The 72,089-nt window shown below is 40.5% G+C and overlaps 1 protein-coding gene across 1 annotated transcript; it reads left to right on the top strand.

Moving 5' to 3' along the window:
- The first annotated feature begins 21,757 nt into the window (after positions 1-21,757).
- On the top strand, positions 21,758-44,086 carry LOC126272798 (store-operated calcium entry regulator STIMATE-like). Its single transcript, XM_049975955.1, has 5 exons — positions 21,758-22,242; positions 40,070-40,214; positions 42,162-42,283; positions 42,365-42,561; positions 42,665-44,086. The coding sequence occupies exons 1-5, from the start codon at positions 22,119-22,121 to the stop codon at positions 42,887-42,889; spliced, it is 813 nt and encodes a 270-aa protein (XP_049831912.1). The 5' UTR covers positions 21,758-22,118; the 3' UTR covers positions 42,890-44,086.
- Positions 44,087-72,089: the final 28,003 nt, after the last annotated feature.

The following is a 72,089-nucleotide window of genomic DNA, read 5'->3' on the forward strand; positions in this document are numbered from 1 at the left end:
TGATCGAAGTAGAGAGAATATAAAATGTATACTGGCAATGGCAAGGAAAGCGTTTCTGAAGAAGAGGAATGTGTTAACATCGAGTGTAGATTTATGTGTCAGGAAGTCGTCTCTGAAAGTATTTGTATGGAGTGTAGCCGTGTATGGAAGTGAAACATGGGCGATAAATAGTTTGGACCAGAAGAGAATAGAAGCTGTCGAAATGTGGTGCTACAGATGAATGCTGAAGATTGGATGGGTAGAACACATAACTAATGAGGAGGTATTGAATAGGATTGGGGAGAAGAGAAGTTTGTGGCACAACTTGACAAGAAGAAGAGACTGGTTGGTAGGACATGTTCTGAGGCATCAAGAGATCACAAATTTAACATTGGAGGGCACTGTGGAGGGTAAAAATCGTAGAGAGAGACCAAGAGATTTATACACTAAGCAGATTCAGATGGATGTAGGTTGCAGTAAGTGCTGGGGGATGAAGAAGCTTGCACAGGATAGGGTGGCATGAAGAGCTGCATCAAACCAGTCTCAGAACTGAAGACCACAACAGCAACAACACATTAACTTTCTCTGGTTTTTCAAATACAAATAGTTGTTCCATCTGTTGACACTAGCCTGGAATACTTACGTTCATTAATATACTCAACGCCATACATTTGTACACTGGACACATTGCACCACCTATTACCAACGTAGTCAGTGAAAATTTTAAATTTTTCTTGACATTAGATTATTTCCACCATTTGTAATATTTGAGCATTTACTACATCTTAGTTTACAACATTGACAATAAATATCAGATAAAGCTTTCTTCAAGTGGTTATCTACAGCCGATAAATATTTGGTGATTTTTTTTTTTTTGCCAACAACTGTACAAAGCAGTAGATAATCTGTAAAATTGTACAAGTATTGGTACAAAATTTGAGTTTTTACCAGATGTTAGTTCGAATCATCAATAAAACTGTGTATTACCAATATCAACGGGAAAATCTTATCAATTTTTTCAGACTAGGCATATAATCAAAATATGCAAAAAATAACAGGAAGTTAATACGAAAACAACAGGAATAATTCAGAACTTCTTCATTTCACATTTTGTATTGCTGATGCTCATGCTATTAGATGACTGGTCCAAGACATTCAACCACATATGCAAACAGAAATGTTTGACAACATTTCATTCATTATAATCAATGTATTTCGAAATCATGCAACTGTGACACTATTATTAAACAACGAAACACTGCAGAAGTTACGTATTTTTTATGCTTAAACGTCTCTTATATGTTCAATAATATTGCCAAAACGTCAATATAGTGAATAGCAGAGGGTATGTATTGATGTAATGCCCTCGCTGGAAATATCGACAAGCAATACTGATGACCCTCAAAATATGTTTATTATTATCAATACATACTGAATGTGTGAGATCAAGTAGTAACGGTTTCGCAATATTGTCCACTCAGATGAAGATAGAGCTTCATGGACTAGCCACATGACGCTAGTATGTACCATTTATGTTTTCAGTTCAGCTTTGTAGACATCATACCTCAGATTCAATTTTTCAAGTAGTCTTAACACAAAACAATTTTCATAGGCCTATTTAAGTGTGTAATCATTGTCATTGGAGGATAATTTCTGTTTTTAATCATAAGTAACTAGTTGATAATGTTTCAAGGAGTACTCTTTGTTATAGATTAGTCACTTAAATGTTTGGATAAGAAACAACTGACTTAGCAAAGATTAACTGCTACAGTGATATTAAAAATACATGGAACATATCTTAGCACCTTGCACAACATAAAACAGAAACACACAGGAAAATAATTAACTCTCAACACTCCTCCTTAATTATTTTTCTTCTTAATTATATAAATAGTTTACAGGTCTGTGATTTAGTCAGTATGGCAGCAAGTAGACTTGAAGTTCCCACATGTTTCAATTTGATAGTCATTCCAATATCTTTTTGAATGAACCTTTGTGGAATTTCAGTATGCTTCTTGCCTCTTCTTATTTTTTCTTGATAGATATTCTTTAACACACACATGCAGCTTGAGTGCAAATACACAGTTCTGTCGACTGATTCAAACATGAAATTCCAAGTGTTTGACCAAGGTGTAATATCCAATATATATCATCGATTGAAGACACTGTGGGCCGGTCGGTGTGGCCGAACGGTTATGGGCGCTACAGTCTGGAACCGCATGACCGCTACAGTAGCAGGTTTGAATCCTGCCTTGGGCATAGCTGTGTGTGCTGTCCTTAGGTTAATTACGTTTAACTAGTTCTAAGTTCTAAGGGACTGATGACCTCAGAAGTTAAGTCCCATAGTGCTCTGAGCCATTTGAGCCAGTACAGAGAAAAATAACTTTTTATGAAATTGCAATTCTCGTTTCCTGACCACGTCATGATTCACTACAAAAAGGGATGAGTTGTTTGTCTGACACTACAATTGTACTTTACTAGTATCATTGAAACACTATCACCATGGGTGCACCGTCAAGGCTACACAATTCTGTGGGGTACCCTACATTTTTTTATGCTGAAGCATAGCCAGTAATTACGATACTTTCAATTTTCTTCTTTAACATAAAAATGAATACGACATGCTGGTCACAAGTTTTATATGATAATTTAAGGCCTGAAATACATGCTACATGGCTCTGAGTTTCGAACACAATACCCAATTGGGGGATACTGGGTGGAACATAGTGCGTCGGGGACCTCTGCCCAAGTCCATATTCTGCTCTTCTTCTATATCAGCTGTAAATATGTAAGCAGATATACTTAGTCCTTTTGCAACTGCACGTATTTTTGTGTTCTATTATTGTCCTAGGAGACGAGATACTGGCAGAAGTGAAGCTATGAGGGCGATGCGTGCGTCGTGCTTGGGTAGCTCAGTTGGTAGAGCACTTGCCAGCGAAAGGCAAAGGTCCCGAGTTCGAGTCTCGGTCCGGCACACAGTTTTAATCTGCCATTAAGTTTCATATCAGCGCACACTCCGCTGCAGAGTGAAAATCTCATTCTGGAAACATCCCCCAGGCTGTGGCTATCCATGTCTCCGCAATATCCTTTCATTCAGGAGTGCTAGTTTTGCAGGGTTTGCAGGAGAGCTTCTGTAAAGTTTGGAAGGTAGGAGACGAGATACTGGCAGAAGTGAAGCTGTGAGGACGGGGCGTGAGTCATGCTTGGGTAGCTCAGTTTGGTAGAACACTTGCCCGCGAAAGACAAGGGTCCCGACTTCGAGTCTCGGTCCGGCACACAGTTTTAATCTGCCAGGAAGTTTCTGAAGTTGTTTGTTGGTAGAGTTAGTAGTTAAAAAGTCATACTCATTCTAATCGTTTTGATGTCAGCAAAACTACTATTGCTCATTGTCCTATAATAAAATAGGGTATCATCTGGTTGCACGTTGTCATGTCTATGAATAAAATTCAGATGAGCTCGCCCACTGACGCACAAACAATTCAACAATATCACCCTACAGTTTGCATCCGACATATGACCTATCAGACACAAAAACGATGATAAAGCTAACTGTTGCAGGTTGCTGACACTGATCGAAAGTTCATCACCAGCACCCTGTGGCAGCCACCGAGCAACAGCACCACTCAATGTCAACGTATCGACATGCATGATACCACTACTAACAAAGCCTACCCTTGCATGACCTACTGCAGGCAGCAAGACATCCGCTACTGCTCTTACCACCCGACCTAACTATCACATGGTGACCGCTACGGTCGTAGGTTCGAATCCTGCATCGGGCATGGATGTGTGTGATGTCTTAGGTTAGTTAGGTTTAAGTAGTTCTAAGTTCTAGGAGACTGATAACCTAAGATGTTAAGTCCCATAGTGCTCAGAGCCATTTGAACCATTTTAGCCAACTATCACAGATGTTTTTTCCCCTTGGCTCTTGCCTTGGCACTTTTTTTCCTATGCCCTTCAAACTGCTGTCCTTCGTTCGACTTCGAGCCAATCTATCTTCAGATGATCCCGTATTAATGGTTAACTTTAACAAGACGTACGCAAATATCGCAGTACCCACATCCTGCAACACCTCACTTCAGTGAACCCTTTTCAGAGGCAGAGTTGGCAGTAGACCTTTTCAGTTGTCCATCATGCCGGTGTCGCGCTTAAAAAACAGAACAACCATCTATGTTGATGCACTGTTATTATTAAAGAAAAATCGAGGTGAAAAACAAAATTTTGATAAAAGCTAGATATTTGGGTGGAGAAATGGATACAGAGCTTTCAGCTTCCAAGAAACAATATTGAATGAACTAAAATCACAGAGTTCTAATCAGATTCAAAACTTTCTGGTAATACTTAGGACTGGTTTTCCACCTCTCTTGTCTATTGCACAATTAAGTATTTGAAAATAGGATACAAAGATACTGGAAACAGTATCACCAAGAGATTGCTTTTTAGTTACTCCTCGATTTTTTAACAGGTAAGAGACTAAACATTGAACAAAGTATTTATTTTCAGTTATTACGTTTGCACTTATTCAATTTATTTATTGTCAGGAGATTCTTACCACTCACATATCTCTTTCGAGTCCTCATGTGCACTATTCCTTGCATCGTTCTTGACTATTGTGAGGTCCCATTTGAACGTTTAAGAAGACAATATTTAGTGGTTAATTTATCGATATTCCTCAAGCTCAATCAAATACTTCACTTAAGTTGAACATTTACAAAATAACTACTTTATGATTGATCCACTGATTATGTCTGATAAAATAATTACTTCATACAGAGGTGTATACATCGCCGAAATGAAATTTCTGTAATCATAAAACCAAGTATTACTAGAAACAATTGAATTATCATCTTCTGCAGAAACTTACGTAATAGTTTGTTGTATTATACATTTTAATTTTGTTTATGTCATGTTTGTGATAATGATCTGAGCTCAGATAGTCTCAAAACACCTGATATTCATCAGCAGGATTCTTCATTGTTTCTTTTTGAAGAACAGCACCAAAGTTTGCCTGACTTTTCTCAAAGGAGTTGTTATGGTTTCTGTTTCAGCAAAGTTTCCTTTCCAAACATGATTTACATTCAGTTTCCTTACTTGTATAGTCTGATAGCTAGAATAAATAATTTCATGCAGTATGTATCTTATTTACCGAAAGTTAAAGATCACACACAAAACAGAAGAAAAGAAACTAATATAAACTGTATAAATGAATAAACAGTGTGAGGGCATATACATTGGGAACAACATATCAACAGAACATGTTGTTGTTATGGTCTTCAGTCCAGAGACTGGTTCGATGCAGCTCTCCATCCTACCCTATCCTGTGCAAGCATCTTCATCTTCCAGTACCTACTGCAACCTACATCCTTCTGAATCTGTTTAGTGTATTCATCTCTTGGTATCCCTCTACGTATGCCTCAGAATACGTCGTACCAAGCGATCCCTTCTTCTAAAATTTCTCGTCTCCCCAATTCTGTTCAATACCTCCTCATTAGTTATGTGATCTACCCACCTAATTTTCAGCATTCTTTTGTAGCACCACATTTCGAAAGCTTCTATTCTCTATTGTCCAGACTATTTATCGTCCATGTTTCACTTCCATACATAGCTACACTCCATACAAATACTCTCACAAACGATTTCCTGACACTGAAATCTATACCCGATGTTAACACATTCCTCTTCTTCAGAAACACTTTCCTTGCCATTGTCAGTATACATTTTATATCCTCTCTACTTCGACCATCATTAGTTATTTTGCTCCTCAAATAGCAAAACTCATTTGCTACTTTAAGCATCTCATTTCCTAATCTAATTCCCTCAGCATCACCCAATTTAATTCGACTACATGCCATTATCCTCGTTTTGCTTTTGTTGATGTTCATCGTTTATCGTCCTTATAAGTCACTGTCCATTCCGTTCAATTGCTCTTCCAGGCCCTTTGCTATCTCTGAGAGAATTACAGTGTCATGGCCAAACCTCAAAGTTTTTATTTCTTCTCTATAGATTTTAATTCCTACTCCGAATTTTTCTTTCGTTTCCTTTACTGCTTACTCAATATACAGATTGAATAACACTAGGGACAGGTTACAACCCTGTCTCACTCCATTTCCAATGACAGCTTCCCTCTCACGCCCCTCAACTCTTATAACTGCCATCTGGTTTCTGTACAAATTGTAAATAGCCTTTCGCTCCCTGTATTTTACCCCTGCCACCGTCAGAATTTGAAAAAGAGTATCCAAGTCAACATTGTCAAAAGCTTTCTCTAAGTCTACAAGTGCTAGAAATGTAGGTTTGCCTTTCCTTAATCTTTCTTCTAAGATAAGTCGTAAGGTCAGTATTGCCTCACGTGTTTCAATAATTCTACGGAATCCAAACTGATGTTCCCCGGGGTGGCTTCTACCAGTTTTTCCATTCGTCTGTAAAGAATTCGTGTTAGTATTTTGCAGGTGTGACTTATTAAACTGTTAGTTCGGTAATTTTCACATCTGTCAACACCTGCTTTCTTTGGGATTGGAATTATTATACTCTGCTTGAAGGGTGATGGTATTTCGCCTGTCTCATACATCTTGCTCACCAGATGGTAGACTTTTGTCAGGACTGGCTCTCCCAAGGCTGTCAGTAGTTCTAATGGAATGTTGTCTACTCTCGGGGCCTCGTTTTTACTCAGGTCTTTCAGTGCTCTGTCAAAGTCTTCACACAGTATCGTATCTCCCATTTCATCTTCATCTACATTCTTTTCCATTTCCATAATATTGTCCTCAAGTACATCGCCCTTGTATAGGCCCTCTATATACTCCTTTCACCTTTCTGCTTTCCCTTCTTTGCTTAGAACTGGGTTTCCATCTGAGCTCTTGATATACATACAAGTGGTTCTCTTCTCTCCGACAGTCTCTTTAATTTTCCTGTAGGCAGTATTTATCTTACCCCCAGTGAGATAAGGATCTACATTCTTACATTTGTCTTCTAGCCATCCCTACTTAGCCATTTTGACTTCCTATCAGTCTCATTTTTTAGACGTTTGTATTATTTTTTGCCTGCATCATTTACTGCATTTTTATATTTTCTCCTTTAATCAATTAAATTCAATATCTCTGCTGTTACCCAAGGATTTCTACTAGCCCTCGTCTTTTTACCTCCACGATCCTCTGCTACCTTTACTATTTCATCTCCCAAAGCTACCCATCCTTCTTCTACTGTATTTCTTTCCCCCATTCTTGTTAATCGTTCTCTAATGCTCCCCCGAAACTTTCTACAACCTCTGGTTCTGTCAGTTTATCCAGGTCCCATCTCCTTAAATTCCCACCTTTCTGCAGTTTCTTCAGTTTTAATCTACAGGTCATAACCAATAGATTGTGGTCAGATTCCACATCTGCCCCTGGAAAAGTTTTACAATTTAAAACCTGGTTCCTAAATCTCTGTTTTACCATTATATAATCTATCTGAAACCTGTCAGTATCTCCAGGCTTCTTCCGTGTATACATCCTTCTTTTATGATTTTTGAACCAAGTGTTAGCTATGATTAAGTTGTGCTCTGTGCAAAATTCTACCAGGCGGCTTCCTTTTTCATTCCTTACGACCATTCCATATTCACCCACTACATTTCCTTTTCTCTCTATTCCTACTGTAGAATTCTAGTCACCCATGACTATTAAATTTTCGTCTTCCTTCAATAACTGAATAATTTCTTTTATCTCGTAATACATTTCATCAATCTCTTTGTCATCTGCGGAGCTAGTTGGCATATAAACTTGTACTACTGTGGTAGGTGTGGGCTTTGTGTCTATCTTTGCCACAATAATGCTGTTATTCCTATTTTTTATTCATTATTAAATCTACTCCTGCATTACCCCTATTTGATTTTGTATTTATAACCCTGTATTCACCTGACGAGAAATCTTGTTCCTCCTGCCACCGAACTTCACTAATTCCTAACTTTAACTTTAACCTATCAATTTCCCTTTTTAAATTTTCTAACCTATGTGCCTGATTAAGGGATCTGGTGTTCCCAGCTCCGATCCGTAGAACACCAGTTTTCTTTCTCCTGCTAACAACATCCTCCTGAGTAGCCCTCACCCGGAGATCCGATTGTGGACTATTTTACCTCCGAAATATTTTACCCAAGAGGACGCCATCATCATTTAACCATACAGTAAAGCTGCATGCACTCCGGAAAAATTACGGCTGTAGTTTCCCCTTGCTTTCAGCCGTTCGCAGTACCAGCACAGCAAGGCTCTCTTGATTAGTGTTACAATGCCAGATCAGTCAGTTATCCACACTGTTGCCCCTGCAACTACTGAAAAGGCTGCTGCCCCTCTTCAGGAACCATACGTTTATCTGATCTCTCAGCAGATACCCCTCCGTTGTGGTTGCTATCTGTACTGCTGAGCCATGCACGCCTCCCCACCAACGGCAATGTCCATGGTTCATAGGGGGCAGGGGCATGCACTATAATTAAAATAATTTACATGTTGCCGTACTGATGTGTTTACTTTAATATTCTACTATGTAAAATGGCGAGCACTTCATTAAGGCATGTATTACGTTTCATTGTGACAATATTTTTTACTTAATTAGGAAAATACAGTAGAAATAAGTGATGACTGTTTCACACTAGACCTCACCGGAAATGAACAGACCTTCAGGCGACGTAACCTTAAAATCGTGGTGTGAGGTTCATTTGAGCTGCTGCCAGCGGGTTCCTGTGCAATGGTGGTAAGTACTCTGCGACCAAACTGCTGAGATCATCGGTCTCTTGCACATGCGTACAGCTGAAGTGTTTGAGCAGTGGCTTTTCCCGTCGCTGGCGGTTAGAAACTATCCGGAAACAAGCCGGAAAAATTTTTCTCGTGTGCTGCAAGATTCGCCCATGTGAATAGCTGTCTGAGTTGCGGCAATAATTTTCTTGTGACCTGTTTGTGGCTTTACGTTTTCGAAGCTATTGTAGTAACTATGTGTGTAGTAGTTTCGTGTTTACGCTTCATACCTCACACTATAAATGTAATGTTATAGCACAAATAAACTTTTTATTTTCAATGTGCGTGTATATTTAGAGTGCGAGTAATTTATTATCATCATATTATGATGACAAATTCTATACCATTGTGAGGTAAACTTGGATGATGCCTCGTTGTTTATGTAAGAACTTAAGGCTCCTCAATTCTAGTGGTTTGCATTCACATGAAACCTACAAAGTCAGTAATTGTTAAGACCACAAAAAAGAAACAAATGTTCCCTCAAGAGATTTAAAAAAATATTTCTATAAATAAAACATCTGTTTCATCATGTAATTACCATAATCTCTATTACATTTATGTATTTCATTTTATGCCCATAATAAATAATGAATTCCGACAACTGTGCTATAGTTTATTCCCAGCCCAATTGTACTGTAACATGTGTGATAACATTTTTGCTCTTTCTCTTGCTTAGGCCTACTTGAAGGTGCATTGCTGACTTTTCTACGTTGGTACTCATGTTCAGTCATCAAGTCAGGTTTATTTATCTATGTCTGAATTGAGCCTCAAATCAGGAAAATAACCAGAACTATATAAACATTAAGTGTCAATGCTCTGTTGTAGTGTGAACCTTCAGAGTGTGTTTATCAGGATAGGATTATGCAACAACTTTTAAGTCTACTGTGTTCCATGTTAGTACAATTAGCAGGCAATATTCAAATAATTTTGATTCTGGAAGTGCAGTAGTATGATGACTTTATCCCAGAGACTGTGTATGAAGTGTGAGAATATTCAAAGGGAACTATTATTTCCATCTGTTTCTCTATTGCTGATTTATCTCCAGTTTGGTCTTTTCGACATGTTTAGTGCAGTAACAGAATAAACTGGCATTGCTGGAAATAATAAACTGATTGATTGGAAAATTTTACGTGAGATTTATACACTCCTGGAAATGGAAAAAAGAACACATTCACACCGGTGTGTCAGACCCACCATACTTGCTCCGGACACTGCGAGAGAGCTGTACAAGCAATGATCACACGCACGGCACAGCGGACACACCAGGAACCGAGGTGTTGGTCGTCGAATAGCGCTAGCTGCGCAGCATTTGTGCACCACCGCCGTCAGTGTTAGCCAGTTTGCCGTGGCATACGGAGCTCCATCGCAGTCTTTAACACTGGTAGCATGCCGCGACAGCTTGGACGTGAACCGTATGTGCAGTTGATGGACTTTGAGCGAGGGCGTATAGTGGGCATGCGGGAGGCCGGGTGGACGTACCGCCGAATTGCTCAACACGTGGGGCGTGAGGTCTCCACAGTACATCGATGTTGTCGCCAGTGGTCGGCGGAAGGTGCACGTGCCCGTCGACCTGGGACTGGACCGCAGCGACGCATGGATGCACGCCAAGACCGTAGGATCCTACGCAGTGCCGTAGGGGACCGCACCGCCACTTCCCAGCAAATTAGGGACACTGTTGCTCCTGGGGTATCGGCGAGGACCATTCGCAACCGTCTCCATGAAGCTGGGCTACGGTCCCGCACACCGTTAGGCCGTCTTCCGCTCACGCCCCAACATCGTGCAGCCCGCCTCCAGTGGTGTCGCGACAGGCGTGAATGGAGGGACGAATGGAGACGTGTCGTCTTCAGCGATGAGAGTCGCTTCTGCCTTGGTGCCAATGATAGTCGTATGCGTGTTTGGCGCCGTGCTCGTGAGCGCCACAATCAGGACTGCATACGACCGAAACACACAGGGCCAACACCCAGCATCATGGTGTGGGGAGCGATCTCCTACACTGGCCGTACACCTCTGGTGATCGTCGAGGGGACACTGAATAGTGCACGGTACATCCAAACCGTCATCGAACCCATCGTTCTACCATTCCTAGACTGGCAAGGGAACTTGCTGTTCCAACAGGACAATGCACATCCGCATGTATCCCGTGCCACCCAACGTGCTCTAGAAGGTGTAAGTCAACTACCCTGGCAAGCAATATCTCCGGATCTGTCCCCCATTGAGCATGTTTGGGACTGGATGAAGCGTCGTCTCACGCGGTCTGCACGTCCAGCACGAACGCTGGTCCAACTGAGGCGCCAGGTGGAAATGGCATGGCAAGCCGTTCCACACGACTACATCCAGCATCTCTACGATCGTCTCCATGGGAGAATAGCAGCCTGCATTGCTGGGAAAGGTGGATATACACTGTACTAGTGCCGACATTGTGCATGCTCTGTTGCCTGTGCCTATGTGCCTGTGGTTCTGTCAGTGTGATCATGTGATGTATCTGACCCCAGGAATGTGTCAATAAAGTTTCCCCTTCCTGGGGCAATGAATTCACGGTGTTCTTATTTCAATTTCCAGGAGTGTAAAATAGTGATACAAATTTTAATTGTTTGGCAATTGACAGTAATTAATTAACACTCATAATAAAGAAAATCCACCTCAGGGAAGAATCCAGCGTGATGGGACTTCTAATGTGAGATGAGATTCTTTGGAGTAACATGTTCGACCGGTATTGTCTTAGGCTGACGAAAGATATTCGTGAGAGTGGGAACCTGGAGAACATTGCATTGTGCACGCCCTTGTCTTATGTCTGTGCAAATGAACTGTAAATAACGTCAGCTCCGAACATTGGCAAGGGGTGGTGGCGAATAAAGCACTCCACATGCGGTGAAGGGGCGCTTGTTCTTTGGGGCGTCTGGGTTGGCAGTCCCGTGAGGACGTGGAGCAAAATGAAACGTGCAGGAATTTCAACGAAGAAAACAATGGATGAATGGGTATTGGAATGGCCTCTCAATCGTTGGCTACCGTCAAACAAGTCGTATGTGTGTTGAAATTATCTGAGATCTGCCCACCCAAAAATGTCATTGAGGTTGTATGTAGAGAAAAAGTAAACACAAAATACAACAGAGTAACCGATGCACTGTTTACGTCATTTCGTAAATATTTGCCGCAGATCTGAGCTCTCTTACGGACCTCAACTCTCTAAGATGTAGACGAAGTCAGATGGCCAGAAGTAGTGGCACTGCATAACACGTCTGCAGCACCAAAAAAACTAAGAGAAGGCGATTGTCAAGTTCAAATAAGTCAAGGTGATCACACCAAGTATCTGGGTGACAGATCGATCTAGAATTGAGGACATACTTGCAACCTGGAACCAGAGACCCATTTATTTCACTTCATTTAGTGCCCAGTGTGGAGGAGCAGCATAAGACATACCGAAATAAGACAGATATTGTGATACAAAAAAGGAATTTTCAAGAAATAACGGAGAAATATACGACGTTGCAGGGAGATCGAACACACGCTGTGGTGTTGACTAACTCAATTGTTATATTTAAAACGAAGTTATTTCGTGACATAATAAAGACCAATATGACTTAGCACAACATAAGGCGTAAAGGAGTTTAGTTGACTGTAGCAAGCATGTCAGCAACTGTATATATTTACGTGTTGAAATAATGAAGACGGTAGTGATGAGACTGTATGTCTGCAAAACAGCACTTGTTGATGTGCTGCTTCCTTGCCTACATGTGTAGCAGCGATCTAAAAGAGCATCTCTGCGGCAGACCACCCACTCACTGGTCAATTAACTGACTACATGACCACTGAGCAGTGGCTGCTCACAACGCACTAGCAGCGCACAGCGTGCCCAATTAAGTGAGCTGCTATGAGCCCCAAGATATTTTTTTTGTTTTGTTTTTTTGAGGTGACCCAATAGTGAAGTGTGAGTGCTATATGTTTAACTGATTCTGTATGTTGTTGTCCAAATGAAGAAAATAGGCTTTCAGTGTTTTTAGGGTAGATATTACTGTTATTATTATTGTATGGCAGACACCACTCAAAAAATGGATATAGGAATCTCAGAAAGTTGTGCAGTAGCGTTAGAGCTCATGGAGAGCAATTACAGAAATTAGAAGAACTAGACGAATTGGAAAGACGAGGGGAGGAATTAAAAGCTAGTACTGAAACTACTAAGACATTATTGAATTCTAACATTAATACACAACATACAAATATTTTTAGTACAGAAGCTTCCTTAGCAAATTTACGTAAGAATGAGCAGTTTAATGAGGCAGATGATGAACCTGAGACTTTAATTAATCAAATCTCAGATGATTAGGGTCGTGTAGAGGTATTAGAATTGAAGAAAGACTTTGATGAAGTAATTTGTGCCCCAAATGCTTTAACTAATCTGGAAGGAAGTCAACAGGCATTACTTGAACAGGAAGTACAGCATAAAGATTATTCTTTGATAAATACTGTAGAAAACGAAACGAAATTTCCATGTTACAGCGAATAAATTAAAGTATATGGCCACTGAAAACCTGAGTATGAAAAATATTTATGCTGTAGCAAATATTTAAGTGAAGAAATGATTTTTTTATTTCGACATGTCACAGAATTAGGCATACTAATAGAGATATGTATAAGAAAATAATGTATGTTTAAATTTTATGGTTATAAGTGTGGAAATATAAATGAATATGTAAGGGAAGATTAAGCTATCATGAGTTCTCTAAGGGAGATGTGAGCTTCGTTTGTAGTCTAGTTGAGGAAAGTAGAACTACAAGTGGAGATAGTCAAGTTTAATATACTAATTTTAAGTTTCAGTGCACCAAACATATGATTATGAACGAATATATGGATGGATTATTAATCTGTAAACCCACATTACGCAAATTGTCAGGATATTTACTATTCACTGGGAGTGTAAGGTTTATCCTTATACGACTCTGTACTCCCTTTAGCATCCTACATTATACAGATGTAATGTATCTGACAGTGAGAACGGAACTGTTATAAAACATCAATGGGAGATAAAGATTTAAGATTTATTTACAATCTAAACCCAATGGTGGGTAAGTGACCTACTGAGTGCACAGAAGAAGCATTGTGGATGTGGTATTATATATTCTATGTCCAAAAGGAAAAGACTTCTGTTAATTTGTTAGTCAGTTACTGAGGTTTATGCATTTGTTTACTATAGCTATGTATCTGAGGAGAATATGATTTATAGGTTTTTAAATGAAAAAGATTAAAAAATTTAAAAATTTACCAAACTTTAAGAATACTGTTTGGTGCTCATTTCTTTTATTCTGTTCTAGCAGAAAGTTAAGTGTTTCTGTAATCGCTGATCCAGCGATAGAGCATAAACATAATGTTAAAAAGAAATTTTGTGTGCAATAAGGTGTGGCTGAGTACTCACTTTACAAGAGTTAAGTATTAAATGAGTATTAGAAGTGTTGAATATTTGTTTTAGTGATGTGCATCGTTAGAAATAGAAATCTCAAGATATTTTTCATTGAACTGATTTATGTTTGCAGATAAAAGAATACCAACATAACGTTTAGTTGAGGCAATAGGACCTGATATAGACATTTCTTAGTTTGGTCATGTGGGAAAAAATTGAAATGAGAATTTGCACACATTATCCAAGCCACAGGTAAAGCTGAGAGACAGTACAGAGTAACACACTAAAGACATATTGACATTGACAGTTTCTTTTAAACATGAATGAGAAGGTGGTGGGTATTATGTTAAGATATGCCTGTTTGTAATGTGAGTCAAACAGGGGGAGAAGGAAGGGTGCCAACAATAGCATAGAAAGCTGGAGGTGACATACTAACAGGTATATGAAAATGGGGTGGCATGGCATGCAAATTGTATGCCAGATGCTACGATAGATGGCATTAGCGTTACCTCTGATAATCAAGAGCAAATTGCTGCTTTTTATTTTATTTTTTAACGTAAGGAGGATATAAACGTGTGAATGATTAAAAACAAGGAAAAATTTGGTAATCTAATAACAAGGAATGAGTTCTTAAAGATTAGTCATTAAAGTCAATTGCATGTGAGTGAAAGTTTTTATTAAATATCTCAACAGAAAGCACGTACATCACGTAACTGCAAAAAGCATAAAGAAAGGGTACAAAAGAAGGGGTTGGAGCAATCATATTGGAAACAGATGGATAAAGCCATTAGAATGTAGAGAAACTTTGTCATCAGTGTCTATAATGATAAAGGATAGGATCTGGGCAAACAATTTTAAATTTTTAAGATGGATTGGAGCCAATATTTTTTAATAGGCAGAGGAAAGATGGTGGATAAATGAACCTCTATAAGGGATGATCTAATCTGTGGTGAGATGAATTCATAGAAGGAGTGACCTGCACTGTATGATGAAGGAGGGAGTGTAATAGAGAAGAGGAGCTGGAGGAAGGAATGTCTATGCCTAGGTCAAGTTATCTATAGAACAAATGACCTGAACTGTCTTTTTTTACAGGAAATGAAGGGACAATTTCATCAATAAGGCAACAATGTAACAATGTATGTGCACATACATGTCGGAGGGATTAAGTGAAAACTCATTGCTTCCTAAGACAGGAGGCTGCAATGTGACTGTCATTCACACTAATGAAGTTTTCTCCAAAATAGTCAAAAGCAAATAGACGTATGAGGATAATCAATGACTCTTTAAATTTCTTTTATATAGATTTGGTCTTATCACAAATGTGAAATTTAAAGTCATGGAAAGCAGCATACAGTGAAATGTCAGCAGGTAACTCCTGATGGTAAACATAGGGTAACAGAATAATTATTGAGCCTGATATAACAGGACAAATATCTCTCATGATTTTTTTTTTGGTTAACAATGAAACAACCTCAGGGTTAGATAAATACCTTGTAGCAAGCTGAACCAATAATCTAAAGACAGCAATGAGAATATTAAAAGATGTGATAATTTTTCCTCAAGAAAACAAAATTAGATGATACTACTCATCTAACATGAAAATGAATACCATGAAGTGTACTATTGTTGAGCAGAAAAGCTATCACTTGAAATAGCTAGTATAGTAAATGTAATCAGACACTTTTTTGCTTTTTAGCTATAAAGGAAGAATATGTAGTTTGGTCTTTTGAGAACGAAAGTTAAATAAAGATATTAATTTAATTAAACTTGTAGATTATGGAAAGATTGTAATTTATTATGTTTATCGAGTCTCACAGCATCTTTCGTGTAAGTGGGGGAATTTATAGTGTAACATGGGCTTCTTCAGAGTAACATATCCACTACTAACATTTTAAGTGACGAAAATTGTTCATGAAAGTGGAAATCGCATTTTAGGTAGTTATTGTATCGAGAACAATCCATACACACACATTTGTTTTACATCTGTGTAGATGAACTGTAAATAACGTCAGCTCCAGGCATCAGCAAGGCGTGATGGCGATTAATACGCTCCACCTGCTCTAGCGGGTGCTTGTTCTTTGCGATGTCGGGATTTGGTGGCCCCTTGGAAGAGAAGGAACAAAGAGAGGCGCGGAGGAATTTCAACGGAGAAAATAAAAGATGAATATATAAGATAAAGTACCACCCCAGCTGTTTCTTGACAATGTCTTTATTCTATCACAATACTAGTTTGGTGGCACAATACCACCATCATCAGGCCCCACCACTGTCACAAGAGAATTTGATTTCCTTGGCGCATTTGCTGTTGAATCCTTGTTACTAGGACACGTGAGCTAGCTTTCATTAGGAGTCTATACTGGACGTTTCGTTGGTATTGGAAACAACATGGTGTCGAGTATAAATTCTTGATTAAGTTATCCCATGTTTGCTAGTAACAAGGGTACCACAGTAAATACACCAAGGAAAAGCAAGAAAGTATGTTGAAATTGTCTGAGATTTGTCCATCCGAAATTGTCATTGCATTTGTGTATAGAGAAAAACTTAACTTTAAATACACAAGAGTGTAAATATTTGGTGTAGATCTCAGTTCTTTTTCTGCCCTCGACCCTCCATTGATGAAAACGAAGTTACATGGCCAGAAGCAGTTTCAATACAGGTCCACAGCATAAGGAAAGCTACAAGAAGGCGACTGTCAAGTTCAAATAAGCTAAAGCTGATGACACGAAGGATCAGGGTGACATCGATATAGAAATGAGAATTTAGTTACAACCCATAACCAGCCACCATTTTATTTCACTTGAAATTAACGACGAGTTTTCTGCCTTAACACATAAGAGACATATCCTTCAGCTGTCATTGTCTCGCACCTAACTTTCTTGCAATGCTGTGATCAGGTTCTACAAGTACTAGCACAAAGCTGCTAAAATTTCTAATTAAAAGAACGCTGCTTTAAATTCAAAATTGAACATTTAGTCACTGCAAAGTTATCCACACACAGTGAAACGTGATTTTTCCGGAACAGCTCTATTTTTAACTACTTTATGCCAAGAAATGCTTCCTTATTTTGCATTCGTTATCTGTGTAGGATATGATAAAATAAGAGTACAATAACTTCCAATAACTTAGTAAGCCCCATCTGAACAAATCAGCATACTTTTGTGGGAGACTTATACCAGTTATGTTTAGGGCCAGAGACAACAGGTTCATTCGAGTAACAATTGTAACCATTGTGGTCATCCGAATGCGTTCGACAGAGACATTCTCCTAGTTACAATTGTTTGTGTCTGGCCAAAACCTTTTTGAATGGCAGCCAATGAATGACTGCAACGTTTCGTCTAACGAGAGGTATTTCTTCTGGTGACTCCAAAGCATGGAAGTACGAATAAATGGAGATGGCATTACCTGTGCTGAGAGCAGGCGTTGGACAATCTGACACCTTGTTAAGACGAAACAAGGCTTTCTTCCTTGAAACACTGTATGGAACTTGCCCTCTGTACTTAGTACCACTCAACTGACAGTCACAACTTAATAGGCACTTGGGTTACTTATTTTGGTGGAGACACACTCATAATCAGACAGGTGAGAACATAATTTATTAGTGTGAATTGTCATTCGTTAAGCATTGACTACATTGCTGCAAAACAGGAGATCGGTAGTTTGAGTCGAACTGGTAGCTGCAATAGTTATCAATACAACTTGCACAACGTTCTTCCGATCATTTCACTCCCAAAGTATACATCTCGACTTTCATAATGTAACATACCGAGTCGAGAATTCTTTGTGAAATCGCATAGCAAGTAAATTACCAACAAGATCGCCCCACGCTGGACGTCCAAAATGTGACGAATCAAGAATTATTTTCTCTCTTGCACAGTATAAGGTGCAGATTATTTATTACATTGCCCCATGTGCGGGAGCCAATAATCAAATGACATCAATAAGTGAAATCAAAAAGCAAAAGTCTGACATTAAGGGACTGATTAGTGAATGGAACAGATTGTTTAGGTGAACAATATATGACTGCATTTACTTAATTACCTATTACACAAACAAAACAAACAAATAAAATTAATAATCTCAGAGCCGATTTGATTGGGTCTGGACGCAACTGAGCTACTGGTAGGGAATGTGTCACACCACCATTCTTCATAGTCATTTGTCGTGTGGTGATGACGGTGGAAGACAGTGTGTTGGGACACAAGTCGCCTCATAGCTGTGCGGCGCCAGTCAGCCCCGCTCTTTGGTGGTCTTTGGCTGTGCAGTGAGGCCAACCGGGTCTCCATGTTAACGTGCCACTGTGAATTACACTGCGATATCACTGTGTCGGGAGGCAGATGCAGGTGATATTGAAGGGCCTTATGTCCTCTTCCTTCCGCACTACACCATCGACTGCCTACTTCCCTCTCATCACCTTGCCAAACTCCTCGACCCCTCCGGAATTTTCCTCCCCTCCATGTTGTCACTGACAGACTAAATTTGCAGTGGTGCCCAATAACTGATGGTCGTTTCATGACCACATCTACCAGTGCAGGGTGGAAATTTTGTGTTTTCTGTAATAATGTGTGACTTGAGAATTGGCGTTTTCTCATGTGCATACTTTCAAGGTTGTTCCCAGCATTGATCACACATTGTTCCGATGTTTTCCTAATTTCCTAAGTTTCTATGAAGCAACCAAACAACATTTCTGTGTAACAGTTATCTCTGTGTGAGGTCTGGATAGTCTCATGCTTGCACTTCATCTAAAAATCTGCTGGTGTCTGTGACTTGTAAGCAAACTCCTTACTCTCCTGAAAATGTATTTTTTTAAGTAGGCAGACTTATTCTGCAGTTCTTTTGTTTCACACTCCTCCCTGTGCGAAAATTTGGCTCTTTGTCTATGCTCTGTCCCAGCGTCTGTGGGGTGCTGGGATCGATGGCACATTCTCACTTTCTAAGACAGATAAAAACGGCTGCTGCGAGCCAGAAGATTCACATGCTTCCGAGTGTACACTCCTGATGCTTTTGTGTCTACGCTCCATCCCACTGCCTTCAAGGATCCATCAGTTTTCGGCACGATACTCATTGTTCATCAGGTTCTCCGCAAGGTGTCCAGTCTGACTCATGGCTAGGGCGTCCTCCCAACTAGCTACTGCGTGGTAGAAGAATGACTCCAATGTCTGAGTGTGAGGTGCATGCTGCACGGGCTCTGCGTTTCTCCACACTCTGGTCCACTGGTGCTGTGAATGACACCTTTTAGTCAGTGGTAAACAACAATACCTCATGAAAATTATAGATTGAATTTAGGTATAATAAGCATTACTACTAAAATCAACAGCTTACATCTAAAGTCAAATAAAGCCTATCTTTGTCCCTCACATATTTTCTTTCCTTCTGGGAATGAATTGTGATGTCTGTAAAACAGAATGTGTTATATGCTTAAATATGCTTTTCAACAAAAGAATACCCCAGAGCTTTATGAAATTAAATCTTAATTTCACGTTCACAAACAAAACGAACTTCCAAATTATTAACCAATGTAGTGTATCACAAATCTAGTTGACTGCCCTTGGCGAGAAGGTGGCGGGCAACATAAATTTGTGCAGTGACGTTCTAGCTGCTGCACCCAGTGTGTGAGGCCCTCTGATCCAGGTAGTGAGGTTGGTACTAAATAGTCGGCAGGAATCCGTAGCGGCTCGCCGTAAGCCATCTCGGCAACTGATGCACCAATATCGGGTTTGTGAGCTGTCCGCAGGCCTAACAACACTAATGGTAATGCTTCTGTCCATCTCTCTTGATGACACATCAATGCTACTTTGAGTGTTCTGTGCCATCGTTCGACCAAACCATTACTGGCAGGGTGATAGGCAGTCGAGTGGTGGCGTTGGAAACCGCACATTTTGGATAGCTCGAGGAACAACATAGATTCGAACTGACGTCCTTGGTCAGTTGTGACATGAAAGGGGCATCCAAAACGGGCAACCCACGTACACAGAAACGTATTAGCAGTAGTTTCGGCTGAAATATCGACTATTGAAGTTGCTTCTGCCCATCTTGCGCACCTATCTATGGCCGTAAACAAATATCTGTAACCCTCTGACTGTGGGAGAGGTCCAACAAGGTCCACGTGAACGTGTGCGAATCTAGCAGAGGTACCTTGAAAATCTCCGAAATCAGCACGCACATGTCGTCCTACTTTACTCTGTTGACAAGGAATGCAGGAACGTACCCAAAAGCGCGCGTCTTTTTTCATAGAATGCCACACATAGCGGTCTGTCAGCAGCTTTAGTGTAGCGTTGGCTCCTGGGTGCGATAGTGTGTGGACACTGTCGAATGCCGTCTTGCGCAATATTTCTGAAATGAATGGTCTTGATCTGGCTCGAGAAAAGTCGCACCACAGCTTCCGCTTGGAGTTAGGCCCCAGAATTTGCTTGAACTTCAGACCTGTAGATGGGTCGTTTAACAGCTGTCGTAGCTCTGCATCCTTGGTCTGTTCCACTGCAAGTTTATAATTGTCTATAATTTCTGAAATCCCGGAAATACGTGAAAAATAGTCAGCCATTAAATTTTCTGCGCCTATTAAATGGCTTATATCTGTCGTTAAGTGATTTGTGAACTCAATATAACGGAACTGTCTTGGTAAGCATTTATCACTGGTGTTTTTAAAAGCTGATGTTGTGGGTTTGTGGTCTGTAAACACAGTCACTGGTCTAGCCTCTATTTGTGGGCGGAAGTATCGAATTGCTTCGTAGATCGCGAACAATTCTCTATCATACGCGCTCCACTTCTGTTGTGCAGTCTGTAACTTTTTAGAGAAAAACCGTAGTGGTTGCCATTGCCCTTCTACACGCTGGTGCAGCGCCGCCCCTATTGCTGACTGGCTCGCGTCTACAACAATAGCTAGCTGTGCGTAGTGAACTGGGTGAGCGAGCAACACTGCTTTGGTGAGGCTTCCTTGAAGATCATTAAATGCTTTGTCCATTACTTGTGTCCACTTAACTATTCGTCTACCTTTGGCGTCGTGTCCCTTGAGCGCATCAGTGAGTGACTGCTTGCACCGCAGCCGTTGCTGGTAGGTGACGTCTATAAAAATTTATTAATCCCATGTATCGTCGTAGCTCTTGGTAGTTTGTCCGTTTCGGAAGGGCCTGTATCGCCGCGATCTTCTCTGGCAGAGGCAATATACCTTCTGATGACACAGTATGGCCGAGGAAAGTGACTTGGTTCTTGTGCATGACGCATTTATTTTCGTTTAAAACGACTCCGCAGTGAGATAGACGCTTGCGAAGTTGACACAGATGCTGTTCATGTGTTTGACTATCCAGAGAGAAAACCAATTATGTAGGCGACTTGCCTGTAACGAATAATTGCATAGACGTCCGATATAATGAGTTAACGAAAAATATTTCTTCATGAAAACTCACAATGAGAAGAAACTAAACAAAACAACAGAGAAGTAACAAAAACTAGGAGATCCTATAGTCTTACGGCAAAGATAAAAAACAACACATGACCAAAAAAACTCTCGCGCACTTTTGATATCACTTTGCACCAGACATGAAAAATATCACTGCCACAATATAAATCAAAATAAGCAATTAACATTCGCTTTCGCTTTCACGATTTTGCCGAGCTCCAAAGTTTTACTTACTGGCCGTTTGGCGCGCTGCTGGCGCAGTAGGCAACGAAATCCAGGCGAAGTGTCGCGACTGTTATGTTATCCCGTGGCTCCGGCTTTTGTGTTGAGTGAGCTGTGGCAGTATGAAAATCTTTGGGTTGTGGCTTAATACCTTGAAACATCTTTGGATTAAATGTCAGTTGATGTGAAGATAGCATGGTGGTTGTCGCGTACAGTGAATAAGCAGCGTCATAAGAGGAGTCAGTAATATTGTGAGACACAGCGACCAGCTCCACATTAATTTTATGATTCATACTGTTGTGAAAATTACAGTCTGTGTCTCCTAGCCATTAAATAAAAAATAATGTTCTTAAGTTAAAAGTGATTTTCACTTTTACAAATGAATACAACAAATGTTGAAGTGAAGCTGGACGACCCACACTGCGGAAAAAATGCTCTCACTGATTCTCTTGGGTGGTTTCTACAGATACTTTTAGCCTGTTTGGCCTTTACGTGCCTTATTTGTAAGTATGTAAAACTGTGATACAGTAGTTCGCTTTGCTTTTGCGTGGCAGACATTATTATACTAATTTTTGTGTGGAGGATACAGTTCTGCATTTGTTGTAATTTGCTTATTTAATTATTCGAGGAGGCAGAAATAGTCAAGACGAAACTGCCAAATGACAGCTTTCAGCGCTCAGTTTGGTGTATGTTTTGATTCGTAACTTTTAATAGCGGTGCCTGTTGTCATTACGATACTAGCATCCCGTGTCTGTGAGGGAGTATTACATTTACGGAGATGATCTGTCTAACGTACTTTAAAATATCGGATGGGTAACAATGAAGATACAGTAGTCGTAGATATGACTTTCTCTCTAATGTTATATTTAGATGTGGTATGGGGAGATTGATATATTGTACTGAAGCAGAGACTTGCCTCCCTTACATTACTCATAAATAATAGAAGATACATCAAATCAAACCTGTGCGCAGTCTCTTCCTATGGAGAATAACAGTAAGAAAGAAAGAACTTCTATATCAGGTGGGCATGTTTTTTCAGTGTCTAATGAGGACAGTTTGCTGTTCATTTATGTACTGCTGTCACATTAGATTAGGATTTTTTATACTATTTTTCTCATAGTGTGAACGTTGTTTGTCCTGATGGCTCTAGTTTCCTTTCTGCTAAAAAATAAATTCCAAACCTTCAATCTGTAATGAGCCAAATTTTTTTTCCCACTGTGTAACCCTGTACCTCTTTCTGTTTTACGTATTAAAGTACATGGAAACATTTTCGATTTTCATATTTGTTGTTTTGTTGTTAGTCCAAAGACTGGCTGGATATAGATCACCATGCTTGTCTATCCTTTGCAAGTCTCTGTATATCTGCTGGAACCTACATCAATTTGAACCTTGTTACTCTAAAGCCTTGGTCTCCTAGTGTTTTACACCTACACTTCTGTCGAATTACCAAATTGATGACAATGGGTGTGACCTGTCAACCAATGTTTTCTTGTAGTCAGTTTGTACAATAAATATTTTTTCTCCCTAGTTTGATTTACTAACTGCAAATCAGTTGTCTCATCTACCCATCTAATCTTTAGCATTCTGCTGCAGCATCATTATTGAAAAAGTTCTTCTCTTTGTCTAAACTCTTTATCACACGCCTTTTACTTTTGTGCAAGACTACATTCCAGATAAATGCCTTCATAAGACTTAGATACCATTACTACAGCAACATTTAACTTTTTCAGTGTTTACGGTTTTGCCAGAAATTTTCTTCTTGCTATTGCCAGTGTGCAATTTATATTCACTCTACTTACACCAGAGTCTTATTTTTCTGTTCAAATAACAAAACTCCCAAATTTAGTTCCTAATTTTCTAAACTAGTTGCTTCACACAACTTCTTGTATGTGGAGCTGATCCATTAGCCCTGGGGCCTACTCGTGTGCTGCTTACCTTGTCCACCACCACACAATGGCCGGCTGCCAGGCTATGTGACTCATTAACAGGAGGGTGGCCACCATGTCATGCCCACAATGCATACACCTCCCCCCTCATGATTGGAGCCTTTAAAGGAAAGTTAAATGTTGCAGTAGTGCTGCCATCTAACTCTTCCTTGAAGCCATTTACTAGGAATGCAGCCTTGTACAGAAGTAAAAGGTGGATGATAAACAGTTCAAAGAGAGCGGAACCTTTTAAAGACACTATCCACTCTGTCGAACTGGTCATGAGAGTCCTTTACCGTCTGTGATAAAATTACTATGTCATCATCAAACTTCCAATATTTAATTTCTTCCCCAAGAACATTTGTTCCATTTCCAAATTTCCCCATTATTTGCTTTTGGGATTTTTCAGTGTACAGGTTGAATAATATTGGGCAACAAAGATAACCTTTTATACTACTTCACTAACTCAAAAACAAACTGTCACCTTTCTATCTAATCTAGGCTTTGGGATAAGCTATGGATCAGTATTTAACCGCAATTACTGTTTTATATTCACATTTGTTGGTTTATCTAGCACTAAACAAAATTGTTAGCTTTGTTTTCCCCTTAAAGGTAACTCAAATCATACACAAGTCTAAAAATAAACTGTGGATTACACAAAGAATAAAGATATCACGTGGGACAAAAAGGAGACTGTATCTACTATCTAGGAAGAGCTCTGACGTTAGAATTGTAATGCATTACAAAAAACACAGCAAAATATTGAGCAAGTAATTCAGAAATAGAAGCAGCTTTATTATGAGAAAAAGATAATTACATCAGGCAACAAAATAAAAGCTGTATGGGATATAGTATATACATGGAGGAAGCCTGGAGATACTGACAGGCTTCTGATAGATTATATAATGGTAAGACAGAGATTTAGGCACCAGGTTTTAAATTGTAAGACATTTCCAGGGGCAGATGTGGACTCTGACCACAATCTATCGGTTATAAACTGTAAATTAAAACTGAAGGAACTGCAAAAAGTTGGGAATTTAAGGAGATGGGACCTGGATAAATTAAAAGAACCAGAGATTGTAGTGTGTTTCAGGGAGGGCATCAGGGAACAATTGATAAGAATGGGGGAAAGAAATACAGTAGAAGAAGAATGGGTGGCTTTGAGAGATGAAATAGTGAAAGCAGCAGAGGATCAAGGAGGTAAAAAGACGAGGGCTAATAGAAATCATGGGTAACATTGAATTTAATTGATGAAAGGAGAAAATAAGAAAATGCAGTAAATGAAGCAGGCAAAAAGGAATACAAAAGTCTAAAAAATGAGATCGACAGGAAGTGCAAAGTGGCTAAGCAGGGTTGGCTAGAGGACAAAAATGAGGATGTAGAGGCTTATCTCAATAGGGGTAAAATAGATACTGCCTACAGGAATATCAAGAGCTCAGATAGAAACCCAGTTCTAAGCAAAGAAGGCAAAGCAGAAAGGTGGAAGGAGTGTGTAGAGGGTCTCTACAATGGCGATATTCTTGAGGACAATTTTATGGAAAGGGAAGGGGATGCAGATGAAGACGAAATGGGAGGTATGATACTGCGTGAAGAGTTTGACAGAGCACTGAAAGACCTGAGTCGAAACAAGGCCCCAGGAGTAGACAACATTCCATTGGAACTACTGATGGCCTTGGGAGAGCCAGTCCTGACAAAACTCTTCTATCTGGTGAGCAAGATGTATGAGACAGGCGACATGCCCTCATACTTCAAGAAGAATATAACAATTCCAATCCCAAAGAAAGCAGGTGCTGACAGATGTGAAAATTACGGAACCATCAGTTTAGTAAGCGACGGCTGCAAAATACTAACACGAATTCTTTACAGATGAATGGAAAAATTGGTAGAAGGTGACCTCGGGGAGATCAATTTGCATTCCGTAGAAATGTTGGAACACGTGAGGCAATACTGACCCTACGACTTATCTTAGAGAATAGATTAAGGAAAGGCAAGCCTACATATCTAGCTTTCGTATAGAGAAAGCATTTGACAATGTTGATTGGAATACTCTTTCATATGTTGAAGGTGGCAGGGGTAAAATACAGGGAGCGAAAGGCTATTTACAATTTGTACAGAAACCAGATGGCAGTTATAAGAGTCGAGGGGCATGAAAGGGAAGCAGTGATTGGGAAGGGAGTGAGACAGGGTTGTAGCCTATCCCCGATGTTATTAAATCTGTATATTGAGCAAGCACTAAAGGAAACAAAAGAAAAATTCGAAGTAGGTATTAAAATCCATGAAGAAGAAATAAAAACTTTGAGGTTTGCTGACGACATTGTAATTCTGTCATAGATAGCAAAGGACTTGGAAAACACCTGAACGGAATGGACAGAGTCTTGAAAGGAGGATATAAGATGAACATCAGCAAAAGCAAAATGAGGATAATGGAATGTAGTTGAATTATGTCAGGTGATGCTGCGGGAATTAGATTAGGAAATGAGATGCTTAAAGTAGTAAATGAGTTTCGCTGTTTGGGGAGTAAAATAACCCGCAGTGGTCGAAGTAGAGAGGATATAAAATGTAGACTGGCAGTTGCAAGGAAAGCATTTCTGAAGAAGAGAAATTTGTTAACATTGAGTATAGATTTAAGTGTCAGGAAATCGTTCCTGAAAGTATTTGTATGGAGTGTAGCCATGTATGGAAGCAAAATGTGGACGATAAATAGTTTAGACAAGAAGAGAATAGAAGCTTTTGAAATGTGGTGCTACAGAAGGATGTTTAAGATTAGATGGGTAGATCACATAACTAATGAGGAGGTATTGGACGGAATTGGGGAGAAGAGAAATTTGTGGCATAACTTGACTAGAAGGGATCAGTTGGCAGGGCATAATCTGAGGCATCAAAGGAATCACCAATTTAGTATTGGAGGGCATTGTGGAAGGTAAAAATCGTAGAGGGAGACCAAGAGATGAATACACTAAACAAATTCAGAAGGATGTAGGTTGCAGTAGGTACTGGGAGATGAAGAAGCTTGCACGGGGTAGAGTAGCAAGGAAAGCTGCATCAAGCCAGTCTCAGGACTGAAGACCACAACAACAACATGGGATATAGTGAAGACAGAGAGAGGTGGGGCCAAAAAGGAAGAGGAACAGATAGCTCTAAAAATAAATGAGACTTTGGTAACAAGTGCATGTAGTGTTGCAAACCTCTTAAACAAGCATTTCTTTTGTGCTACTGACAGCTTGGGGTTATCAGATTTGGTGAATAGGTGCAATGCAGTATCTGAGACCAGATTTTAAAAATAACTTCAGTAAAATTGGAATGGCACTCGCGTCTCCCAAAGTAGCAGCATCCATCATAAAATCTTTAAAATATAATTGAGTGTGTATGATAACAAATCACTCAGTTAATCAAAGAGTACTTATGCGAGTTGATTTTTATCTTAAGTTTTTTGTGTAGTCAATCTCGTATCAGCAGGACTTTTCCAGACTGGATAAAATATGCTGAAGTTAAGCCTCTTTGCAAGAAGTTGGATAAAGAGATATCATCAAACTACCAATCAATTTTAGTTTCGCCGGCTTTGTCAAAAATGTTTGAAGATGTTGTGTTCAAGCAGTCTCCTTAAGCATCCGACCGCAAGTAATATATTGTCCAAGTCACAGTTTAGATTTCTTAAGTGTTCTGATGTAGAGAAAGCTATTTACACTTACAGTGAGACTGTACTTAATTCATTAGGTAATAAATTAGAGGCTATTGGGGTTTTCCGTGACCTGTCAAAAGCCTTCAACTATGTGAACCATAGTATTCTCTCAAGTAAATTAGAATATTATGGTGTCACTGGCAATGCTGTGAAACAAAGGCTGTCATTCTGAAATACCTGTGCAGTAAGCAGTGAGCCTTCATCCAACTAGTAATTAATTACATGTGGTGTTCCATCTTGTGTCCATTGCTTTTTCTTGTGTACATTGACTCCTCATCTGTTACAGTGCCAGATGCTAAATTTATTTTGTTTGCAGATAATACAAACATTGCAATAAGTAGCAAGTCAAGTACAGATATAGAAATAACTGCTGATAAAATTTTCACTTACATTAATAAATTGTTTAAAATTAATTCACTGTCATTAAACATTGAGAAGACCCACAATGTGCAGTTCAGAACCTGTAAGAGACTTCCTTCCAGCCTGTGTATTACATACAGATCGAAGAGTTTAACAGTGTTAAGTTTTTGGATTACAACTAGATATTATATTCATTGTGAAGGGCATACTACAGAATTGGTTAAGTGCTTAAACAAGGCTGTATTTGCAGTGGGAATGTCAGGTGTAGGAGATATAAATATAAGAAGAGATATAAATATAAAAAAACTTGCATAGGGCTACTTTGTTTACTTTCATTCTGTCATGTACTACAGGATCATATTCTGGAACAACTCATCAAACCGAGCAAAAGTTTTGAGGGTGCAAAAGTGTGTGATAAGAATCATTTGTGGTGTAAATTCAACACCACCATGTAGAAACATGTTCAAGGAACTTTGTATTCTAACCACTGCTTCTCATTATATTTATTGCTTAATGAAATTTGTTGCAAGTAATACATCTCTATTTTCAAGCAATAGCTCACTACATAGAATCAGTACTAGGAATAAGGACAATCTACATAAATACTTACCTTGGTCCAAAAAAAGGGGTCCAATATTCAGGACACTAGAGACAATGTGCCCTGTAGAGCAAATTGTAAGAGGATATGTTGCAAGAAGCATAAACAACATATTATTTCTTTGCATATGCAACTTGTAAGGTGATCATAAAGGTAAAACTGCAACTCAAATGATTGATGCCCCTGCACGCTATCCAAAAATTGAACTGGAAGGATACTAAATGGTTGGGATACATGAAGTGCCCTTAGTCACAAACAATTGCAAAATAATGTAGATCTATTGGATTAATCATTATTTCCATTGCGTGATCTATCTGCCTCATTCACCAAACTTGTAGCTACAGATGTCAGTAAATTATTTCTTACTGTTGTCTGCTTTAGAGGCATTATTGTAGATCTGGTATGTCAGGATAGTCACAAAGTTTTAATTAGCACCTCAAAAAATGATTACGTAATTAACATTTCATGTGTGTGTAGGTACATGTTCTCATACACACTGAAACTTTAGCGTTACATTATGGTCATACTTAAAACTTTGACGTGTGTGTGTGTGTGTGTGTGTGTGTGTGTGTGTGTGTGTGTGTGTGTGTGTGTGAGACTTGGTCAATTTTCCAGCCTTCAGGCACAGAACTTTCTGTGAGAGAGCGATTGTATATAATTGCTAAATATGGAGCTATTGCATCAGCATATTCTGAAAGGAACCTGACTAGTATACAATTTGGACCGGAGGCCTTGCCTTACTAAGTGATTCAAGCTGCTTTGCTACACCGAGGATATCTACTTCTATGTTTCTCATCTTGGCAGTTGTTCTTGATTGGAATTCAGGAATATTTACTTCATCTTCTGAAAACATTGTTCTCATGAAACACAACTAGCTCTTTATACTCGTGAAGTAATGAGTGCTATCGATAGGGAATGTCAAATTGATTCCAGAAGGCTTTCAACACTTCCTCACAAGCATCTTCTAATCAAACTTCGTGCCTATGGAATATTGCTTCAGTTGTGCAACTGGATTTGTCATTTCCTTTCACAAAGGTCACAGTTCGTAGTTAGAGACGGAAAGTCATAGAGTAAAAGAGAAGTAATATCTGGTGTTCCCCAAGGCAGTGTTATAGACCCTCTATTGTTCCTGATCTATATTAACGAAATAGGAGACAATCTGAGTATCCCTGTTAGATTGTTTGCTGATGATGCTGTCGTGTACTGTCTTGTAAAGTCATCAAATGACCAAAACGAATTGCAAAATGATTTAGATATCTGCATGGCGCGAAAAGTGGCAGTTGACCCTGAATAAAGAAAAGTGTGAAGTTCTACACATGAGTACTTAAAAGAAATCCTCTGAATTTCGATTACGCGATAAGTCACACAAACCTTAAGACTGTAAATTCAACTAAATACTTAGGGATTACAATTACAAATAACCTAAACTGCAACGAACACATAGATAATGTTGCGGGTAGAACAAACCAAAGACTGTGATTCATTGGCAGAACACTTAGAGGTCTACAGGTCTACTAAAGAGACTGCTTACACCACGGTTGTCCACCCTATTCTGGAGTATTGCTGTGTGGTGTGGGATCTGTATCAGGTGGGACTGATGGATGACGTCGAAAAAGTTCAAAGAATGGTGGCTCGTTTTGTACTATCGTGAAATAGGGGAGATAGTGCCACAGACATGATATGTGAATTGGAGTGGAATCTTTAAAACAAAGGCTTTTTTTTTGCGACAGAATTTTCTCGTGAAATTTTGATCACCAGTTTTCTCTTCCAATTGCGAAAACATTCTGTTGTCACCCACCTACATAGGGAACATGATCACCATGATAAAATAAGAGAAATTGGGGCTCGCACAGAAAAATTTAAGTGCTTGTTTTTCCCACGCGCTGTTTGAGAGTGGAATGGTAGAGACAGCTTGAAGGTGGTTGATTGAGCCCTCTGCCAGGCACTTTATTGTGAATAGCAGAGTAATCACGAAGATGTAGATGTAAAACGTCATTCCTAAATAGCTTTTTCTGCAACACTGACATATGATAAAGAATCGTGGAAACTTTATTTCATTGGTGAAATCCCAGGTTATGCATTTTTACTGACATGGATTTGTTCACTCACCCCAAAGTATAATTTTCTCACCAACTGTAAGCAGGTGTTTTCACAAGCCGTTGTGCTTATTCCTCAATATTCAGTACCAGACATCAAGTAACTGAAGTCTACTTGTATGCAGAATCTTAACTCGTTATTTTATTTCTGAAATACCTCTTGGGGAGTATACTGTAATGGGCAGATTGTGTAATAGTGCTACTGGGTGATGGGAGCAGTCTTAGGGTTTTCCAGGAGGGCTTGACTCTCACCTGGGATGCATTGGATTTATGTGATTGCGAGGGAGAAATAAGGTAACTCCAGAATATAGCAGTTTTGTTCGGGGTCATGTAGATTCCAGAGGAAGATTGAATGTAGCAGGTGAGGGACATAGGCTGTAGAGAGACATGAGTGTTACTGTAACAGCTCTGTACTATTATCTTAGGTTTGTTCAATGATATATGGGAGAGCCCTTGTGTAGGGCAAGGGCTAGTCAGCCTGTGTTATCCTGCATCAGAGCAGCAGGCATAACAAACAGCCTATGGTGTATATGCTCAGCTGGAAGAAGGCTGCTTACTCGATGAATGTGGACACTTCAGTTGCTGATGCCATAGTGGTTAGTACACTGAACATGGCTGCGCTTCTGGAGTGCGGCAGTCACCGATGTCTTGTAGGGAGGCAGAATATGAAGATACTGCACAGAGCCAACCCCGCTACCGTTGGCTAGAGTGGTGGCTGGTGGGCTCCGGCAGCATGGAGTCAGTTGGTCGTGCGTATGTTCCTTGACTGTGATAAAGCAGCGTATTGCTCAGCAGGGGGTCTTGCAGTGGCAGAATATTGACCATGTCGCAAGTATGCTATTCTCTGGCACAGAATAGCTCAGATGTACTAATTATGACTGTCAGTAGAATGTTACTGATCTCGCAGCAATAACTAACACGCGGCAGGTGTCATAACTTAGCCCTGCCATGCCGAAGATGTGTTCATCTGACCGAAGGGTTTAAATTCAGCTGTCAGGAGCTGACCATTCCATCTGACTGCGTTCCTCCTTGTTTATGAATCCTCGAAGCTTGGAAGCTTCCCAAAAGAGGTGGTTAGTGTCCTGGGTAGACATTGACTCGCTGTAGTATGTTGGTGTGGAAGCAGTTACTTGGTGGAGGGTGCTTCTATCAGCATAGGACATTGGCTTGTGACAGTCGGTGCTCAGATCTTGGTGTCTTGTCTGCAGCACTGGGTACTGGCTCGTTTGTGCCATTACATTTCCTTCCTCCAAGGAAAAAACCCAGCCAACTGGATTGCCAGCTGTGAATTGGCTGAAATAGCACTGATACATCAGTTGTTTTTACCCTTTGCATTCTCCATCTTGAGATAGTCTTGAATAATCTTTGCACTTTGGTGTCTTCACCCCCTCCCCTCGTTTCTCTACACATATTTCACTGTTTAACAGGCACAGGGTCTCTAGATTATTGTTCGCACTATTTTTTTTCCACCTTTTCTTTTTATTCCAGTTGTGTCATTTCACCTCAAGGGAAGGGAATGAGGACGAAGGATGCATCCTGTCAGAATAAACTCACTAGTCTTCCTAATTAATATTTGCATGTTAATGCAGCTAAATTTTGTCCCCAAATTCATTAGTATTAATGACCCAGAGCCTCTCTCTAAACCCATCACATGGTAAAATTAACATCTCTCACATTCTCATAGTGCATATATCGCACACTTCTTATATACAGGGTGGTCCATTGATCGTGACCGGGCAAATATCTCACGAAATAAGTGCCAAACGAAAAAACTACAAAGAACGAAGCTCGTCTAGCTTGGAGGAAACCAGATGGCGCTATGGTTGGCCCGCTAGATGGCGCTGCCATAGGTCAAATGGATATCAACTGCGTTTTTCTAAGTAGGAACCCCCATTTTTTATTACATCTTCATGTAGTATGTAAAGAAATATAAATGTTTTAGTTAGTCCACTTATTTCGCTTTGTGATGGATGGTGCTGTAATAGTCACAAACATTTGGCTTACAATTTTAGACGAACAGTTGGTAACAAGTAGGTTTTTTAAATTAAAATACAGAACGTAAGTATATTTAAACATTTTATTTCGGTTGTTTCAATGTGATACATGTACTTTTATGACCTTATCATTTCTGAGAATGCATGCTGTTACAGCGTGATTACCTGTAAATACCACATTAATGCAATAAATGCTCAAAATGATGTCCGTCAACCTCAATGCGTTTGGCAATATGTGTAACAACATTCCTCGCAACAGCGAGTAGTTCGCCTTCCGTAATGTTCGCACATCCATTGACAATGTGCTGATGCATGTTGTCAGGTGTTATGGTGGATCACGAAAGCAAATATCCTTCAACTTCCCCACAGAAAGAAATCCAAGGACGTGAGATCCAGTGAATGTGCGGGCCATGGTATGGTGCTTCGACGACCAATCCACTTGTCTTGAAATATGCTATTCAACAGCGCTTCAATCGCACGCAAGCTATGTGCCGGACATCCATCATGTTGGAAGTACATCGCCATTCTGTCATGCAGTGTAACATCTTGTAGTAACATTGATAGAACATTACATAGGAAATAAGCATACAGTGCACCATTTAGATTGCCATTGATAAAATGGGGGCCAATTATCTTTTGTCCCGTAAAGCCGCACCATACATTAACCCGCCAAGGTCGCTGATGTTCCACTTGTCGCAGCCATTGTGAATTTTCTGTTGCCCAATAGTACATATTATGCCGATTTACGTTAACTGCTGTTGGTGAATGATGCTTCGTCGCTAAATAAAACGCATGCAAAAAATCAGTCATCGTCCCATAATTTCTTTTGTGCCCAGTGGCAGAAGTGTACACGATGTTCAAAGTCGGCACCATGCAATTCCTGGTGCATATAAATATGGTATGGGTGCAATCGATGTTGATATAGCATTCTCAACACTGACGTTTTTGAGATTACCAATTCTCGCGCAATTTGTCTGCTGCTGTTGTGTGGATTAGCTGAGGCAGCAGCTAAAACGCCTACTTGTGCGTCATCATTTATTGCAGGTCGTGGTTGACGTTTCACATGTGGCTGTACACTTCCTGTTTCCTTAAATAATGTAACCATCTGGCGAACGGTTCGGACACTTGGATGTCGTCGTCCAGGATACCGAGCAGCATACATAGCACACGCCCGTTGGGCATCTTGATCACAATAGCCATATATCAACACGATATCGACATTTTCCGCAATTGGTAAACGGTCCATTTTAACATGGGTAATGTACCACGAAGCAAATACCATCCTCACTGGTAGCATGTTATGCGATACCATGTACTTACACGTTTGTGACTATTACAGCACCAACTACCACAAAGTGAAAAAAGTGGGCCGACTAAAACATTCATGTTTCTTTACGTACTACACGAATATGTAACAAAAAATAGGGGTTCCTATTTTAGAAAAACTCTGTTGATATCCATTTGACCTCTGGCAGCACCATCTAGAGGGCCAACCATAGCGCCATCTGGTTTCCCCCTTCAAGCTAGACGAGCTTAGTTCTTTGTAGTTTTTTGTTTTGATGCTTATTTCATGAGATGTTTGGCCCAGTCACTATCAATGGACCACCCTGTATATACTTCTTGACTGGCAGGAACTGATTTGTGTTAATCTCTACGCACACTATCCTGTTGCCTTATCACTGTGACATAACAAATGAGGAAAACTTTTTACAAAAGAAAGGATCCTATGGTAGCATTGCTAAGGTTGCAGTCTCAGATGTATTGACTGGTAAGAAAATTATTATACTATGGCTCAATGAATCCATTACACCTCCATGATTAAGAATCACGAACAAAAACTTCATCTTCATAAGAGTTAAATAATGCAAATAATACTTCATCATCCTCCACAATACAATGTAATCATTACCCTAGCACATCATCATAATACTATCACCTCATAAGAAATCACCAATTCACCAAAAATGTAAATACATAACTCACAGTGTCACAGCTGCTTTTCAGATACCCTCCTGTGCCCTTTGTATACCTGTGATACTTCATAATCTTTCTTAATCTCTGACTCATTATCCCATTATGTCAAATTTCCAGTGTGGAAAGTAATGTAGGCAGTTTTTCTGCTATCGTGCTCACTGTATCTCAAGGGACCTAGGGTGATTTAATTGATGACATCACAGCCACTCAAATCTGTGTGGTACCTCCGCATATTGCTGTGTTAGATCAGTTTCTTATGACGTAAAGGCAGGAAATCTTAATCATCTGAGACTGTTGCCTCTTGGACCCTTGCCTCTTAAAGTTATCAGAAGATCAAAATAAACTGAGAAAAGATTTAGATAAGATATCTGTATGGTGCGAAAATTGGCAATTGACCTTAAATAATGAAATTTGGAGGTCATCCAGATGAGTGCTAAAAGGAATCCATTAAACTTCGGTTACATGATTTTCGCTTTACCACAACTATTTACGTCTGTCTTAAATCTGAGAGGTAACTGATATTCACTAACTATTCCTCGGTTGTCTTCAGACCACCAGATTATCCTATATCCAAGTACACACTTTACCAAATATGTGGAATATCGCATAACAAGATACCAGTTTTCTACGAAATTTGACACACTACATTGCTACAATATACATTATACATAATGAAAGTATCATTTAAAACACCCTTTTAATTTATTATCTGTAACCACATACTTAAACTATAACAAGAACTCAGTCTCACAAAAGTCTTATTTACAAGAAAAACTTTAAGGCTGTTCTGGCCTTGCTAAGCTTTTGGGGAACCCATGGTTTGCCATGCATGAGCCAAGCACATTCTTCGCACTGGCTGGCATAATGCCCGTTTCTATAGCATACACAGCACTCCACGTCATACAGTTTGGTGCATGAAGCAGTGTGTCATAGTAAACTGCACTGGCTGCATGTAACAGGAGTTAACGGTTCAGCCCTCAAGCCTTTAACGTTACTGGGTGGTTATAATTAAACTTTCCCTTTTCAACACATTATAAAATGGAAACTAAGTACTGTAAGAGTACCAAACTTGGTAGCATAATATCAAGGCCATGGGGAAGAGAGATAATGCAGACTCAATTAAATTGAAACACTTCTAATGTGCTGCTACAATACATCACACCATTACATAGGGGTTCAACTACAAAAGAGGCTCAATATGGCACCTGTCAGTTTTGAGAAGAGTCATGAAAGTGCAGGATTGCATTCTGTTCAGCTGAATGTAGCATGTCTGTAGGTATGCTGGCTACTTCTCTTGATATGCTGCACTTCAGATCAGCACATGTGTGAATGTTTCCGTGTAAACCTTATTCTTCAGCTAGCATCATAACCAGCAGTCACAGGGAGGTGAATTGAGGTGATCATGCTGGCCAAGCATTTGAAAACAGTTGGATCATAATTCAATCATTTCCAAATGTGTTTTGGAGAAGCAGGTGAACTTCGCGATGTGCGGTCGGGCCCCATCTTGCATGAAAACTGTTGAGATCAATGTGTCTCTGTAGGGTGGGTATAACCTAGCCAGTCACACTACACATCTTTGGTCCTTGAGTGTCAGCCTGTTCAAAAAAGAATGGGCCTATGATGAACATAGCCACGAAGCCACAACATACGGTGACACATTCCCGTACAGAGCAACTTCAAGCACAGAGTTCACCTCACCCGCCAAAGAAAAATGAGCTTTGTCTGTCCATAGGATAGTCAAAGGCCAGCCCTTGTCAACTTCAATCCTTACGAGAAAGTGGAGAGTGAAGTCAACATGTCGTACGTCATATGGTGCAAGCTGCTGTATGATAGGGATCTTGTACGGAAGCCATTTGAGAATAGTTCAAAGCACTTTCCATACAGTTGACCATGTGATGTTCAACTGTCATGACACAGCATGCGCACTGCCTGACAATCCGGAATTGCATGCAGCGTTGTTTGCCAAAGCAACAGCGATTTCATCAACCACCTGTGCTGCAACTGGTCACTTGCCTCTTCCCGAAGCTACACCCAGTTCTTCAGTTGATTCAGACTACTTCATCACGCTCCGCACAGCAGGTGGAGAAAGAGGACCCATCTGTAATCCTTTCACCCGGAGCTACAGCATTACTGTTGTTTTGATAATAGAGCTTCACCAATATGCATTGTTCCTTTTGTTCAAGCTCTGTCTACGGCACTGGGCACTGGTTTTGATTTGTGCATTTATAATATAGAACTGTACTCATAATAGTGTATATTTTGCCACTGTTTGATAAGAGATCTCTTTTACCTAGGATACTCACACTGCTATCCTAACACCGTAATTAATAATGTGGCATATCCATTTGTCCTGCAGCATAATTTGATTTCCGACACATCATTATCGTTGATGCAGCACCAGGTTTATCCATTTTCGGATCTACTCAGTTCAGCCTGATCTTCACAGATTGTTCCAGAGAGGGAGAAAAAGTAATAGTACCTTTGAACACCATTTTATACTGAATGAAAGTAGCATTTATACAGCAGAATTGACGTATCTACTACAAGCACTCATCAGTATAATAATTCATTGCATCTGAGAAGCTCTTGTATGCAGTGACTTTCTCAGTAGTGTCCATATCAACCTAATACATGACATCCAATCATTCTTAAGTGACCTGTACAGAATAAGTATCACCCAATGACTTGCTTTGGATATGAAGTCACATTGGCGTTCTGGAAATTACGGGATGCATGGGTTAGCCAGGGCAGTCTGTAAGGCAAAGCCTTTGACGTTACCAATTCCTGAAACCAATTTAAGGATGTATTTAAGATGCTTTCTTCTGTGCAAATGGAAGGAAAAGTGACAAATTGTTAAAGAGCTAAAAAACAATAAAGTTCTGTGAAAAGATAAAGCTGTTGTAGAAAAATGTGGACAATGGAACTGTGAAGCAGCTATATAAAGTAATTGAATACATGTGGGAGACTAAACAAATTCCAGAAGATTGGGAGTACTGGTTATTCTACCATTAGACTAAAGTGGGACAAGCAAGTGGAAACGGTTACCAACAGATATCTCACCGCCCCAGTGACACAAAATATCCTGTCGGAAGATTTGGAAAATATATTAGAAAATCCAATGGAGGAACAATTAGGAGAATACCATGAGAGTTTAGGAGAGGAAGATCATATGTCAAGCAGGTATTGAATCTAATAATTAGGTACAAGAAATTTCGAGCCCTAAATCTTTATGCATCCTTTGTTGATTTTTAAAAAGCCTATGATTTCATCAGTAGAGATACATATACAATGTCCTAGAATAATTTGGAACTGACAGTAAAACATTGGCAATCGTTAACCAAATAATACAACTTCCAAATTTAAAATTTAAGGTGAAATATCAAAACCTTTTGAGATGAAAACAGGTGGAAAAATATAATAAATACAATGAGAAAGTGAAGGATTAATGTTATTGCCACTTAAAAAGAATGGATGACGAGACTGACAAATCATCTTCATCTTCTTTGACAAAAATCCAAAACCAAAATTTCATTACTTGTAGAATTTACGACATATCTACCGGAGTTTGGAATAACATACAGAAGAGAGGGGGTCTTGGACAGAAGAAAGAAGAGAGCAACAGAGCAAGAAAGTAGTAGAATTGGGAATCTAGAAAAGAGAATGTCATAAATCGTCTATTTCACATGGTCGCAAGTTGACTAAATTTGAATAATTACAAAATTTGAGTCATGTCATCACACTTCTTGAGGAGGGTCCATTGTCCTATTTCACGTTCACACTGGATTCATGCAGTTCATACATGAATATATCTTCTGACATGAAGATAAGCCCAAGTGTCAGTGTGGAACAGATACAGTGGTTTGATACCTTGTTGAATACCCAGACTTACTGCTGGCACAACCCTTATCACAGAGCCAGCTGTGGGCACCACTACACTATTGTTGAAACCAGTGTTAAATTACTACAAAAAGCAGATACTACTACTCATTTCCTTATTAGAAAATTGAGTTTAGTGATAGATATGGTTGGATATGGGTCTGTAGTCATATGGTTGGGTCTCCATTTCAGATTTTTGTCATCACAGTCTTCAGCTCTTGGTTTTTTTTCTTTATTATACCCTATTTCCTTCTAGTATTCAGTCTTAAGGGGCACCCTTTCTATTTGTGATATGTGACTCAGCTATCAGAATCAGTTGGGCAGCAGTTTACATATTAAAATACTGACCTACAGCAAGGAACCTTAATTTTTCAGCTCATGATGACAAAAAAATTGACAAATGATTAAATAGCTCAAAGTTTAATCGTAGGAGTAATACCTCTCCCTCTAAACTCTTTAATGGAATTTACCACAATATGGAAGACCATGAGGAAGACTTCAGGCTGAGGTTGAAAAATTTCCATGAATAGTAAACAATAAATATTGTCCTAATGTAATGGGAGTGGACCATGTGTAATTAAGGGACCATCAAAATTGCCAAAATCTCGCATGGCATTTCAGCAAGGAGTAAGCCTGGACACTCGTGCTTGTGTTCTCACCATGTTTGCTGGTGGCAGAAATGTAGAATAAGAAAGCATGAGCAGAAAAATGTGAAGACCGTAACTCAGTCTGATATATCATCCTCGTAAATAATTGACTAAAATAATATACAGAAGAACTGAACAGAAAATAGAAGAGGAGGTAGGTCGGTTGTTGGATAAACCAGCTGCCCCCTCTTGATTGTCAGTTGGTCCCAGTTTGTGAGTCTTAACCAAAACACCACACCTTATTGCATGTAATGATTTTTGACAAAAGTTTTGTGTTGATATGTTCTTTCATATTTGCACCTTGCAAGTCACCACACACATGAAATAACTTTTTAAAAAAAGCACTCTGGCCTAACTGACATTTCAGCACGAATGATGGTTAGTCAAATAATTCAACAGTGTGATGCTTTAGAGGCACCTAGCAGGAGAAGCCATCACTACCACCACAATGATCACAGTAAAATAATTGCAGTTAATTGTAGGTTTTTTGTTTTCACATGTTCAACTCTCCTAAGAGTAGGTGAACTGCTGTCACTCCAACATTGCTCCAGTTCCCATTGAAATTTTCATGATGATAATTTCAATATGTTAACTAGCTGGACAGATGATGACAGTGCCAGTTTGAGAATGATAAACTTCTTGCTGCATTGCATACTGGAAAGTTAGGTTCAGATGTAATGTATCGAGTAAATGGCAACTTCATATTGTGGCCATTTCTGTGGTTATATTTTGGAGGTGATAATTTATTTGCAAAGTTCTTTCCAGTTCAGACACAATATCACTTCTTTGATTTGGTTTCAAAGAGTGACAGCTGTTAGCATTTTTCTGTTGCCTGGCAAGCTAAGTTTCCTTGTTGTATCTCCTGAAAGCTGAATATTGATGTTGGAACTGATGTTGGCCCAGTTATTTCTTATATTATTTTAATTGGAAAGAGAGAGATACGAAGAAACACCTTCCTACATGTCACTCACGAACTCACTCAGCTTTGTACCATGACTCTTGTCCAATGACTGTTAGCAAGCAGTAGTGACAGAAATGATGTATTTTCTTGTTAAAATAAGACTAATTGGTATTTAACTAGTTTTAACTTTTTAGAGCATAAATTTTGAAAAAAAGAGGATTTTCTTTTTCGGTGGGTTGGGTTTTCTTGTATCCTTAAAACTATTTTTCTGTTTATACAGTGAAACGGTTTTGTGAGCCACGGTATGAAAGACGCCCATGGCTTATCTGGTTCTATGATACTTCTAAACAAGGAATGGGAGCATTAGTAATACATCTTGCAAATGTGTATTTGGCAAGCACATTCCATGGTGACCCTTGCACATGGTAAGTAAGGGATCAGTATTGCTTATATGTTCGGATATTCATATAAAGCAATAAGTTGTTATTGGCTTATGTACTTTATTAAATTATAGTGATTTAATAACAGTCCATGAGAAAGTATTTGTCTCCTACTTTCCAAACTTCACACAATCTCTCTTACATACCGTTCAGTACCAAACAACTTAGCCAACTCATATAAGCAGCTCAGTTTGTTCTGAATGGATCTAATGAAACAGCTCATGGCACAGCGATAGGACAAAGGATTTGTATTTGGCTGTGAATTTCTGCCATTCGTGTACAGTATCATGCTCTGGATCCAGTCTCTTAGCTGCTGTTCATTAACCGTGAGCAACATTGAGGAGAGTTGGTGGTGGGCAGAGATAACAAATTTTAAGGTCTCTCCTGAGAAATGTGTATTTGTAAATTAATTGGATACATAAAAAATCTACACACCAAGCAGTGGCAGAACACATTCACACAAAAGAAGGTTGTAATAAATAAGGCAAGCTTTCAGAGTCAGTGGCTCCTTGAGGCAGAAGGGTTGAAGGGGGAGGAAGAGGGATGAAGGGAAAGGACTCAAAGTTTAAGAAAAGGGGTAGATTTCGGGAAGGTCACCCAGTACCACTAGTCGGGAGAGACTTATCCCACAGGATGAGGAGGACATACTGATTGTTAGAAGCTGCATCAGTTGAGCCTTGAAAACCTGAGAGCATAATTGTAATCTGCGGTCACAGATGAAAACATATAAAGTCCACAGTATTGTAGAGGGAAATGTATGTCCTTAAAATAACCTTTTAACTATTGGTGCATTATCTCAGTCCTTTGATTCTGCATTATTTTAGGGCTAGTGTAGTTTATGGAAACAGGAAACTATCTTCTGTTTACTAATTGTTAAAATGAGGGCAACTGTAGCAGATTATTCAACAAATGCTATTGATAGATAGTTTGTACATTTGACTTTCAAAGCTTCGTGTAGTTGTGCCATATTAGTGATAAGATCAAGAACTTAAATAAAAAGATCATTCTCTGAAAAGTCAGTATTTTTTTTCTTTTATTCTTCAATACTCTGATATTATTCAGACTAGAAAATGAGTTGCCAATTTTAGTTAACAGCTTTGTTTCTTATCATCTTCAGTCAGTGACTGGTTTGATGAAGCACTGTGATTTTTTTAAATCTATGTAACTCTAATACAACCTACATTTATTTGAACCTGCATGCTGTATTCAAGCCTTTATCATTTCCAGTTTCTACCCTTACACTTCCTTTTGTTGGAATATTAATTATTCCATAATATCTTAACAAGTTTAGTTTAGACAAGAAGAGAATAGAAGCTTTCGAAATGTGGTGCTACAGAAGAATGCTGAAGATTAGATGGGTAGATCACATAACTGATGAGGAGGTATTGAATAGAATTGGGGAGAAGAGGAGCTTGTGGCACAACTTGACTAGAAGAAGGGATCGATTGGTAGGACATGTTCTGAGGCATCAAGGATCACCAATTTAGAATTGGAGGGCAGCGTGGAGGGTAAAAATCATGGAGGGAGACCAAGAGATGCATACACTAAGCAGATTCAGAAGGATGTAGGTTGCGGTAGGTACTGGGAGATGAAGCAGCTTGCACAGGATAGAGTAGCATGGAGAGCTGCATCAAACCAGTCTCAGGGCTGGAGACAACAATAACAACAACAACAACTTAGCTTGTGTGATACCAACCTATTTCATCTTTTAGGCAAATTGTGCCATGAAATGTTTATTCCCCAAGCTCAGTTCAGTAAATCTTCGTCATGCAGGCTACCCTTGTACTCTTCAGCATTCTTGCTGAACACATTTTCATTCTCTTCTTGTCTTTCAGGATTACCAGTTATAGTGTCATGCAAGTTTCGTTTAGTGGTAATGTAACAGATTGTATCTATCGAAGGTGACAGCATTAATTTGAGTTTGTATTTCAGGTACATAATTAATTTTCTCTTGGACTCCTCTGTTGGGCTGCTTATAATTTATATAGGCATTCGGTTGTCACAGTATCTATCAAAAGTAAACAAGTGGGAAGCTATTAACTTTGGTGAATATGGTAAGTAGACTTATCCTTTGTCTAAAGATTAACCTTCTAAGCTCTAATTTCATCATTATAACATCATCATTTTGTTTGCAGGCAAACCCCCATCTGTTAATGCCTGGTTAGCACAGTGTTGCTTGTATGTCCTGTTGATGATCATAGTAAAGGCATGTATTACCTTGCTGATCCAGTTTGGCTTCTGGAACAGTGTAAGGGATTTCATACTTTCACCAATAACAAATCCGAAGGTGGAGCTGGCCTTAGTTATATTTATCATTCCCTTTTTTGTAAACGTAAGTATTCTTCAAATTTTTTGTGTGTTTATTACATGAACAAGTGAAATTAATAAAACTGCTTCATGTGACTTAGTATGTATATAAATTTTCATCATTACAGGCATTGATATTCTGGGTCACAGACAATTTTCTTATGAGACATACTCATTTTAAAAGCTACAAGAGTGATAAGGGTCTGCTTGAGAAGGTAAAGATAAGATACAGAAAACTGAAAAGGGCAAAACGAGATGATTCAGAATCTGATGTTCTGCTGTCTGCAGATGAAGAGCTCTTGGGAGCTAATGAATGTCTCCAACAACGTTTACCAAATGCTACAATCACCTAGTGTTGGATTGGAAATTCCTAACAAAACTATGAGACTAATTCTCTGAATTCCACAATCGCATTCTCTTTGGAAGGAGTTGCGAGTATTAGACTGACAAACCATATGGAATATTTTATACCAAATAACTATACTAATAACCAGTTTTGTAAATTGGTGGCTCTTTTAATGAGTTAAACAGTATATTTTTTCAATGTTCCTTTCATTAGAGGATGAGGTCTGCAGTACATTCAACTGTTTTGTAGTAATGACAATATATAGCAATACTGTCCTGCAAGGTCTTAAGAGATTCATAAAATATGTGCTTTATAATATGTGATATGTTCATTGTAGTTTTGCAGGCTCAGAAAATGAATTGTGTACATTTTATAGTCTTATTTATTTTCTTATTTATTACCATTAATTGATATTTTACGTAGGCCTGTTTGAGAAGGCCTAATGTGTAGAGTCTCAGAGTATGCGAGTCATTTTTCTTTGTTTCATCTGTGTACAATTTACAAACAAAATACAACATGTTTTTTATACATTGTCTTTGGAAATGCATTTCAGATCATGTTCATTTTGTGTAATTATCTACAAAAGTTCCTCCTGTATTCCTTTGTAGCTTTATTGGAGTGTTGAAATCGTGTAATTTTACAATTTTGCAAGTGTATACTCTCATCAGAATTGTTTACTACTGTCACAGCTGCCTCTATGATTTCTAAAAATGTCTAGATAAAAATAATTTTTGTGGGCCGTCCAGTCTATTTTCAAGATCAACATTTGTTGTTGGATAAATTTTATCAAGCCTGAGTAATACTGTAATTCTAGTATCGATAAATTTGACTGATTCTGTGCTATATTATAGCCGTCCATGTATCAATGCATTGAGGCAGATTTTATTCTCTATCACATTTGTGTGCGCAAATGTGACATATTTTGTAGAGAATAGTCTCCTCAATGAATTTACTAAGTGCAGGTGTCATTCATTTCATTTATGATTTCGTTATGATATTTAACAAACATGAAATGACATAAATGAAAGTAGCTGTGGAGCAATAAGAGTACATAGAAATTTTGCTGTGGAGTAAATTTATAAATTTTGTGTTTGATGAGAAAGTTATTTTGTTCTGATGAGAATACTGTTGAAACTGTGATTCAAGAAGAATCATTTTAATAAATTACATATTACATGGAAATAAATGAGGCAATGCCAATACAGATATTTGTGAAGTAATTTCTCCATGAAAAAATTTCCCAAAATTGCTTTTATTATTGATTTACCATTAATTTTAATTGACATCTCTCCTTGATCATAAGTCATCTTTATTTCTGTCTGAATTAAACAAGCAAATATTTATGGACAGTGTAATATAATATTCTAGTGCCGTGTTAATTCGTTTTGGTTCACAGAAAAGAAATAAATACTGTCTATGATTTTTGTAGTTGCTGTGGTTTAATGTAAGACGGAAATATTTTGAGAAAATTGCAAGGAATGTAGCATGAAAATCAATGTTAACTCCTGGTTTTGAATGGATTCTTTGATATTGCAGATAACTAACCAGTTGTATGGTTTTTCAGCAAATAAAACATAAGGGGACTGAAATGGTGCACTGTTATTAGGAACATTATGTGCTACTAAAGATAGCTGTATCATGGCCACCTTTACATAGTCCACCTGTGGGTATTAAGTTTGTAATGAACTGAATAGAGTAAGAATTCCCCACATTTGCTAGTTGATTCTATATTCATTGCCACTACGATGACATACTTTTTGTGACTATGCCAATACATGCTCATTATGTACGCAATTTCAGAGTGTGCACCTCCATTCAGTTCACAGGTCCACTTGTAGAGGCCATCTGGGTTGGTGCGCACCAAAGGAACACCATTATTTAAGCAACTGCAAATGAGTGCTCAACCTATTCTTTACGCTGCATTACTGTTGTCCAGTCAATGTGTTCCTTGCTAAGCACCACCTCTTATGTGCTGCTCTATAAAGTACTATGTTCCATAAATCGTGTTAGTTCTTGCTACGACACATGTACTGCAGTATTATTGCACAGAATATTGCACATCATTTCCATGCACCCTTTGTGCTGTTGTAAAAGTAAGGGGGGAAAAAGTGGTTGATGCACTATTATCAGATGTCCTGTAATGTTGTATCTGAAAGTGGGTATAACTAAATAGCAGTCAAATTACAGTCTATGTATTGATTCTGCATCGCACTAACGAGGGGACCTTCTGGAAGTTGCATTGAGTTATGAGCTCCCACTTCGCCTGATTATAGTGCGGGTAGACACCTATCACACGCTAAAATTGTAGGTGCCAATGCGGCCTCATTTTTGAAATATTGCCCGTTAAAGTTTAGACAGCTCTTTATATACAGAAAAGTTCCACTATTGTGGCAAGTGAGCGAGTAGCTGAATGACAAGCGAGCGAGACTCCCATCCAGGCAACACTAGTTCGAGACCTGTCGATGCAACTTTTGTTTCCTCTTTCAAATGCCTGTTTTAATTTATCATTACTCATGAAAATTGTGCAAGAGGAAATGTCAACATTCTCATGTATCTTCATGTGGCGATTCCATTATTAAATGGTGTGGCCACGATTAGATCAAACTGCAATAATTTTAATTGTGCGTAGGATTACTCCAATCTGAAATGCTTGGTGAAGGACTTTGGACACTGTGAAAACAGAGAGAAACTTGATGCTTTTAGGGTGGTGGGAAATGCATTTTCAAATGTGGCATCATGTCTTGTGCCACATGTTGTTACATGATTCCACAATGAACTGGAGCTGCTAGAAGCCGCACAGTTTGTCGTCTTGTTTATTCATAATTTGCCCCCCCCCCCCCCCCCCCCCCCGAACAGTGCAGCTGCTGCTTCACTGTCTGTATAGTGGGACACTAGACAGTTAGTAGTCATGCTCCTGATAATGACAGTGGGGGCAAGTGCCACAAGCTTGAGACTTTTATTAGGTATGATGGGGCTTGAAAACAAAATATGTTATTCATGTCTTATTCAGTTGTCACTGTTATTGAGGTCTTCAGTCTGAAGACTGCTTTGATGCAGCCCTCCCTTCTACTCTATCCTCTGCAAGCCTTTTCATTTCTGAATGACTACTGCAACTTACATCCTTCAGAATCTGCTTATCGTATTCATCTCTTGGTCCTCCTCTACGATTTTTACCCTCCCACACTTCCCTCCAATGCCAAGCTGGTGATCACTTGATGTCTCAGAATGTGTCCTATCAACTGACCCCTTCTTCTTGTCAGGTTGTGCCACAAATTTCCTTTCTCCCCAACTCTACTCAGTACCACCTTATTAGTTACGTGATAACCCACTAATCCTTAATATTCTTTTGCAGCACCACATTTCAAAAGGTTCTATTCTCTTTTTATCTAAACTGTTTGCCATCCATGTTTCAAGTGAAACGTGGGTACACTCCATACAAATACTTTCAGAAAAGACTTCAAAATATTTAACTCTATAGTCAGTGTCAACAAATTTCTCTTCTTCATAAATGCTTTTCTTGCCATTGCGAGTCTACATTTTATATCTTCTCTGCTTCAGCCATCATCCATTATTTTACTGCCCAAATAGAGGACTAATGTATTAGTTTAAGATCTCATTTCCTACTACTTTGAGATCTTGTTTCCAAATCTAATTCCCTCAGCTTCACCTGATTTGATTACATTACATTCCTTTATCCTTGTTTTGTTGATGTTCATCTTAATATTCACCTTTCAAGACACTACCCACTCCACTCAACTACTCTTTAGTGTTCTTTGTTGTCTGACAGAATTGCAATGTCTCTGGCAAATATCATAGTTTTTATTTCTCCTCCCTGAAGTTTAATTCTGTCTCCTCCTCCCCCCCCCCCCCCCCCTCAGTGTACAGATTGAATAACAATGGAGACAGGCTACAATCCTGTCTCATTCCCTTCCTTGCCATGCCCCTCCACTCTTATAGCTGCCATCTGCTTTCTGTACAAGTTGTAAATAGCCTTTAACTCCCGACTAGTTTTTCATCTGAGCTCTTGATATTCACACCACTGCTTCTCCTTTCTCGAAAGGCCTCTTTAATTTTCCTGTTGGCAGTATCTATCTTTCCCCTAGTGAAATATGCTTCTAAATCCTTACATTTGTCCTCTAGGTTTCTGTTAGGTGACGCTACTGAGCCTTTGTAAAGTCTGTTTGTACACATTCCATTTTTCAAGCAGATCATGAAATAAATACATGTAAATCAGTTTAAATGGTTTTATTTTGTTTCTATTTTTCCATTTTGTTGTTATTTGTCAGATTGCAAATTTACAAGATTGAATTCAATGAATTGGTCTCTACCAGTTCTCTTGCCTGAAAATTTATCGTCACAAAATTATCACCCAATTTATCACCTGTTTGTTGGCACATCGTATGTTGGAAAATTACTAGTGACTGCATTTAGTTACATGGTGCCATAGTGTAAAAAGATATCACGAGTACTCTTAGCTGTGGCTGTACACTCAGATGTACTTGTGGATGTAAATTCTAGTTAACACTAATGTTAACATTATATTAGTTTTTAACTTTGCCAGTGCATAGCTGGCCTCTAAAGTCAGTAAGAAGTTACTTGAAGACATAGGTGCAAAAGCTGCTTGAGTATTGGTTAGTTTTCAGGTAGCTGCTTTTATCCTAAAGAAGTTATGCTTATCAGTATGAGTGGATTAACACTAGACACACATTGTGATGATATGGTGAGTAATGGATTTTTCTAAATTCAAACATACCCTACCCATAGCATATATCACAAACTTAACAATGGATTGTCTGAAATTCTATATTTACTACTTTCCAGAAACCTGGAATAAGGAAATTATTTCAGTCTTTAAAACTTTCTAATAGCAATCGCTGCTGACATTACTTGCCCAAGTTAATGGTAACCACATCCAGTTTTTGTTCAGTATAATACTGTAAAAAGCTGTATGATACATGGATTCAAAGTGTTGAACTCTGTTTGGTAAATGAATCTGAATTCAGTTGATAATCTACAGATCACTATAAGTGCAAGTACCACTTGCTTTTTATTGCAATGATTGTCGCATACGGTTTGGGTGACTCTTAACACAGGTGTGCTATATCATCTGAAAGCCAAGTATGACTGTGTTATGTCCCTTGGACATTAGAAATTTTAGCTACTGCAAATTTTGGAAGTTTCTGAAGGCAGTTCACATCAGTCAAACTACAAGCCTTACTTGTCACTACCTTCTTGGATCGGTATTTTAGTACACCTGTTCATTTCTTGAAGTCATTAAAACATGTGGCTTCCTCCTCAATTTATCTGTGAGACAAATCAGCTTTAGATGTATGAAAAGTAATTATTTGTAGACTGATCTGAAAGTGTCGTACAAAGTTTCGTAATAGTGAACTTTGTACATGTGTCAAGAGTGTGTGTATAAGTTTTCAAATGTACACCAAACATCCCTCCAATTTAAAATGGGAAATAAGTCATGCCATAGCTTTGTGTATTTTAGTGTGCGTTGCAGAGAACAAACTGATAAGCCATATGAGTCCTCCCTACACTCAGCGAGTTTGAATGTGATTGGATAGGTGGCTTGATTTTCACTTGCTTTGTTTTAATCAGTTTCTTAGTCACCTGTGTGCTCAGTACCTCTCCTAACATATCAAGTACCTGTCATTCTACACTTGCATTACCAGATCAGATATGTCCAGCATCTTGGCTGTACCTTTGCACAACACTCAATCTTTCTCCAACTCCTCCTTTTCAGCCATATGACTATGGAACAAATCACTCTGTAGCTTGCATCTTATGCAAAACTGCTCTGCATTCAAGATAAGATCAAGGGTTTATCTCTTATCATTGGCATGGCACCAGTCTCTATTTTTCTCATCCTTTTCTGCTTCTGTTTTCTTCTTTCCATCTCAACAGCTAATCTTATCCTACTATTTCGTGCTCTTCCTCTGGCCAGTCAACTTCTTCTCCACATTTATTTTTTCGGTTCTGTTAGATGTGACTACCCACATTGGCAAGAATGTAACAAGGATATTGCTTAAGAGTGATATTTCTTACTTTATATTGTCATTATTGTTATTACTACTGCTTTACCTGTGCTAACATCATAATTATATATTGCTCATATATCATACATAATGTAATGTTTACTTACTGAGGAAGTCTGGTTAGATGTTAGAGAGGGCCTGAAGGCCCTAATCATGCTGGATCATGTGTGTGTTAAATAATGAAATAAAATTAACTGGTTGAATTAGAATTGCAGAAATTTTAATAATTATGGTTGATCTCCATTTTACAGTTGAAACAGTGATAATAATAGAGTGTAATGTGTGTTAAGAATTAGGACTATATGACGTAGATTTGATGGTGACCAATATTTATATGTATCAGTCCATGTAATGAACGAATACACCTTATGCATTCTTCCACTACACACTCATAAGCAGTTGAGCTATACAAATCTACGTAGCAGCATGTAGTTGGTCACATATGATTTTGATGGCTGCAATAATTTGATTTAACACTGGTGTAACATTCTGCATAAGAAACCAGTGGTGACACACCATGACATGGATGCTATGTGACTTCAAAGCTGTTGAGGAGTCATTCTCATCCATGAGCACTCAACTACTACCCATAACTTACAGATATTGACTGTAGCTGTGTTTAGTTTGCACACATCTTGCTTGCTGTCCCAGATGTCATTATGACAGGTAAGGTGATATGGTGTTCCATACAAGCTCCTCAAACCATTCTTAACACTATTCAGAGTGATGGGGGTGGTGCATTGTATTTCTGAAGTTGCATGTCACCTGTGGAGTGCAGTAACTGAACTAATGCAAAATAGGAAGGAATGTTAAGTTAAATGTCCTGTTAATAACATACTCATTAGATAGAACAAAAGCCGGATTTGGAACCATCTTGGCATTTGCTTTAACTTATTAATGGAAAGCAGGTAAACAGGTTGCTAAACATCCTATATTGTAAAAGATTTCCTGTATTTGAGGTTAAAAAAAATCATACCATGTGGATCTTGTATGAGGCACTAACATTCTTTATTTAATAATTTGTGTAATTCCTTTATCAACATTACAGCAATGTTCCTCCCCACCCCTGAGCCATAGAAATTGCAAAGCTGCCTTGCTTGCTTCAGCAATACAGGTAGCTCTACTGTAGATGCCACCGTATTGGAGGAGTGTCTGTGAAGAGACTATATTCACCTAAAGTTCCTGTAGAGGGGCAGCAGCCTTTTCACTGGTTGCACGAGCTACAGTCTAGATCACGGTTTGACCTCACCTTGCAATATTTCTGAACATGGCTTTGCTGCACTGGTACTGCAAATGGCTAAAAGCAAGGGAAAACTGCAGCTGTTATTTTCCCTGAGGCATGCAGCTCTACTGTTTGGTTAAATGATGATGGACTACTATCGGATAAAATATTTTGGAGCTAAAATAGTCCCCCATTTGGATCTCTGGATGGGGCTACTCTGAAGGGTGTCATCGTCAGGCGACACAAAACTGGCATTTTGCGTGTCTGAGCGTGGAATGTTACACACCTCAATCAGGTAAGTAGGGTCAAAAATTTAAAAAGGAAATGGATAGGTTTGAAGTTTGTCATAGTAGGAATTAGCAATGTGCAGTGGCAGGAGGAGTGGGACTCCTTGTCAGGTGAATACAGGGTTATAAATACAAACCAGTTAGGGGTAATGCAGGAATAAAAATAATAATGAATAAGAAAATAGGAATATGGATAAACTACTATGACAAACACATTATTATATCATGCACTGATGGTATGGCAGTTATTAAATGTGCTTACATCACACACAGGGACCATCCTGAACCCTGCCACCTTGTGAACAGCCAGTACAAGGTGTGACAACATTGCAGTTACATGACATAATGAAGTACTTCATTTGCTGTGGTGACAGAAGTGCCCGCCCCCCTCTCCCCCTTTCCAATATGGTGTAGTTTCTGATCCAGTTGAGCATGAGCTTATAGAGAGCAGTCTCCTTTTGATGAGTATGATACATAAACTCACGTGGTCTTTATATACACATACTCTACCATCGGCATGCAACAATGTGTGCCCAGTTTTACAGTCCAGGTGACCCTTTTCTATGCTCTGAGCATCCAGTGACAGTTTTTCTGTATAAATTTACAGTTTGTGCTCTGTTACACACAGTGGGCAGATATTCACCTACGGTGCAGTGATGTCTTGTGCCTTTAGTGACAATTTTGTTGTGAATAGTAAGGCTCCTCACCAGTTATTGTTGTCCAGAATTGAACTGACATATGATTTGCTTCACTGTGATTTATCTACCCTCAGTTACAATTTGTGGTAGGAAATGACATGTCACCTACTCGTTGTTGCCTGTGACAGCCATCACTTCCTGTTGCAGTTTTCCCAAAGTTGAGACACTCACAGTACACCATCTATGTAAACCTTAACATGGTAAATGAAAATCTGTCTGGCTTGCCCTCAAAGACAGACAGTTGTATGCATTAGGTAGCTACAATCCGATGGTGCATTAGGTAGCTACAATTCGATGGTGATCAAATGCACTGACATCAAGTGTCTTGCACATTCTGAAAGCAACTCTCATGCCAATGACCATTTCAGAGTCTGATGACCTGCTAGTACTATTTCATTCATCTTAATGATAGGAATAGTTGTGTTGTCCTCCACTCATGAACCATGAACCTTGCTGTTGGTGGGGAGCCTTGCGTGCCTCAACAATACAGATAGCTGTACCGTAGGTGCAACCACAACGGAGGGATATCTGTTGAGAGGCCAAACAAACTTGTGGTTCCTGAAGAGGGGCAGCAGCCTTTTCAATAGTTGCAGGGGCAACAGTCTGGATGATTGACTCATCTGGCCTTGTAACATTAACCAAAACGGCCTTGCTGTTATGGTACTGTGAACGGCTGAAAGCAAGGGGAAACTACAGCCGTAATTTTTCCCAAGGGCATACAGCTTTACTGTATGGTTAAATGATGATGGTGTCCTCTTGGGTAAAATATTCCGGAGGTAAAATAGTCCCCCATTCGGATCTCCGGGCGGGGACTACTCAAGAGGACATCGTTATCAGGAGAAAAAAACTGGCATTATATGGATCGGAGTGTGGCGTGTCAGATCCCTTAATCGGGCAGGTAGGTTAGAAAATTTAAAAAGGGAAATGGATAGGTTAAAGTTAGATATAGTGGGTATTAGTGAAGTTCGGTGGCAGGAGGAACAAAACTTCTGGTCAGGTGATTACAGGGTTATAAATACAAAATCAAACAGGGATAACGCAGGAGTAGGTTTAATAATGAATAAAAAAAAATAGGAGTGCGGATAAGCTTTTAAAAACAGCATAGTGAACACATTATTGTGGCCAAGATAGACACGAAGCCCATGCCTACTACAGTAGTACCAGTTTATATGCCGACTAGCTCTGCAGACGACAAAGAAATTGAAGAAATGTATGATGAGATAAAAGAAATTATTCAGGTAGTAAAGGGAGATGAAAATTTAATAGTCATGGGTGACAGGAATTCGACAGTAGGAAAAGGGAGAGAAGGAAACATAGTAGGTGAATATGGATTGGGGCTAAGAAATGAAAGAGGAAGCCGTCTGTTAGAATTTTGCACAGAGCATAACTTAATCATAGCTAACACTTGGTTCAAAAATCATAAAAGAAGGTTGTATACGTGGAAGAGTCCTGGAGATACTGACAGGTTTCAGATAGATTATATAATGGTAAGACAGAGATTTAGGAACCAGGTTTTAAATTGTAGGACATTTCCAGGGGCAGATGTGGACTCTGACCACAATCTATTGGTTATGAACTGTAGATTACAACTGAAGAAACTGCAAAAAGGGTGGGAATTTAAGGAGATGGGAGCTGGATAAACTGAAAGAACAAGAGGTTGTACAGAGTTTCAGGGAGACCATAAGGGAACAATTCACAGGAATGGGGGAAAGAAATACTGTAGACGAAGAATGGGTATCTTTGAGAGATGAAATAGTGAAGGCAGCAGAGGATCAAATAGGTAAAAAGACGAGGGCTGGTAGAAACACCTGGGTAACAGAAGAAATATTGAATTTAAGTGATGAAAGGAGAAAATATAAAAATGCAGTAAATGAAGCAGGCAAAACGGAATACAAACGTCTCAAAAATGAGACCGACAGAAAGTGCAAAATGGCTAAGCAGGGATAGCTAGAGGACAAATGTAAGGATGTAGAGACTTATCTTATTAGGGGTAAGATAGATACAGCCTACAGGAAAATTAAAGAGACCTTTGGAGAAAAGAGAGCCACTTGTATGAATATCAAGAGCTCAGATGGAAACCCAGTTCTAAGCAAAGAGGGGAAAGCAGAAAGCAGGAGGGAGTATATAGAGGGTCTATACACCGGCGATGTACTTCAGGACAATAGTATGGAAATGGAAGAGGATGTAGATGAAGATGAAATGGGAGATATGATACTGTGTGAAGAGTTTGATAGAGCACTAAAAGACCTGAGTAAAAACGAGGCCCCGGGAGTAGACAACATTCCATTAGAACTAGTGACGGCCTTGGGAGAGCCAGTCCTGACAAAACTCTACCATCTGGTGAGCAAGATGTACGAGACACGTGAAATACCCTCAGACTTCAAGAAGAATATAATAATTCCAATCCCAAAGAAAGCAGGTGTTGACAGATGTGAAAATTACCGAACTATCAGTTTAATAAGTCACGGCTCCAAATTACTAATGCAAATTATTTACAGAGGAATGGAAAAACTGGTAGAAGCTGACCTCGGGGGAAGATCAGTTTGGATTCTGTAGAAATGTTGGAACACATGAGGCAATACTGACCTTACGACTTATCTTAGAAGAAAGATTACGGAAAGGTAAACATACGTTTCTAGCATTTGTAGACTTAGAGAAAGCTTTTGACAATGTTGACTGAAATACTCTCTTTCAAATTCTAAAGGTGGCAGGGGTAAAATACAGTGAGCGAAAGGCTATTTATAATTTGTACAGAAACCAGATGGCAGTTATAAGAGGCAAGGGGTATGAAAGGAAAGCAGTGGTTGGGAAGGGAGTGAGACAGGGTTGTAACCTCTCCCCGATGTTATTCAATCTGTATATTGAGCAAGCAGTAAAGGAAACAAAAGAAAAGTTTGGAGTAGGTATTAAAATCCAGGGAGAAGAAATAAAAACTTTGAGGTTTGCCGATGACATTGTAATTCAGTCAGAGACGGCAAAGGACTTGGAAGAGCAGTTGAATGGAATGGACAGTGTCTTGAAAGAAGGGCATAAGATGAACATCAACAAAAGCAAAATGAGGATAATGGAATGTATTCGAATTAAGTCGGCTGATGCTGGGGGAATTAGATTAGGAAATGAGACACTTAAAGTAGTAAATGAGTTTTGCTACTTGGGGAGCAAAATAACTGATGATGGTCGAAGTAGAGAGGATATAAAATGTAGACTGGCAATGGCAAGGAAAGCATTTCTGAAGAAGATAAATTTGTTAACATCGAGTATAGATTTAAATGTCAGTAAGTCGTTCCTGAAGTATTTGTATGGAGTGCAGCCATGTATGGAAGTGAAACATGGACAATAAATAGTTTGGACAAGAAGAGAATAGAAGCTTTCGAAATGTGGTGCTACAGAAGAATGCTGAAGATTAGATGGGTAGGTCACGTAACTAATGAGGAGGTATTGAATAGGATTGTGGAGAAGAGAAGTTTGTGGCAAAACTTGACTAGAAGAAGGGATCGGTTTGTAGGACATGTCCTGAGGCATCAAGGGATCACAAATTTAGCATTGTAGAGCAGTGTGGAAGATAAAAATCGTAACGTGAGACCAAGAGATGAATACACTAAGCAGATTCAGAAGGATGTAGGTTGTAGTAGGTACTGGGAGATGGAGCAGCTTGCACAGGATAGATTAGCATGCATCAAACAAGTCTCAGGACTGAAGACCACAACAACAACAGTTGTGCTGTTTTTCCAGCACAGCAGATATTTCTGATTCACTTACCAGACAGTGAACTGTGTCATGGTTGGCTTAGGGAAAAGCCAGATGATGTAGTTGCTTCAGTGTTACTATGTTTTGGAGTTTTGCAATTTTGAGAGCCAACTCTCTGTCAAACAAATGCTGAAAAATGAAAAGGAGAGGAAAGAAATAAATTCCCATATTTAGTATACACAAACAAGAAGGTTAGGAGGCGGGGAGAAGGTTTTGTGGAAAGCAGTCTTGGCAAGAAGTTAATTGTTAGTTTTACCTCATATTTTAGTAGTTTTATATTTCACACCTCAAAGCAGTCATACAAAATTGCGACGCATTTCAAAGAACTGGAAATTCTTAAATGATTTCAAAAAAATATTGATTAAAATTAAAATTCGCCATTTTCCAATATTGACTCAAATGTTATTTCCCAGTAAAAAGAGGGCCATGGTTTGGAGGGAAGAACGTTATGACTTGGGAAGAATGAAAAGTGAGCTGCTATGATTAATGTGCCTATGACTGTAGAGTTTTGTTATTTAACATGTCAAATTTTACGACCGTATTATGAATTCCTTGATTATATAAGTGGCGTCATAATATAGAGGTCTATCACGTAATAATTTATGTCAATATACATTTAATTTTTCAATAGCAATAAAAATGGGGGAAAATAATAGGAAAGAATATTGCATCTGAATACTGCCACTGTTAACTACACACATAAAAAAAAAAGTTTTGTATCACCCCGGTTCCCAGAACTTCTGAAGATAGACGTTTACTGTGGATCTGTATCACAGAGACAGTCCGTGTGGCTGTTCAGAGATGTCACTAAACCCGTCCAAAGATGTAAACAATATTGCACGAGCAGCGCCTATTAGACGGAGGGGGTCCGACAGTCAATCAGTTCCATTCATTCCACCAGGAAGGAGGTACCGGTACACGTATCGTGTTGTCTGTAATTCAACTATGCCTAGACAGTCAATACCGTGTTCGATCGCATCTGCATTGTTACTTTGTGCCAGGAAGAGCTCTCAACAAGGGAAGTGTCCAGGTGTCTTGGAGTGAACCAAAGCGATTTGTTCGGACATGGAGGAAATACAGAGAGACAGGAACTGTCGATGACATGCCTCGCTCAGGCCGCTCAAGGGCTACTACTGCATTGGATGACCGTTACCTACAGATTATGGATGGGAGGAAACCTGACAGCAACGCCTGCACGTTGAATAATGGTTTTTGTGCACCCACAGGACGTCGTGTTACGACTCAAACTGTGCGCAAAAGGCTGCATGATGTGCAACTTCACTCCCGATGTCCATGGCGAGGTCCGTCTTTGCAACCATGACAACATGCAGCACAGTACAGATGCGCCCAACAACATGCCGAATGGACTGATCAGGACTGGCATCAAGTTCTCTTCACCGATGAGTGTTGCATATGCCTTCAACCAGACAATCATCGGAGACGTGGATGGAGGCAACCCGATCAGGCTGAACGCTGTAGACACACTGTTCAGCGAGTGCAGCAAGGTGGAGGTTCGCAGCTTTTTTGGGGAGGCATTATGTGGGGCCGACGTACACTGCTGGTGGTCTTGGAAGGTGCTGCAATGGCTGTACGATACGTGAATGCCATCGTCCAACCGATAGTGCAACCATATCGGCAGCAAATTGGCGAGGCATTCGTCTTCATGGACAACAATTCGCGTCCCTCTCGTGCACATATTGTGAATGACTTCCTTCAGGATAAAGACATCGCTCGACTAGAGTGCCCAGCATGTTCGCCAGACATGAACCCTATCGAACATGCCTGGGATAGATTGAAAAGGGCTGTTTATGGACGACATGACCCACCAACCACTCTGAGGGATCTACGCCGAATCGCCATTGAGGAATTGGACAATCTGGAGCAACAGTGCCTCGATGAGCTTTTGCATAGCATGCCACAACGAATACAGGCATGCATCAATGCAACAGGACGTGCTGTTGGGTATTAGAGGTACGGATGTGTACAGCAATCTGGACCACCACCTCTGAAGGTCTTGCTGCATGGTGGTACAACATGCAATGTGTGGTTTTCATGAGCAATGGAAAGGGCGGAAATAATGTTTATGTTGATCTCTATTCCAATTTTCTGTACCGGTTCCGAAACTCTCGGATTCGAGGTAATGCAAAACTTTTTTTGAGGTGGGTGTTAACGAAGACCAAAGTAGCGAATACGTCCCAGCCACGACTTCCACCCTGCTTGCGCAGACTATTAAATAATGAGTCACGCGAAACGCCTGTGATGTAGAGTGCGTTTACTGGAGCGTGCTGCAAGAGCCGCACGTTATTCTCTGCAGAACGTGTGCACTGTGATCCTACGACAGGCTTGCTGGCAGCGCTCAGGTGTGGCAGCACGAGACACCAGAGGAATGGCTTCAGTCTCTGCTCAGTAGAAGAGCTACATGTCTTGTGTGCAAGCTCGAAATAAAAAGGGAATGCAGAAAAATAAGTTCTGAGCACATCCCTTGATTGCTGATGGTGACATTAATGGGCTATTTGATTCGCTTTATAACGATTTAAGAAATTACAGTGCTAAATTTTCTAGTATCCCGAAAATGTCATACTGTTCATTTGAAGAGGTAGTGGAGATCTCCCGCGATTAACTGACGAAAAAAGTCGCTGTTTTACGGAAATTAATCTCACAAGAGGAAAAGATTTTCGTGACCTGTGTTCTCGGTAGCTATTTGTTGTCTGCAGCGATATTTACAGTTTTAATTGTAACTGTAAAGTATACGTGGAAGCGCTCTTCAGTTTTTATTTGAAAAGTGCCTTATTATAAACTGAAATTAAATTTATAAATGTTTTAGACAAGAAGTCGGAAACCTGTCTAAAATATTTCTAGCCAGTCAGATGTGTCTGGCCCATTAGCATCTGTAGCTGCAGCAGGAGATGTGGCTGTGCCATTTCGGTCTGAAAGTAGTTTTCGAGGAAAACTTATACAGGGTGGTCCATTGATAGAGACAGGGCCAAATCTCACACGAAATAAGTATCAAACGAAAAAACTACAAAGAACGAAACTCGTCTAGCGTGAAGGGGGAAACGAGATGGCGCTATGGTTGGCCCACTAGATGGCGCTGCCATAGGTCAAACGGATATCAACTGCGTTTCTTTTTTTTTTTTTTTTTAAGGAACCCCCATTTTTGTATTACATATTCGTATAGTACGTAAAGAAATATGAATGTTTTAGTTGGACCACTTTTTTCGCTTTGTGATAGATGGCGCTGTAATAGTCACAAACATGGCTCACAATTTTAGATGAACAGTTGGTAACAGGTAGGTTTTTTAAATTAAAATACGGAACGTAGGTACATTTGAACATTTTATTTCGGTTGTTCCAATGTGATACATGTACCTTTGTGAACTTATCATTTGAGCGTCGTGTACAGTTCTGCCTCTGGGCACAAGAGAAATTACGGGACGATGACAAATGTTTTGTACGCGTTCTGTTTAGCGACGAAGCGTCATTCACCAACAGCGGTAACATAAACCGGTATAATATGCACTATTGGGCAACGGAAAATCCACTATGGCTGCGGCAAGTGAACATCAGCGACCTTGGCGAGTTAATGTATGGTGCGGCATTATGGGAGGAAGGATAGTTAGCCCCCATTTTATCGATGGCAGTGTAAATGGTGCAATGTATGCTGATTTCCTACATAATGTTCTACCGATGCTACTACAAGATGTTTCACTGCATAACAGAATGGCGATGTACTTCCAACATGATGGATGTCCGGCACATAGCTCGCGTGCGGTTGAAGCGGTATTGAATAGTATGGCCCGCACGTTTACCGGATCTGACGCCCCCGGATTTCTTTCTGTGGGGAAAGTTGAAGGATATTTACTATCGTGATACACCGATAACGCCTGACAACATGCGCAAGCGCATTGTCAATGCAAGTGCAAACATTACGGAAGGCGAACTACTCGCTGTTGAATGCCATTACACGTATTGCCAAATGCATTGAGGTTGACGGGCATCATTTTGAGTATTTATTGTATTAGTGTGGTATTTACAGGTAATCACGCTGTAAAAGCATTCGTTCTAAGAAATGATAAGTCTACAAAGGTACATGTGTCACATTGGAACAACCGAAATAAAATGTTCAAATGTACCTACGTTCCGTATTTTAATTTAAAATACCTACCTGTTACCAACTGTTCGTCTAAAATTGTGAGCCATATGTTTGTGACTATTACAGCGCCGTCTATTGCAAAGCGAAAAAAGTGGTTCATCTAAAACATTCATATTTCTTTACGTACTACACGAATATGTAATAAAAATGGGGGTTCCTATTTTAAAAAATGCAGTTGATATCTGTTTGACCAACGGCAGCGACATCTAGCGGGCCAACCATAGCGCCAGACAAGTTTCGTTCTTTGTAGTTTTTTCGTTTGACGCTGATTTCGTGAGATATTTGGCCCCTGTATAGCTCGGACAGCAAACGTTCTTTGTCTGTCGTGTAAAGCTCTTGCGGCTGGATTGGAGATCAAGAACAGGCTGTGAGGAAATTAAGGATCGATAACTTCCACGGTCTCCAGTCAGTCTGGATCCACAAAGTGAGCTATCGTAAGAAGTTTGAACGTGATTGTAATGTGGAGACGAATATTCTTCGAACTGAGCTTTATTTATGACCCTCGTAATTCCCAATACTTTTTTTTCCAGTTTGCGTTTTGAATAATTCTGGGATGGAGTGACCAAAGTTACTGATTGCATCTGAACCTCGCAGATAAGAGGTTCTGTGTCAAAACTATCCACAGCGTTCACGTGGGTGGACAAAACTAGGTATGGGTGAGCGACAGGTAGCGCTCGGCAGATCTGCTGGCGTCCGGGTGCGGGAGCGGCCATAAGCCGCTGTGAACGCCACTGGCAGCGCCTCCAGGCTGGCAGAGCTGCCACACTCAGGTAGGTGCCAGGTGCGGGAGGCGCCATTGCGTCCCACGCTTCTGTCTCGTGTCTCTGCCAGCAGACCTGTCGTGGCATCCCAGTGCGGTAGGGCCCTAAAACTGCACGGCGCGAGCCGACCAACATAAAGTCTGAGCGGCATGATTGTCGAGGGGACAACGCGTAAAATGTGAGTGCAGTTTGTGCGGGTGACAACAGAGGCGGCTGGTTGGTTTGTAATGTAGAAGGACGAAACACTGGCGGATTAAGCGTGTCGAACGACACAAGAATAAAATGCCTTCATTTACGAGGCGCAACGGTTATTCAAATGTGTGTGAAATCTTATGGAACTTAACTGCTAAGGTCATCAGTCCCTAAGCTTACCTAAATTATCCTGAGGACAAACACACACATCCATGCCCGAGGGAGGGCTCGAACCTCCGCCAGGACCATCCGCACAGTCCATGACTGCAGCGCAATGGGTGTGAAAATGTAAGCAGCCACTGAATACTCCAATTATCAACGAAAGCTAATCAGGGTACAGATAGCAACAAAATAATGAAGAAACCTAGTAAATTTTAAGACTTTTTTTTTTTTTTTTTAAAGGGTGTTACAAATAGGTACAGCCAAACTTTCAGAAAACATTCTTCACACACAAAGAAAGAAAATATGTTATGTGGACATGTGTTCGGAAACAATTACTTTCCATGTTAGAGCTCATTTTATTACTTCTCTTCAAATCACATTAATTATGGAATGGAAACACACAGCAACAAAACGTACCAGCGTGACTTCAAACACTTTGTTACAGGAAATGTTCAAAATGTCCCCCGTTAGCGAGGATACATGCAATCCACCCTCCGTCGCATGGAATCCCTGATGCGCTGATGCAGCCCAGGAGAATGGCGTATTGTATCATAGCCGTCCACAATACGAGCACGAAGAGTCTCTACATTTGGTACCGGGGTTGCGTAAACAAGAGCTTTCAAATGCCCCCATAAATGAAAGTCAAGAGGTTTGAGGTCAGGAGAGTGTGGAGGCCATGGAATTGGTCCGCCTCTACCAATCCATCGGTCACCGAATCTGTTGTTGAGAAGCGTACGAACACTTCAACTGAAATGTGCAGGAGCTCCATTGTTAATGAACCACACGTTGTGTCGTACCTGTAAAGGCACATGCTCTAGCAGCACAGGAAATCATGATAACGTGCTCCATTGAGCGTAGGTGGACGAAATTAAAATGAGCTCTAACATGGAAATTAAGCGTTTCCGGACACATGTCCACGTAACATCTTTTCTTTATTTGTGTGAGAGGAATGTTTCCTGAAAGTTTGGCCGTACCTTTTTGTAACACCCTGTATATTGGGGTTACAGCAAAGCTTTTAATTCTGAAATTCGCACAATATCGTAATTTTGTCTCATCATTTGCATGATATGATATCTGTTGACCCTGAGCACAGAATAATTCTGACTTGATGGAATAAATTAATCGAGGAGGTTAGGATATGGCAGTGTATATTGCCACTCGAGTGGCAATAGTGTCACAGGGAATTTCAAGTCTGTACACGTCTTCTGCCACGGAGGGATGCTCTTTATATTTAATAATTCAGAAATAATCATTGGGAAACAAAAGTGTTTTGTGTATTCGAAAACACTTGATATTGCATTGTTTACATATGATGTGGCGATTAAAAAAAATAATCTTTAATAAAAACGATGATTATAAGGTTTTGAAATTATGTTTTTCTTCGTTCCTCGCACTCAATTCTAACAGGAAATGGCAACCGCACGAACTCGATTTTTTCTGATATCAGTGCATCAGAACCCGGATGGCAGGGCGTTTAAAACATTGTACAGATTGTTTACTTATACTTATCATGAATTTAAGGATTTAATGCCCTTTGCCTGCCGACACTGACATGAAGCAAGAGGTTTACCAGCACAGCAAGGGTCTAGTGAGTGACACTCGATGGAAGTCTTTTCACCTCATTTTTAGCGTTTGATAAGCATAAGGGAAATACAGGGTTACATAAAGTCTAGGAACACTAAACCGAGCGGTTCTAGGCGCTTCAGTCTGGAACAGCGCGACCGCTACAGTCGCAGATTCGAATCCTGCCTCGGGCATGGATGTGTGTGATGCCCTTAGGTTAGTTAGGTTTAAGTAGTTCTAAGTTCTAGGGGACTGATGACCTCAGATGTTAAGTCCCATAGTGCTCAGAGCCATTTGAACCATTTGAGTTTTTTAAATTATTTATTGCCCAAAAACCAACCACTGTACAGATATCGTACATATGTCGTTTTGAAGAGAAGCCCTGAGAGTTTTTTTCATGTATACCGCCACAGCGTAGTTTGGTAATTTGCCGATAGTCAGTGCTAGTCGCAAACATGGCGAGTTCAGGTGTCAGAGCGAGCTTTCTGTGTGTTGGAGTTCGACAAAAACAAGTGTGCTACAGCTGTTTAACGGATGTTTAGAACCAAGTGCGGTAAGGAGCCACCAACAATGAAGGCCATTTACCACTGGCACAACAAATTCGTTTGGACGAGCTGCTTATGCCCGGCAAAGAGAAGCAGATGCCCCAGTGTGAGTGAAGTGAATGTGAAGTGCGTACGAGAGACATTCATAAGGATATTACTACTTGAACATGTTGCAGCAATGACTGAAGCCTCAAATGCAATCGGACCCTCCATTCATCTTTCAGCAAGATGTGGCTCCAGCCCATTTTCATAGCGAAATTCGTGGGAACCTGAACACAGAGCTGCCTCATTGATGGATCGGCTGTGCTACAGAAGGGGACGGCTGTTTCATGAAATGGCCTACCCGATCACCAGCTCTCACTCCGTGTGACTTTTTTCTGTGGGGACACATTCGAGATCTCGTGTATGCACTGCATCTACCACGTGATGTAGCAGAGTTCCGGGAGAGAATATGGGAAGCGACTGCCACAGTTGACGATGCCATGCTGGGACGAGTATGGCAAGAATTCGATTACAGTATTGACGTCTGCCATGTCACTCGTGGTTTGCATAAATAATCGAAAGTGTTCGCAGACTCTATGTACACCCTGCATACAGAAATAAGACGCATTACTGGTCACAGAACCAGAGCAGGAAGTGGGTCAGGCACTCCTCAGACAAGATACACTAATACCCGCTCTGAGCCGCCTTTGAGAAGAGAAATTTAAGAACTTTACTCCACAAGCCAATAGCTATGTACACTATGTGAGTTGAAAATGGCTTACAAGTTCGTGATGCCCTCCATCGGTAACGCTCGAATTCAGTATGGTGTTGGCCCACACTTAGCTGTGATGACAGCTTCCATCCTCGCAGGCATACGTTCAATCAGGTGCTGGAAGGTTCCGTGGGGAATGGGAGACCATACTTCACGGAGTGCAGCACAGAGGAGAGGTATTGATGTCGGTCGGTGAGACCTGGCATCAAGTCGGCGTTCCAAAACATCCCAAATGTGTTCTGTATGATTCAGGTCAGAACTCTGTGCAGGCAAGTCCATTACAGGGATGTTAATGTCGTGTAACCACTCCGCCACAAGTCGTGCTTTATGAACAGGTGCACGACTGTGTTAAAGATGCAATCGCCATCCCCAAATTGCTCTTCAACAGTGGGAAGCAAGAAAGTGCTTAAAACATCAGTGTAGACCTGTGCTGTGATAGTGTCACAACAACGGGTGAAAGCCCCCTCCATGACAAACACGACCACACCAAAATGTCACCGCCTCCGAATTTTACCGTTGGAACTACACACGTTAGCAGATGACGTTCACCACGCACTTGTCATACCCACACCTTGCCACCGGATTGTGTACTGTGATTCTCACTCCACACAACTTGTTTCCACTGTTCAATAGTCCAATGTTTACGCTCCTTACACCAAGCGAGGCGCCGTTTGGCATTTACTGGTGTGATGTATGGCTTATGAGCAGCCGCTCGCCCATGAAATCCCAGTTTTCTCACCCCTCACCTCCCGCCAACTATCATAGTAGTTGCAGTGGATCCTGACGCAGTTTGGAATTCCTGTGTGATGGTCTGAGTAGATGTCTACCTAGTACACACTACCACCCTCCTCAACGGTCGGCGGTCTCTGTCAGTCAACAGACGAGATCGGCCTGTACGCCTTTGTGCTGTACGTGTCACTTCATGTTTCATTTCACGATCACATAGGAAACAGTTGGCCTAGGGATGTTTAGGAGTGTGGAAATCTCGCGTTCAGACGTATAACACAAGTGACACCCAATCACCTGACCGTGTTCGAAGTCCGTGAGTTCCGCGGAGCGCCCTATTCTGCTCTCTCACAATGTCTAATGACTACTGAAGCCGCTAATACAGAGTACCTGGCAGTAGGTGGCAGCACAATGCACCTAATATGAAAAACGTATGTTTTTGGGTGTGTCAGGATACTTTTGATCACATAGTGTATATAGCCGTCTTGCTTCGTAAAAGTAGAATTCTTAGGCTGCAGCATATGATCACTAGCACCATGTGGGATCTATTTGGAAGCCCCACGGTGCTAAAAATGAAGAAATAAATATGAAAATGATGTGAAGCACCGAAAGTTCAAACTGTTCGACCAAAATCGTCTTCGTCCCCATTATTTCAACTGTGATTGTGGTAGGATACCCCTCGTACATTCCTGAGCATGTGTAATCGTACATACATATCGTAGACTCGGTGCGTATTTAACCTTATATAGAAAAAAAGGTACTATCTTTTGAGGTTACTTGAAACACTTTTAAGCTTTGAAGCCATCCTGCATCACAGCAATGAATGGAAAAACAATAAAATGTATTTCAAATTTTGAGGCATGCTCCATCTGAGTTTTCCAAGGCTACTAAGAATGTAGCGATTGGACACTTAAGTACATAATACTGCCACATGCGTTTTTCTTTAATTTGTTCAACATCCTTCTTTGGAGCTTCTTTCTTTGAGCCTTCATTGCACTTTAGGGGCACTACAATAACATTTTTCACATTTAGATTGTGAAATTTTGGCAGTTGGCGATAAAATCGGTGACTTAAAGGTAAAATGACAGAAAATTCTGGAACTTAAAACATAAAACACAGGGTTGATGATGCTCATAAAATACACAGGAAGCAGAAAAGTAATAGACAGACAATTAAAAAACAAGGCGACAGTCTGGTTTCTGTTCGCAAGAGATATAAAATGCACACCCAGCAACAGCATGATTTCTATTCGCAACACTGTGGAAAGACGCACAACACTGAACACTCAAACACTGCACTAAAAAGTTGGCACCAATATGACATACCACAGCCGAGAGCAGGTGGGGAGAAACTGGACAGATGATGGGGGGGGGGGGGGGAAGGAGAGGAAAAGTGAAGGTGGAGGGGGGGAAAGGAGCCAATGGAGGATGAGGATCCATAAGAGGGGTAGGGGGTGCTGAGTAGATGTGCCAGGGAGTGGGGAAGGCAGAGGAGGGGAATACAAAAGGACTCGGGGGTGGGGGAGAAGGGAGATAGGGAGAGGTTAGGTGGGGAGAAAACACAGGATGGAAGGGGGGGAGAAGAGGGAGCCCAGGGAAAGGACGGAGGAAAAGAGGGGGGTGAGGATCAGAGTTGATAGGAGGGATAAATGGAGGGAGAGAGGGCATTATCAGGGAGGGGAAGTTGATGGAAGCCACCTTGGGAAAGGAGATGTAGGGTGTAGAGATGGAGGGTAGAGGGGATACAACAGTGAAGACATGGCAGGGGGTGGGGATGAGAGAGGAGAGGAGCAACCAGGGGGTGAGGGGGTTCAAGGCGGCGGGATGCGGATATGTTCGAGGAATAGAAGCAGATGGGGGAAAGGAATGAGATCATAGAGGATCCGCGTGGGGGACGGGAGGTGTATACGGAAGGCGAGGCGGAGTGCAGGACGGTCAAGGATCTGGAGGGACTTATAGAATTTGGGGGGGGGGGGGGGGGGCAGATGCGAGTACACACTGAGCTATGGTATTATAAGCCATACTGAGGTGACATTGCGCATGCGCTGCTCAGTGTGCGCGTTCATAACTCCTTGCGCTACGACTCGCACCCCCCCACGTTGAAAGCTTGGCGTATCGATATCAGGTTAATCTTTATGCAGATAACTACGTCGACTACGAAGTTTCTCTGTAACAGGATTCCAAGCAGAGTTTAGCTGATAACCGCTATCTCGATTGATGAGAGTCTCGTTGTCAGACAATCTTATTTCCACAGATTCATTGATAATTGAGCTCCAAAAGTTTGATGTATGGGCCAGAATTTTTGTGTCGTTGTAATTCATGGAGTGGTCTGTTGAAATACAATGTTCAGCGATTGCGGACTTATTGGGTTGGAGAAGGCGAGTATGCCGTTGGTGTTCCACAATGCTTTCCTGCACAGTTCGTGTTGTTTGCCCTATATATGATTTGCCTCATTCATACGGAATCTTGTAAACACCTGATTTACGCAGGCCCAGGTCGTCTTTAACGGATCCCACCAGTGATGAAATTTTGGAAGGAGGGCGAAAGATGACTCTCACTTGATACTTTCTCAATATTCTGCCTATCTGTGAAGAAATATTCCCAATCAATGGTAGATAAGCAGTCGAAGTGAAGGCCTCTTCCTCTTCCTTGTTCCGTCGTTTGTAGGTCTGCATCACTCTGTTCACTTGCCTAGTTGAAAAGCCATTCTTCAGAAATACTTTTCGCAGGTGTTCCAGTTCCGTTTGAAGACTGTCGGCGTCAGAGATGGTATAGGCACGGTGAATTAAGGTTTTGAGAACGCCCGTTGTTTGTGCTAGATGGTAGCAACTAGTAGATACAGGTCTGTATGAGTGGGCTTTCTGTACACCGAGTGACCAAGTGTGCCATCACTCTTACATCGCACCACGACGTCTAAAAATGGCAAGCAACCATCTTTCTCTATCTCCATGGTAAACTTTATGTTTTCATATATGGAGTTCATGTGGTGTAAAAATTCTTGGAGACGGTCCAAACTATGTGGCCACACTATAAAACTGTCGTCAACGATTCGTCAAAATGCTGTCGGTTTAAAAGTGGCAGAGTCGAGTGCTCTCTCCTCAAAATCTTCCATAAAAAGATTGGCCACCAGGGGAGACAAAGGACTCTCCGTGGCGACACCGTCAGATTGTTCGTAAAATTCGTTGTTAAATATAAAATACGTAGAGGAGAGAGTGTGCTCAAACAACGCTGTAATGTCTGCACCAAACATATTGCCAATGAGGTGTAGTGAGTCCACAAGAGGCACCTTTGTGAAAAGAGAAACCACATCAAGATTGACCAATAAGTCGTTACCCTGCAGCTGTAGTGACTGAAGTCGGCTGATAAAATCACTAGAATTCTTTATGTGATGTGCACACTTGCCTATTACTGGTTTGAGCAAAGATGCCAAGAATTTTGCTAGGTCGTAGGTGGCTGCTCCAATGTTACTCACAGTTGGACGTAACGGCACATTTTCCTTGTGGATCTTAGGCAGTCTATATAGCCTAGGTGGAACTGAACTGTTTGGTTTCAGCCCCTTGATGACCTCCTTCGGTAGACAACTATTTGATAAAAGTTCTGCTGTTTCTCGCACCACTCGGCTCGTGGGATCCTTATCGATTTTATGATACGTTGAGTAACATAATAAAACATTGATATTAGTAATATAGTCATCCCTTGGTATGAGGACAGTAGCGTTTTCTTTGTCAGATTTTAAGACTCAACGTATTGCAAAATCGACGGTTGTTTGGCGAGGGTCCCTTCTTGCCTGTTGGACAGTATAACAGTCATCTGCTGCTGTAATTGACTGTGGTCGGCCACCTCCTCTCTTTCGGACAGCAATGTCTGTGGTTCGGAATACTTTCTATGCACTTCAAACAACGCTGTGAGCAGTACCCAACTCGTCACACTTCGTCCTTCCAGTTTCCCGATGATTCTTCCGCGTGTGAAGTCATTCGAATGTTGTCTCTGGGCCATGTCGATACGAACACTTCCACAGTGCACCGTAACTGCTCGATGACTGACACACACATTTTCTTTTCCCGTTCCTTCAACTGTATTGTCTTGCGGGCACAGCCCGTTTGCAACTATAATTACGCTGACCTCAAACCATGTGAAGTCCAGCTTTCTGTGCACGACTGGGAGACCTGTGGCAACATGCTCCAGCACTTTTATTCACTTCCACAGAGTAATTAACATGCTGCGGTACTTTATCTATCTCGTCCTTAAGTTCTGCGGAGCATTGTAGGTACGGCTCAGCAGCAGAATTATTTGAGTTGTTTCTTTAAACATCGACGACCCCTGTGTGTAATTGACTCTCCAAATTGACAGTTGGACATCATCTCCAAAGGTAAATCTGTAGCGCACTGGTGTTTCGGTCGTCGACCGTGGCTACCTTCCAGACATTCTGGCACTCACTCGGAAGAATACTGATCAGCATTGGCACAGCTCAGTTTATCCAGAGCACGCACTATCAAACTCTTAACAACAGGCTTAGAATTACAAACATCGAGTCTGATATACTCATACCGTTACTTTCAGCACTGTTGGCAAAATCTATTCAGAAATTCTTCTCTCAATCTTTAAGTAATTCAAAAACAAATCAAAACAAATTGAATAAGTTTTTTACTGTAATTAGGATATAAATAGCTCTACAAAGACAATTCCTCGCTAACAGGAGTAAACTGTTATAATATTTCACGCTGCAATTTTATGCTTATGATTTCTTTTCTCTCCCTTTTTATATCTTGATAAGGGTTATCAAACACGTTTACTTAGGATGTTTCATTACGATATCGCCTTCCTTTTGCCGTTTTACCTATGCTGATACTCTTTATCGAAACTTTGAGGGATGAAAAAGTGAATTTCTTTATTATTATCTACTTCATTTTGGTGTAAAAGTTTTGCTCTTCGATTTTTATGTTAGATTGAATAAGAAATAAAAAGTGTCTCATTTTGTGGAAAAATTATTACGGGTCCAAGCAGCCGTGCTTTGAAAGCTGTGTTTTTGTGTTCATAGACACGATTTACACATCTTTGTTCCAGGTATCGTCAGTGGGTATTCGTTCCTTTCTTTTTATTTATGATTACTGCTTGTTCACTAACTCGGAATCTTTCACGGGAACGTGGCTAAGTCAAATTACTAAAAAATAAAGGACAGCATAAACTCAATCTCGTTGTAGTCAAATCAACTCAACATAATTGTTTCATGAGAAATGAAAATTCAATCATTACAACATACTAAGTTCCACGTAAATTTTCATGTCCATATACACTATATGATCAGAAGTATCCGGAAACCCCCCAAAACACGTTTTTCATATTATGAGCATTGTGCTGCCACCAACTGCCCGGTACTCCATATCAGCGACCTCAGAATAGTCATTAGACATCGTGAGAGAGCTGAATGGGGAGCTCCGCAGAACTCACGGACTTCGAACGTGGTCAGGTGATTGGGTGTCACTTTGTCATACGTCAGTACGCGAGATTCTCACACTCCTAGACATCCCTAGGTCCACTGTTTCCTATATGATAGTGAAGTAGAAACGTGAAGGGACACGTACAGCACAAAAGCATACAGGCCGACCTCGTCTGTTGACAGACAGAGACTGATGAAGAGGGTCGTAATGTGTAATAGGCAGACATCTATTAAGACCATCACAAAGGAATTCCAAACTGCGCCAGGATCCACTGCAAGTACTACGACAGTTGGCGGGAGGCGAGAAAACTTGGATTTCATGCTCAAACGGCTGCTCATGCCGGTAAATGCCGGTAAATTCCAAACGACACCTCGCTTGGTGTAAGGAGCGTGAACGTTGGACGACTGAACAGAGGAAAAACGTCGTGTGGACTGGCGAATCACGGTTCATAATGTGGCGACTCTATGGCAGGGTGTATGTAAGGAGAATGCCCGTTGAACGTCATCTGCCAGAGTGTGTAGTGCCAACAGTAAAATTCGGAGGCGGTGGTGTTATAGTGTGGTCGTGTTTTTCATGGAGGGAGCTTGCACCCGTTGTTGTGTTGCGTGGCTCCATCACAGCACAGGCCTACATTGACGTTTCAAATACCTTCTTGCTTCCTGTTGAAGAGCAATTCGGGGATAGCGATTACATCTTTCAACACGATCGAGCACGTGTTCATAATGCACGGCCTGAGGCGGAGTTGTTACACGACTATAACATCCGTGTAATGGACTGCCCTTCACAGAGTCCTGACCTGAATCCTATAGACCACATCTGCGATGTTTTGGAATGCAGACTTCGTGCCAGGCCTCACCGACCGACGTCGATACCTCTTCTCAGTGCAGCAATCCGTGAAGAATAGGCTGCCATTTCCCAAGAAAACTTCCAGCGCCTGATGGAACGTATGCCTGCGAGAGTGGAAGCTGTCATCGAGGCTATGGGTGGGCCAACACCATATTACCGATGCAGGGCGTCACGACCTAGTAAGTCATTGTCAGCCAGGTGTCTGGATACTTTTGACCAAATAGTATATGTTCAGGAAAACTACTTATTGTTGATCAAGATAGGTGCATGCCCTCCTCCGATGGGCGCAGTGTAGCATCGATACAAGACGTCTTCGGATTGGTGTAGCGGAGGCGTTCGACCTTGAAGGTCACACACACTGCTGGGAAGAGCCGGTGGCGGCGACCAGCTGTAGCTAGCGCAGCATTCTTGCACGCCGTAATGACTGCACTTAAAGCAAAACCGGTGGTGGTTACGTGAAGCCGTCCCGGGACTCCAAAGGCTGCCTGTGGCGTCGAACCTCAGGCCGCGTGGAGCGTAGCCGGCGGCTGGCTGGTGGAAGCTGCCGAGTTAACACCCAAGTCCGTTGCACTCTGCCCCTGAACTCCACGTGGGACGTCTGCTTACTTTGGATCGAAGGACATCAAGGCATTTCCTCGCTACGAGGAGCATTACGGAAGAACAGTTCCGCCCACTCTCAATCCATTATACAGATTTCAACCTCGACGGTGAAGAAAGCTCTTATCAAGATTGGAGTTGTCTATGGTACGTTTCCCATCACTGTAAGTGCAGCTACCTGGCGGCCATACAACCGAACGTTTCTTCTCGACCACGGGATCCCTTATATACGAGGGTAATCCCAAAAGTAGTCTCCTATTTTTTTTTATAGTTACACAGAAATATTTATTTCTACAATAGTTATATCAAATTACAGCTTGAATATTTAGCTGTTTTCCGACATAATCACCATTTCTGTCGATGCATTTTTGTAGACGCTGTGGCAGTTTTTGTAAGCCCATGTCATACCAGCTTTCCGCAGTGCTACTCAGAAAGTTATGAACCTCTTCCTTCACCGCGTCGTTGGAGCTGAATCATTGGGACCACAATTAACGCTGATAGGTACTGTGAGACTCTGAAAAAACTCAAACGGGCAATTCAGAATCGGAATTGAGCAAGAACGTACACATACTCCACGACAACGCTCGCCCACACATCGCTCGACAAACCGTTGCTGTCCTGCAACAGTTTCAGTGGAGCATAATCTAATCACCCACCCGCACCCTATAGTCCTGACTTGACGCCCAGTGACTATCACCGGTTCCCTATGTTAAAAGAACATTTGGCCGGAAAGCGATTCAGCTCCAACGACGAGGTGAAAGAAGAGGTTCATAACTCTCTGAATAGCATGGCGCCGAGATGGTATGACATGGGCGTACAAAAACTGCCATAGCGTCTACAAAAATGCATCGACAGAAATGGTGATTATGTCCAAAAATAGCTAAATGTTCAAGCTGTAAATTGATGCAAAACATTGTAGAAATAAACAGGTCTATGTACATACAAAAAAAGGAGGAGACTTTACTTTTGAGATTGCCCTCGTAGATTTTAACTCGACGGTCAAGAAAGCTGCTTATCAAGACTGGAATTGTGAATGGCATGTGTCACAACACTATAAAGGCAGCAACCTAGCGGCCACACAACCGAACGTTTCTCCTCCACCATGGTTCACCTCGGTGAAGCTTAGTAGACGTTATGTGACCTCTCTCATCCACATGAGGCTGTGATACGGATGTATCCTATACCGGTTGAAAATAGTCGCTTCTGGACACTGCGACCAGAACACAACGGCGGCAGCGGATCTGAACCACGTCATATTAGTGTCTAGGAAGTACTCGACCGCACAGGCAATCTTGTATAAAAATTGACTGCGAGGGGCTACCCCCTCCTTACAAGTGTAAGTGCTTTTAAGCTTATCCATTATGGATGTTTAAGAACACATGAGTGTGTAAATACAGAAACCTGCAACCAGTCGTCCGCACCTCGTGGTCGTGCAGTAGCGTTCTCGCTTCCCGCGCCCGCGTTCCCGTGTTC

The sequence above is a fragment of the Schistocerca gregaria genome, chromosome 5 (genome assembly GCF_023897955.1).
Source record: "Schistocerca gregaria isolate iqSchGreg1 chromosome 5, iqSchGreg1.2, whole genome shotgun sequence".
Classification (NCBI taxonomy): domain Eukaryota; kingdom Metazoa; phylum Arthropoda; class Insecta; order Orthoptera; family Acrididae; genus Schistocerca; species Schistocerca gregaria.

What these genes read in the sequence shown, in the direction of transcription:
- LOC126272798 (XM_049975955.1), top strand. Translation starts at nt 22,119, where the DNA reads ATGAATACAACAAATGTTGAAGTGAAGCTGGACGACCCACACTGCGGA. An exon ending in CATGGTGACCCTTGCACATG is followed by an intron (nt 40,215 to 42,161) that starts GTAAGTAAGGGA and finishes TTTGTATTTCAG; the next exon opens with GTACATAATTAATTTTCTCT. An exon ending in TCATTCCCTTTTTTGTAAAC is followed by an intron (nt 42,562 to 42,664) that starts GTAAGTATTCTT and finishes TCATCATTACAG; the next exon opens with GCATTGATATTCTGGGTCAC.